The sequence below is a fragment of the Odocoileus virginianus genome, chromosome 14 (assembly GCF_023699985.2).
Source record: "Odocoileus virginianus isolate 20LAN1187 ecotype Illinois chromosome 14, Ovbor_1.2, whole genome shotgun sequence".
Classification (NCBI taxonomy): domain Eukaryota; kingdom Metazoa; phylum Chordata; class Mammalia; order Artiodactyla; family Cervidae; genus Odocoileus; species Odocoileus virginianus.
Window position 1 is genome coordinate 56779826 of NC_069687.1, and position 72089 is coordinate 56851914.

Sequence of the window (72089 nt, forward strand, 5' to 3'; positions counted from 1 at the left end):
CTTACTTAGCTGATATAGGTACAATATTATTTAGAGTTCATACAATATAATAATTTCATAAGATAAATACCATAAAAACATGTTTCATACTATTTAGAAATGTGCATGTATAAACAGACTGGACTGACATCAGGTCATGACAATGGTTGATTCTAGGAAATAGAGAGGAAAATGGGACCAGGGAGAACAAAGACGACTTCAGCTTTACCAGGGACACTTTTCTAAAACCTATGATAGTAAAATTCAGTTCAGTTCAGTCGCTCAGTCATGTCGAACTCTTTGCGACCCCATGGACTGCAGCACGCCAGGCCTCCCTGTCTACCCACCAACTCCCGGAGTTTACTCAAACTCATGTCCATTGAGTCAGTGATGCCATCCAACCATCTCATCCTCTGTCATCCCCCTCTCCTCCCACCTTCAATCTTTCCCAGCATCAGGGTCTTTTCCAGTGAGTCAGTTCTTCACATGAGGTGGCCAAAGTACTGGAGTTTCAGCTTCAGCATCAGTCCTTCCAATGAATATTCAGGACTGATCTCCTTTAGGATGGGCTGGTTGGATCTCCTCGCAGTCGAAGGGACTCTTAAGAGTCTTCTCCAACACCACAGTTCAAAAGCATCAATTCTTTGGCACTCAGCTTTCTTTATAGTCCAACTCTCAATCATACATGACTATTGGAAAAACCATAGGCTTGACTAGACAGGCCTTTGTTGGCAAAGTAATGTCTTTGATTTTTAACATGCTGTCTAGGTGGGTCATAACTTTTCTTCCAAGGAGTAAGCGTCTTTTTATTTCATGGCTGCAGTCACCACCTGCAGTGATTTTGGAGCCCCAAAAAATAAAGTCAGCCACTGTTTCCACTGTTTCCCCATCTATTTGCCATGAAGTGATGGGACTGGATTCCATGATCTTAGTTTTCTGAATGTTGAGCTTTAAGCCAACTTTTTCACTCTCCTCTTTCACTTTCATCAAGAGGCTCTTTAGTTCTTTACTTTCTGCCATAAGGATGGTGTCATCTGCATAGCTGAGGTTATTGATATTTCTCCGAGCAATCTTGATTACAGCTTGCGCTTCATCCAGCCCAGTGTTTCTCATGATGTACTCTGCATATAAGTTAAATAAGCAGGGTGACAACATACAGCCTTGACGTACTCCTTTTCCTATTTGGAACCAGTCTGTTGTTCCATGTCCAGTTCTAACTGTTGCTTTGTGACCTGCATACAGATTTCTCAAGAGGCAGGTCAGGTGGTCTGGTATTCCCATCTCTTTCAGAATTTTCCAGTTTATTGTGATCCACACAATAGTAAAATTATAGTAAAACTAGACACTTACAAATTGCACATAAATATTGGCAATATTATCTTTTGCAGTTGCTATTTTTTTTTTCAGAATTAAGGGGAAAATAGGTTTTACTACATGTCACTTCAGGTAGCTGAAAAGAATGGACACAACACACATCAGAGATACAACTTTCCAGAGATTCTCTGTGCACACTTCCCACCTGAAGTCCCCCTGTCAGCAACCCTACTCTCTCTGACCCACTGCCCTTGAATGTATTAATTCTCTCCCTTTCCCTCCTTTGCACAAGAAAAAGTCACTTGATCTACTCTCAATTTCTGCCTCAGTCTTTCTGGGGCAAAACATGTGAAGACATGGGCATTATTCCAAGCAGAATAAATTGGGAGCTGGTAACTAGCTTCTGTAGATAGAGCTTCTCAAACTTTAATGCACTTGGAGGCACTTGGGGATCTTGTTGAAATGCAAATTCTGATTCAGTAGCACTGAGATTTCCTTGGTCTACGGAACTCCCTGATATCTTGGTGCTGCTGGCCCCTGGACCACATTTGGAGGAAAGAGGCCTTGGAAACTGAGTGATATATTCATGAAGGAGGGGGAGAGGAAAGGGCTGGTGGGAGCCTGCAATTACAATTCAGTGTTTTTCCCTGTGCTCCTTGTCACACACACAAAATCTGCCACCCTGACCCCAGCAATAGCCATTGTGGCCTCTCAGTCTCTGATTTTTATCACTTCCCTTGAAACATTTTCTATACTTGCAGAGTAAACCTAAACATAATGTTGGGCTCTGTATCAAAGAGGGGGTGGATGTTATCAGAAGAACATTTACAGTATTAAACTCAGATTGTCAGAGGCTCGATATTGTTTTTTGACATTTATGACCCTGCTTCTAAAAAGAGAAGAAATGAAAAGTTGAAAATAATTGCATTAAGTACCATTTCCATTAGTAGTTTTGTGACAACTGTCATTCATTTATAGACTAATTAAAATAATCAACACTTTATCACTGTAGATTTTTTTGTTTTTAATGGCCTTACTGCTTAGGATAAAGCCAGACTCAGAAAAATTATTTACCTAGTGATTGAGGAATCCTCAGGAAACTTAACTCCTTCCCCATCCTCCTCATTTCTAATCTATTAAACTGCTGTGACCTGAAGCTTCTGGCCATTTTTGTCTACTGAATGAAACTGATGGGGTGAAAGATTCAATTTTTCCCTAGAAAAGCTCTTAAACAATGATTGTTGTTTTATGTATGCATAAACCCATATACGGAAACACTTAACACGGGCTGAACACCCCACTAATTCCTTTTAAAATGTTTACTCCTAATAATCCTAAAGTGTACATAATATTATGATCCCCATTGTACAGATGAAAAAACTAAGACACAGAAGTTAAGAAACTCAACCAGGGTCACATAGCTAGTGTCAGGCAGAGTTATTTCTACAGTCCATCTTCATACCCACTTCCATGGAATGAACTGTATTTTAGTTTGGGGTCCATCAAAATTAGAGCCTGAGGCAAGTGCTCGAATGCAAGCTATTTATTTGGAGATTATCCCTGGTAATAAAATAAAAGAGAGAAGGGGGTGGAGGTAGTGAAATTGGAAAGGAAGAGGACCCAGTATAAATGAGCATTATCCAAAGCCCTGAGAATCACAGAGAAAACCCCAGAAACATCCACCTAAAAGAGGGTAGGCTGCAACACAGACCCAGGGTCCACCTCCACATTGACTGAAGGTCACCCCAAGGGCAAACCCCTACTTCTGGGCTGTGTTTGCACAGTAAATGGCCTGGGAGAGGGTCATGGACAGATGTGGAAATATGTGGGGGCACCAATCACAGAGTGAGTCTGGTCTGGGCACAGCTGAAATCAGAGGTGGCTGAGCGGATGTGACAGGGCTTTGGCAATATTGCCACAGGCCGCCTCTAGAGGCAGTGACAGGCAGTGTTGAAGGACTGTCCATGGGAAATACTGCTGAGCATGTAGGCTAGATCATCCCTTCATATAGGCAACTCTGTAATTCTTGAAGTAAAAGTTCATAGGGGCCTTCATACTTTGGCAATAATAAACATGGTATATCTTTGACATTATAATTATCAAGAGTAATGAGAAGTATCGGGACTTCCCTGGTAGTCCAGTGGCTAAGACTCCACGTTTCCAATGAAGTGGGCCTGAGTTCGAAACCCGGTCAGGGAACTAGATCCCAAATGCCACAACTAAGAGCTGGCATGCTACAGTGAAGATCAAGATCCCATGTGCCACAACTAAGACCCAGCACAGCCAAATACATAAATAAAAATAAGTATTAACAATAACAACAACAATAAAATGCAATGGAAGTATAATTTAAGGGAATACTGTCAATTGTAGTCAACTTCTTTTCATCCAAGTACGATTTAGACATGACCCCCTAATAGTAACACTTCCAATAGGAAACAAGTCCTTTTGAAATATGTGTTAATGTACTCTGACTTTGGTACATTGGAGGGAGAAAACTTCCTGTAGACTCTCCACCAGAGGCCATTATGATTAAGGCCATGAGATTTCCAATCTTCTAATGATAATTTCAGGTCAGGAATGTGTCACACAGGAATGTGCATATATGTTCTCTTGCTAAACAGACACTCTCAGTTACCAAGGGAGGTTTTGAAAACTGGAAATTGACTTCCTGTGCTCAGCACAACACCATCCCTCCTACCCATTTTATTGAATTCCTGAGTTCGCACCAGAAGGACTCTTGGTAAAGACTCAGTTTTGTCCACTGACTCACAGTTGTGGTTAAAGTTGAAGAAATTCTGTCTTCTGCCTCTGGGCCACGGGCCATTTCTAAGTTCGGAGATTCTATTTGGTCACTTCAGGATGCTTCTGGGGAATCATGTGTTAGGACTGTGGGGAGTTGGGATGGGCTCAGGTCACATCAAAGTGCAGCCCAGCCCAGCCTGCGCAGCTGGTCAGGGTTTGGCCCCACTGGTGAAAGGATGGGCTGGAGGTCAGCTTTGTTGGTTTGGCCCTTCAGTGGACCTGTCAGCTTGGTACAATTCCCTGCCACAGAGTCTAACCTCATTCCAAGCAGCGGTCTCCTGCACGCCTCCCTCCTGCTTCACCCAGGAAACAAAAGAAAGGCTGTGGGTGAGTCTCTGCACATTCATCATCTCTACTGGGTATAACCACAAAACCTTTGGATGCTTTCCCAAAGGCCCACACAGAAAACGGGGAAACCTGTGAAGGCAAGCGGGGCCTAAAGAGAGTGTCGTTGTAGAACAAGAGTGACACCATTTTCTCTGCACCGTTTTCCTCTGTATGTTGACATCATCAGTATTCACCTTCCCTTTGTTTTATTTTTCCTCATGAGTGAATTTTTCCCTTTAGCGATATGATGATTATATTGTCTCCCTGCTCCTGGCTGTCAACATACCCTTTCTTCTCAGGAAATGGAAGAATGGGACGTAACTAGACTTCAACAGGAGGACATGCAGATAGAGTACAGAAGAATTATAGTCTCTAGGTGCAGCTGATTGTGTTGAGGGCTGGCCCTACTTTGCTATGCTGGAGTCTTGCTTCCTGTGGGAAGGGTCATTGAGAATTAAAAAAGAGATAATTCTAGATTGCCACATGAGTCAGTCAAAAGAAAGGTTTGTGATTGTGAGGACTCTGGCCGTTGCAGAGGACAGAAACACATCTTGCTCATTTAGCCCGAGCAAAACTGGGGATGCCTTTCTCACATCACCGAGAGTCAAAAGGTCAAACAGCTTTTGTGTTCAAGCATGTGCAAGGACTCACAAGAGGTTGACAGCATTCCTTCTCTTAATCTCTTCATTCTGCTTGCATCCAACTGCCTTCCTTTTCAGAGAGACCCTCACTTCATGTAGCACCAGGGCTGTAGGAAGTTCCAAGTTCAAAATATCTCAAAATGTACTACTGAGGCCAGAGAAAGTGAGAGGCAAAGTCTTTCCTGAGAGTTCTGAGACTCAGAACTCTTATAGGACTGTGTATCAGTCAGCACAGGCTTGTGACCCTATGGTAACGATCAATCCCAAATCATAGGCTCAACATCCAAGTTTATTTTTCATTCACATTACATGTTCCATGTGCATCACTGGAGAATGGATACTCCACCATTTTGTAGCTGCACAACCTGGGATTAAAGATTTCTTTCATTGCTGCAGCAGCAGAAAAAAAAGAACTAGAGATATGGCATGAGTTTTTCACTGCGTCAGCCCAGAGGTAACCAACATCATGTTCTCTTCCTTTCTTTGGCCAGAAATAGCCCCATGGTCCTGCCTAACTGCAAGGTGACTAGGAAAGTGAGAGAGGAGTTAGAATGTTCAACAAGCATCACTGTCCCTACCACACCTAGTTTGGGTCATATACCTATCTTTAGGTCAAGACTGTGGTCAGAGAATTAAGTGCTACCATTGCTGGGCCCATCCCAGGGACTGGTGAGGAGGCTCAGCACACACCTTTGCAGAGATCCAGCAGCCCCAGGCCTAGGTCAGGGCTGGCACTTTAAACATCTGATTGCTGTTAGCTGTTAGCAATCAGCTAATGTTTAAAGCCCTAGAGAGCATATCTCAATCCATGTTTCCCCACATTGAAATTTTCATCCAAGATAAAGTCTGGTGAACTGGTCACAAGGTGATGGCTGAGAATAAAGAACTTGTGTCATCTGAAGGAGAGAGAACACTGGGATCCCCAAAAGTCGATTCAGACTGCACGCCTGGGAAGACAGCCAAGGGAAGTGGATCATGAATGGTCACCAATGGCCAGGAGGAGGCCATTCAGTGGGTGTGGCTGCCGGAAGTCCAGCCCCTGACCAGGCCTACTTCTAGCAATGGCCCTGTGTACCCTCCACTTTGTAGAAAGAGAGACACATGGTTGGCAGAAAAATGCTCCCAAAGGTATCCTCAATCTTGTCCCCAGGTCCTACGAATACCTAATGTTATGTGGCAAAGACGAATTAAGGTTGTAGACAAAATTAAGGTTGATAATCGGTTGACCTTGAGATGGGGAGATTCTCCTGCACTATCCAGGTGGGCACAACATAATCAGAAGGGTCTTTATAAGCAGAAAGGGGAGAGAGGGGAGAGAGAACCAGAGAGATGGCGGCACGACCAGAGACCCGGCCAGACCCTGCTGGCTTTGAAGATGGAAGATGGGGACCATGAGCCAAGGGCCATGGATGGCCTCCAGATGCTGGAAAAAGCAATGAAGCAGGTTCTTCCCTCGCACCTTCAGAAGGAAGGCAGCTTTGCCAAACTTTGATTTTCAGCTCAGTGGACGTGTGATCTCCAGAACTGAAAATGATACATTTGTGTTAGGTCACTAAGTTCATTTGAATCTGTCACAGCAGCAAGAGCCACACTGCATCTCAGGAGCCCCCCTCCCCCCCAGAAAGTGCTTAAGAGAGAGGAGTTTGGATATGACTGAGACTGTCAGGTTTGGGACAGAGTGGGGACACCTCCTCGGCTGGTCTCAGAAAGTGATAAGGGTCACAGGCTGAGGAGGAGGGCAGATACTATGGTTCCTATGATGGGGAAGTAGATCAAATTCCAAGAAGGTACCAGGCCCTTCTTGTTCCACTGTGTCCTTCCTGGTTTAAGGCAGCTCAGAGTTTGGCCATCATTTGATTACCATCATTACCTGAAATACGATCAAACTGGAACATGTGAAAACCAAACCCAAACAACTGGATATTTTTCCATCAAGATCAGGAGGATGGAGCACTGCAAGAACTCAAATTTTATAAGCCAGGAAGCTACGGCCAAACCCACAGACCTAGTAGTAAATGAGTCTGAGTTGACAGTCACAGACAGCCTGGCCTTTACTAATAATCCTCACAGAAGTGGATCCTCACAGTGTGCCCTACACCAGGGTCACACAGAAGGAGGTGATGGTGAAAGCAATATTCTTTAATGGTTACCTGGTGAGTTTGCACACATAGCCACACACACACACATGCACACAGAGACAGCAAAAATTAGCTTGTCTGCCAAGAGCTGAATGCTACCAGGAAAGACTTGCCTTCTTTGAATCAAATGGATTTCCCCTCCTACCTTTGAGAATTGCTCCTGTGCTCAGGCAGGTAGACTTCAAATAGGGCCAGAGGAACGAGGCTTCAACAGTGGGTAATGAGACTCATCGCTGCCCTGAGGGGAATGCCAAGTGAGCCCTGCAATCATCTCACAGAGGCTCAGAGCCTGCGTGCTGTGAGCTAATGGTCCCAGTCTCGTTCTTAGGCGAGAACGTGTTCACATGAAGCTTGAACTTGAGTGCTCATCTATCTATTAGTTATCAGCACCCGAGTCATCCAGAGCAGACAAACCATTCTAACATTTGGATCTCATTAGCACCCTTCCTGGCAATCACCCTTCCACAGCAAAGGCAGGGAATTAAGCTGCTTACAGAAGCCAAAGTGTTTTCTGAGTCCCCTTCCAGGAACGGCTCTGCTTCAGGAGAGACAGGGCCGAGAACCGCCGAGATACTCAGCCACCCATAACGAGTACTCACTGTACCTGTCTGGGGGCAGGAGAAGGCTGCTGAATTCTGGGCTTTAGTGACCAGATTTCATCAGGTGGACACTTGTCGATCTAACATGTGAGGGAGAGGAAATCAATGTCTCCACAGCATCTCTTTGCCAGGCAGTCGTCTATAATCTATTTTAATCACCAGAGCAACACCATGAAGCTAAGACTCTTATTCTCAATTCTGAATCTGGAAAACTAACAAGGTCAAGTAACTTGCCAAAGTAGCAGAGCCTAGGCCTTCTCGTGAGCTCCTTGGGCTGTCCTTGCAGCACACTAATAAAGTCCCCTTTGAAAAAAAATCCCACGCCGTTTGCTGAATTTCTGTATGATCTGAATAAACTTTCTTTCCATCCTGGGAATACAATTTCCTAATAAGTAATTGTGAAAGAGAAGAGTACATGTACTTTCACTGAGCATTTCAGAGATGAATACATACATTTTAGAGTGGTCAGGTGGCATAATCTCTGAATTTCATTTTAGAAGGCAGGCACATAAGTCTGAGGGTAAAGCATTTAATCTCACTAATCCTTATCAAAGCTATTTGTGAAGGGAAGAAACTAGTATCTATCATCCGTCACAGGACTGTTATGACGATCAAATGAAATAATTGATATAAAATTCCTATTACTTGTGGGATGTTTTGAGCTCACAGAAGAATATACACATTAAAGCTCTGTATTGTTATTTTCAAAATCAGAACGACCAGAAGTCTACACCTTTCACATGATTTGGTTCATCTTCTGACACTCCATTAACTCGGGAAATGAGTTCTAGAGTAGTTATCATAATATTAGCTACCATTTATTGAGCTACCACTTACACATTATTCTCATCCTCACAGCTCACTCCTTCAAGCAGATATTACTGTCCATAATTAAAATCTGAGAAGGACCTCCCTGGTGGTCAGTGGCTAAGACTCCACATTTCCAATATAGAGGGCCTGGGTTTGATCCCTGGTCAGGGAACTAGATACCACACGCCACAACTAAGAGTTCACATGCCACAACTAAAGATCCTGTGTGCCCTAATGAAGACTGAAGGTCCTGAGTGCCACAGTTAAGACCGGCATGGCCAAATACATTAATTAAAAATAAAATCTGAGAAACTATGACCTAGAGGCTAAGTAACTCACTCAAACAAGTGGCAGAAGCAGGATGGGCATTAGGTATGTCTAATACAAACCTGATGTTCTATGCCTTGAATTTTGTAGGGAAAACACTCCCATGATGTTATTAAGTTATAATTTATTTATAAATTTACTAATTAAACAGAATCCATACATAGCTTGTGGGTCTGTCCTAAAGATTCTGCACAAATTCCTAATTCCTGGTGTATTTTCTACTGACCCTTCATTTCTGCTTCCTCCCTTTTTTGACTTGAAGTTGTGGACAAATGCTACACACAGGATAAAACAGGTCAGATTCTGCCAAAATGAACATATTCAACAAAACCAATAAACCAACATGAGGTAGTCTGAGCTTGTGTTCCCACTGCCCCTTGCCCTGGTTGGCCCTGGCAAGGGGCTGCCTGTGTTCCCTGCGGTCAGCCTGGTGAGCAGGGCAAAGGGCAAAGTTCACAGTAGATGGGCAAGCTCATCCAGCCCTGCACACAAATGCTCCAGCTCCCCTCCATCCCACTGGACTTCTTCCTTAGCTTTTATTTTAGTTCTTTGAAAGTAAATGAAAGAAGGGAAAGATCTCAGCTAGATCACAGGATGGAAGTGCAGTGACAGTGGGGGGTGGATGTCTTTAAGGAGAAAGAAGTCCATGGAGCTGCCTTGCTCCCCAACCCCAGACCTGTTTGATTTAGAAGGAGGATGGGTGGTGTGTGGAACGAGGTTGCTTGGAGGAACATCTCAACCCAGCCACTCTCGCGTTGGGTTGAGACAAATGTCTTAACCTCTCTACACCTGTTTAATCATCTCTACTGGGTGAATAACCCATAGCATTATTGTGAAGATGAACTTACCCACCTGTAAGGCCCAATGCAGGGACTGACACATAGGAAACAATAAATTGGTTGGGTGGGGAAGGAAGTGTGAATATTCTCATGTGGACTGGAGAAAGCCTGGTGTGTTTCCAGCTGTGCACTGTGACTCTGGGATGAACCAGAAGCATCATCCTCCCATAGAATGGTCCTAGTATGACCCAGAAACACCTTTCTGGATTGCCAGCTGAAGTGTGACCAGATTCCTTCAGAAATGGTACCAAATATCTGTTTAAAACAATGTTTTTTTCAAACTGTGGTGTGGGGACTATTTGAGTCACAGTTGTCTTGAGTGCCTTTCAAAATGCACATAACTGGGCTCCACCCAAATCTATAGAACCAATACCTCTCGGGCAGGAATGGAGTGAGAATTCTCATCCTTGGTTCTCTCTTGGGCCAGAACCTGATGGAATTAGCCAAGCTGAGACTGGGCAAGAGGGGCGAGGGAGTAAGACTCCAAGCGGGGGTAGAGCTAAACATTTCTCTGAGAAACCCTTCGCCTTTCAAGTTCAGTAACCCCCGTCACTGAATTCCCAAAGGGCAGAATAGAGTCTGTGCTCTCCAAGTTTTCTGTCTACCAAAGAGAATCCTGAAGGACATTTTATGACAGGAATTTTCAGGATTTTCCTAATAATTCCAGGTTATTCTACCTGTCATAATCAAATCCTTACTCTACAGGAAGCTCTGCTAGAAGCTGGAGCAATAGGAAAAATAAGACACAATCCAGGGACTTCCCTGGTGGTCCAGGGGCTAAGACACTGTGCTCCCAATGCAGGGGGCCTGGGGTTCAATCCCTGGTTAGGAACTGGATCCCACCTGCTGCAACTAAGAGTTCACATTCTGCAACTAGAGATTCTGCATGCCACAACAAAGACTGATGATCCCATGTGCTGCAACTAAGATCTGGTGCAGCCAAATAATTTTTTTTTTTTTAAAGACACAACCTGCAATAAATGCTGGAGAGGGTGTGGAGAAAAGGGAACCCTCTTACACTGTTGGTGGGAATGCAAACTAGTACAGCCACTATGGAGAACAGTGTGGAGATTTCTTAAAAAACTGGAAATAGAACTGCCATATGACCCAGCAATCCCACTTCTGGGCATACACACCAAGGAAACCAGATATGAAAGAGACACATGCACCCCAATGTTCATCGCAGCACTGTTTATAATAGCCAGGACATGGAAGCAACCTAGATGCCCATCAGCAGATGAATGGATAAGGAAGCTGTGGTATATATACACCATGGAATATTACTCAGCTGTTAAAAAGAATTCATTTGAATCAGTTCTAATGAGATGGATGAAACTGGAGCCCATTATACAGAGTGAAGTAAGCCAGAAAGATAAATAACATTACAGCATACTAACACATATATATATGGAATTTAGAAAGATGGTAATGATAACCCTATATGCAAAACAGAAAAGGAGACTCAGATGTACAGAACAGACTTTTGGACTCTGTGGGAGTAGGTGAGAGTGGGATATTTTGAAAGAACAGCATCAAAACATGTATATTATCTAGGGTGAAACAGATCACCAGCCCAGGTTGGATGCATGAGACAAGTGCTCAGGCCTGGTGCACTGGGAAGACCCAGAGGGATCGGGTGGAGAGGGAGGTGGGAGGGGGGATTGGGATGGGGAATACATGTAAATCCATGGCTAATTCATGTCAATGTATGACAAAAACCACTACAATATTGTAAAGTAATTAGCCTCCAACTAATAAAAATAAATGGAGAAAAAAAAAAAGACACAACCTATACCTGGAGTGCTGTGCACAGATGATCCATTGGCAAGACAAGGCATCCCTTGATAAAGTAATTTAGGAGAGAACAGACTGTGACAAAATTGTGACTGGCTCAAAACGGCTTCAATGCAAGGTATGGCAGAGTCCCTCTCCTGTATGGCTCACCCCACGGCACACCAGGAATTCCGCTTCATTATCCTTGAAGCAAGGGAAGTGAATGTGGCTGAGCCAGGATGAAGTCTTGGGTGACCAGGGGTATGTTTGTGGAAGAAATGCATTGCTAGAGGTCTTAAGCTTAGCACAAGCGGACTCTGGGCTTTTGGAGAATAGGGGGATGGTGGAAGAAAGAGGAAAGAGCATAGGGAAGGCTCTCCATCAACCAGATGCATACACTCGGGACTCTCCTAGGACAGGGGAAACAGATCTGAGAAAAGGCATCTCCCTCTCCTCTTTAACTCCACCGGGACCTAAGTAGCACTATGATAACGGATAAGACGTTTGAGTTTAACCCCAAATTCACCTCCAAACATGTACTTCATTTTGAAAAATGATCTCAGCCTCTCTGAGGTTCATTTTTCTCATCTACAAACTGCAGAAGATAATTTTTTACTACAGGTTGGTTGCAATAAGTAACAAAATTTACATGATAGGGCTCTATAAACTCTAATGTGCCAGATATTTATTTCTATTATTTTTTTAGACTGCACAAGTCCTATGCCACATCAGAAAGTACACATGGAAGGTGTCACTTTTGCTATTTCTCACAGCTCCTAACAGGATGTCATACCCAGAGCAGCTCCTCAGAATACGTTACCAGCTGACACGGGTATTCCTCATGCTAACCCTTCGACAATGCAAAGAAACATCTCTGCTCTGGTAAGTTCTTGGAGAGGAGCTTGGGGGTTAGGAATGCTTTGCAGAGAAATAAACATTTCAGAAGATCTGAAGTCATTAAAAACAAGTCTTAATTGTCTACTTTTACTTTCTTCAGGTGACAGGAGCTCTGTCTTGGAAGATGCAGGTCTGTGAGGCAGAATGGTCAGAGAAGAGCACAGAAGTGTGAGTGCAGAGAGGGATATTTTCCTGCTAGTGACCCTGCCAGCTAAAACAATCTCCCAAGGCCTCTGGTCCAAACAGAGAAACCCACACAGGGACCCTAGTGATGAGGCCAGCCCTATGGTGCTTGGAGAGTGCAATTTTGCTGGCTGTGGATCCTCAACCACTTGGCTAAACAGTCAAGCATCCCAGTGCAGTGGGTCTCCACCTGGCTTTGGAAAATCTCATACTCACCACTCATAGTCCTCAATGTGTGGGACCTACGATGGAAGGAGTAGGGGCCTGTGACTGCTTCCTCTAGGGTCTCATGACCTCAGAAAGGCCATCCTGGGGGTAGGGGGGAGATGGTGCAGGTCCATTGGACCACCTGATTGGTGGGTACAAGCTGCTCCTTTCTCAGATCCAAGACATCCTGGAGAAAAACCTTGCAGGGATATTTCCCTTTGTCAGGCAGTGACTAGCTGCCTGGCTAGAGCTAGAGATAACTCCTGGCAATAATGGAGGCTGATGAGTCAGCGGAGAGGTTTCCAACCTATTCTTATACCAAGAAGAGCAGTGGTTACCGATTTGCATCAGCACACCTCTATTTTGGGCAGGTCTTTCTCAGAGTTGGGTTTTCCTGCAATCTGCTTTAAACCCTGTCTCTCATGAGGGCCCCTCCTCCCAAATCTGGCATCTCCAGCCTGTTGAGTCACCTTGGCAACACAATGTCAGACAGAGGCGGGACTCACACACCAAGGTTTCCTGAATCACTTTCTTATTCGAGTTGCTCAGATTATGATCAACTAAGATAATATAATTAGACGCTGGCAGCTTGGTCTCATGCTGAGGGTGTGATAGAGGCCTCAGCACTGGCAGTTCTATTTCCCTTCTCCTTTATGGAGGTGATGAGATTGGAAAATCCAAAGGCACATGTGTTTCTGTTCTCATATCTGTTGGAGGAAGCAGGCTGTTATAAGATGGCGTGCTCAGCTCTGACGAACAAAGCCCTTGCTATTCAAGGTATGGACTGTGCAACACCACCATCTCTTAGATGTGCAGAACCATCAGCCCACCCCAGACTTCCTGAAACTGAATCTCCATTTTAACGAGATCTGGGTGATGTGTGTGCATGTTAACTTTTGGGAAGCAGGAGTTAAACCACTATGCTGGGGACTGAGTAAGTCTGATCACACAGCTCCGGAAAGAGTGACCTGGGTTAGAAGGAGGAGTTATACCAGGTAAACTGGTAAAACGTTATCTCTCCAGGGTCCCACAGTGCAGGAAAGCAGGACCTCCCTCAGGCCACCCTCTCTCATTCATTAGCGACCTCAGACAAGTAATTTAATGCCATTTCACTTGACTGACAGCCTCTGCGAGTCTGTGGAATAAAATAACGACCGCCAATCACCCCAGGCTTCTGCAGACAGTGGGCTGCCAGAGGAGGCAGCTCGTAAGCTAGAACCTGTCCTAAATCATCAGATGTCTAGCAGCCACGCTGTCGTTTTTATGACACCTATGGAAACCACAAAGCTGTTTGAAACAGTATTCACTTGGCTCAGAAAATCTGAATGGGGGCCTAAGAAAGGATAAAGGACATGCATGGACTGGGAAGAAGGAAAATAGAAGAGGGTCTTAGGGGTGGCAGGCAAGATTGCCTCCCTGTTTTAAGAAGTAAAGGTTCAATTTCCTTTTACATTTCAGCTTCCTTTCATTTGCAAGATATTTCTCCCATTTTCTCAATGGTTTTACTAATTATCATTCAGCTCATAAGATGTTCGCTCACCCATGTACGGAAGCTTAGGGGCGTTGCATGGGGGAGGGCGCAGACAGGCAGCACTGTGGGGAAGGATGTGCTATTGTTCAGACACACTGAGACTCCCTGATTTCTTCTACCTGTCTACCTCATAAGAAACCCGAGAGCAGAGATTGTGTATCACGAAGTACTCTCTGCCCTCAGAAGAGAAGAGTGAAATATTAAAGAGTGTAACAATGTCATTGTAATAAAAGCAAGTTTGTACACCATCCTTTCTGGTAACCTAACTGTTGCCACATTATTCTGCCAACAAATGTTCATCTAGTCAAAGCTATGATTTTTCTAGCAGTCATGTACGGAAAGTTGGACTATAGAGAAAGCTGAGTGCTGAAGAATTGATGCTTTTAAACTGTGGTGTTAGAGAACACTCTTGAGAGTTCTTTGGACTGCAAGGAGATCCAACCAGTCCATCCTAAAGGAAATCAGTCCTGAATATTCATTGGAAGGACTGATGCTGAAGCTCCAATACTTTGGCCACCTGCTGCGGAAAAACTGACTCATTGGTAAAGACCCTGATACTAGGAAAGATTGAAGGTGGGAGGAGAAGGGGACGACAGAGGAGGATATGGTTGGATGGCATCATCGACTCGATGGACATGAGTTTGAGTAAACTCTGGGAGTTTGTGATGGACAGGGAAGCCTGGCATGTTGCAGTCCATGGAGTCACAAAGAGTTGGACATGACTGGGTAGCTGAACTGTTGCCACAAGCATCCATCAGAGGCATGTAGGTGAGCCTCGGACTTCTGGCATACATTGTGAACTATAACTCATGCACACAGAGCAACAGCTTTGAGGGGTAGGGACAAAGAGGCCCTGATTCATCCTCCTGACCTTTATGAACAGACAAAGGGGGAAAGCTCTTTTACAGGTGATTAGACAGGTAGAAGGTTTACTGAATGACTTCCTCCTCTGTCATTATCATCATCATGATCATCATTGCCATCATGGACAATGACACATGTTTTTTGAGAGCTGACTGCATAGATAGAATTTGCATCCTTGTGGAATTTATGTTACCGAGATCTGAATTAAAATCTTTCCTTGATTATAAATCAGATTGGGCAAAATCCCCAAGGAAACAAATTCTGGTTTTTCAAAAGATACAAAATCTATTCTCTGAGAATAGTTTGTGTCTGGGCCACTTTTGTTAACAACATTACAGATCTATTTGTATTCAGAGAGACCAAATTTTTGAGTTTTCTGAATTGGTCCAACTTGAGCAATGGGTCCTCTCCTGGCCCAATCCGACTACAGCCAGGGGGATGGAGTCACATAAAGAATGTGCCTGATCGAGGCTGGCTTCCCCCAAAAGAGTCAGGTGGTAGGAAAGGGTGCAGTTGCCAAGAGATAGGAAATAGGAAGACACCCAAAGTGCTACACAGAGACAGCCAAGGGAAATGCTGCTGGGGCTAGGATTGCCCTGGTCTATTCTTTTTCTTCATGGTCAAACAACAGAACTTCACTATTTGCTACCTCCATTCTCTCATTTCTTTTTCTTTAAATCACAGACTTTATTTTTAAGGCAGTTTAGACTTACAGGAAAATTAGGCAGAAAGTAGAAAGTTTCCATAGATTCTTTATCCCCACCTCCGGACTCACTGTCCCTATTATTAACATCTTGCATTAGTGGGGTATACTTAGTGTAACTGATAAACCAGCATTGATGCGCTATTATTAACTAATGTCCATAGTTTATATTAGGGCTTCCCCGGTGGTTCAGACAGTAAAGAATCTGCCTGCAATGCAGAAGACCTGAGTTCGATCCCTGGGCCAGGAAGATCTCCTGGAGAAAGGAATGGTGATTGACTCCAGTGAAGACTGGCAAACTACAGTCCATGGGGTTGAAAAGAGTCGTATATGACTTAATGACTAAGCATGCACACACATAATTATATTAGGGTACACTCTTTGTGCTTTACTATTCCATGCCTGTGTGTCTGCTAAGTCACTTCAGTTGTGTCCAACTCTTTGCGACCTTATGGACTGTAGCCTGCCAGGCTCCTCTGTCCATGGGATTCTCTAGGCAAGAATACTGCAGTGGGTTGCCATGCCCTCCTCCAGGGAATCTTCCCGACCCAGGGATTGAACCCGCATCTCCTGTGGACAGCTCCTGCATTGCAGTTGGATTCTTTACCACTGAGCCACCAGGGAAGCCCTTATTGTTCTATAGGCTTTGACCATTGTTTATCATGCCCCTGTCATTATAGTATTATATGAAATAGTTACACTGCCCTCAAGATACCCCTAAAGATTTTGGGGGCTCCAAAATCACTGCAGATGGTGACTGCAGCCATGAAATTCAAAGACTCTCACTCCTTGGAAGAAAAGCTATGACCAACCTGCTGCTGCTGCTACTGAGTCGCATCAGTCATGTCTGACTCTGTGCAACCCCATAGACAACAGCCCACCAGGCTCCTCCGTCCCTGGCATTCTCCATGCAAGAATACTGGAATGGGTTGCCATTTCCTTCTCCAATACATGCATGCATGCTAAGTCACTTCAGTCATGTCCGACAGTGCAACGCTATAGACAGCAGCCCACCAGGCTCCTCTGTCCACAGTATTCCCTAGGCAAGAATACTGGAGTGGGTTGCCATTTCCTTCTCCGTGACCAGCCTAAACAGCATATTAAAAAGCTGAGACATTACTTTGCTGATAAAGGTCCATCTAATCAAAGCTATGGTTTTTCCAGTAGTCATGTATGGATGTGAGAGTTGGACTATAAAGAAAGCTGAGCACTGAAGAATTGATGTTTTTGAACTGTGGTTTTGGAAAAGACTCTTGAGAGTCCCTTGGGCTGCAAGATCAAACCAGTCAATCCTGAAGGAAATCAGTCCTGGATGTTCATTGGAAGGAGTGATGTTGAAGCTGAAGTTTCAATACTTTGGCCACCTCATGGGAACAGCTGACTCATTTGAAAAGACCCTGATGCTGGGAAAGATTGAAGGCAGGAGGAGAAGGGGATGATAAGAGATGAGACGGTTGGATGTTATCACCGACTCAATGGACATGAGTTTGAGCAAGCTCTGAGAGTTGGTGATGGACAGGGAAGCCTTGTGTGCTGCAGTCCATTGGTTCACCAAGAGTCGGTCACGACTGAGCAACTAAACTGAAAGATCCCCCGTGTTCCATTATTCATCTTTTCTTCCCTCCAAATTCCTGGTAACCACACATCTTTTTACTATGTCTGTAATTCTGCCATTTCCAGAATGTTATAGAACTAGAAACATACAGTATGTTTATAGAACAAACTACATACAGTAGCCTTTCCATGATGACTTCTTTGATTTAGCAATATGAATTTAATATTCTTCCATATCTTTTCTCAGCATGATAGCTCATTACTTTTTATTGCTAAGTAGTATTCCATTATATTGATACACCAAACTTTGTTGAGCCATTCATGTATGGAAGGACACCATCATTTCCTTTCTTTGTCTCTGTCCTTAGATTCCCACGTCATGTTTTTAATGGGTCACTATGGACTTCCTGCCCCTTGATATTAACTCATGCAAGTACTATGTCTCTATGAAAGTGACAGGACTTAGAGTGTCATTTTGGTTGGCAACTTGGGTACTGGTGGTATTTGAATATGTACCTAAAGCCAGTGAAATGTGTGCTTAAGGTAGAATGCCAACATTTACACAATGAATTGGCTACTCAGGCTGCAAGTGACTTACTGGATATTCTAAAAAGTAGTGACACTTCAACAGTTAGAGTTTTAAGTTAGGCATTTTTAAGAATGAAGACACTATCTGCAAAATGGAAATAGGTCAAATAGTAACTAAAGAGGACATTGCCCAGCAACAAGCCAATGGTACTGGCCACACTAAGTTAGCGCCAAGAAAGGTTGAATAGGGTCAGAGATGTCAGGTTTAGGCAATGTTAGACACACACACACAGTTTATTTCTCTTCAAATGTATAAAAATGGTTCTATTGAGGAATGGCATGAATATTACTTTGTTCCCTCATTCACATGGCTGTTTCATGGGTGTGTTTCAAACAGTCTTCAGGTGAACCCATCCCCCTGGCTGCAGTTGTATTTGGTCCAAAAGAGGACATGGACTCAAGCTGGGCCAGCCAAGTACAAAGAGAAAACTCCGTTTCTTTGAGTGTGGCTAGATTTCGAACAATTAAGCTTTCATGCTATTAGAGGTCATATTTTTTGACCTGGACACTAAATTCTCTTTAGTATGAGAATGATACAGATGTGTATGAGGAAGGATCAGAGAATCTTGTTATCTTTTTCCTTTTTGCTCCTGTTTCCCAGCACTTTTTTGAAAAAACCATTATGGTTGTCTTAGCATCAGTTCTTCCTTCTTTTAGTAACTGCTTCAGTCTTCACTTTGCTATGCACGGCTACCCCACACATACGGAGTCAAATGACTATGGCCTGCACTTATCACACTCCTAGTCTCTGGGCACAAGTGTTGGTCCAGAGTTAGAGGGGGCCACCAAGCGGAGCCAACAAGACAGAGGAACATAACTGTTGGGAGATCTAAGGGAAGGGGTTTCCTTACTCTTCTGGAGGAGACTTCCACCCCACATGGGGGGTGATGCTCTGGATTCAATTTATGTGCCATCCCAGATGCACACACTTGCCTTGCTTTTCGAGCAGCAAGACCCTAGGTATGGTCCGCTCTTTCTGAGATGATGGACCTGGGTCATTGTGAGAGGTGGAGAAGTCACATACCCAGGGCCATCTGGCAAAGAGAGATTGCTGGGTCTGTGCTCTAGCCCTGCTGGGTCTGTGGGGACCCAACTTTATCAGGAGCCACCTAGAGACGCCTAGGGACGGAACTAGGAAGGGAGGGGGAGGTCGGTTCCACGAGAATGACTCTGATTGGTGGAAGGTGTGGGCCAGGAAGCTGCTGATAAACTCCGCTCTCTTCCTCCACTCACACAGCTGCTCCTGAGATACGGCAGCTGCTGCATCCGCTGAAAGCTTCCCCTCAAACCTGCTCTCTCCTCTCTCCCAGCTCATCCCCGCTTTTCCTTCTCCTGCTTCCCCAAATCGCACTCCAGTCTCAAATAAAGTGTCAACACATCAGTGTTTCTGGGAACCCAGGCTAACACAGGAGGCTATAACCTCAAGGACTGCTGGCAGTTCTCTTATGGGAACCAGTATATGGACTGAGGCCAGTAGTATGAACGGCATGGGGGGAGCTGACAGAAACATGATGGCATCACTAACTAACCTGGAAGCCCTTCCTGTCTCTGCACGTCCAGTTACCTGAGTCAGGCAGAAGTCCATTATATCTAGTTTTCTATGAAGGGCAGCTGAATACATTGTAACTGACAACCTTCTTTAGCTTCACCTATATTTTCAGATTCTGGGAGAGCCTTCCTTGTATCATAGCCTTATAATAAATTCCCCTTTTGATCTCAGTTAACATAAGCTGATTCTGGTACCTGCAAGCAATCAAATCCTGATATGCCCACCTCTTTTTTGATTCTGATGAAAAACTTTTAGAACCCCTTGTTGTAATTCTGGTCCTTTTCACCATTTAAGAAAGAAAAATCAGTTCAAATGTATAAAGCACATCCATAGTCAGGCATAAAACACAGGTTCTTTTTGTTTTAATTAAAAACAAATCAGTTTTTTAAACAATTCTGGAAGTTCTCCCAAATAAAAGCAATCAATGCCCCCAAAGAAGAATAGTTTAAGAATTAATCTCTGCCAAGTCAGCTTTCCCCCAGATGATGGATTTGTTAGTTAATCATTCTGAAGCCAGGATTAGAGCACAGTGAACAGTTTAATAAACCATTCATTTCCTACAGTGCCGAGTAGTTTCATGGGTTTGTTACTTGCATGCCACAAACGGGACTATAAATTGTATTAGTAATTGTTTTTGAAAAGGATGTTGAGACTTCCGTTCTATGGTAAGATGGCGATTTGTGCCAGCATGCTTAACTACTCCCTTTCTTCCCCAGTTCCTATGGAAATGACCACAAACATATTTTAGAATATGGCTTAAAAGAAAAAACAAACAAGCATCTTTATGCTGAAATACAGTGAAAAGTGCTATGAACAGGTGGCCAACCCAGAGGAGTTGGGCAAAATAGCAGAGACAGAAACAGCAGAAGAACCAACTAGCCCACGATTTGACCAAGAGCAAGTAAGAGCCCTCCTGCACTTGAGCAGGAATCTGGCAGAATCTCCTAGATCCGGATACTCCTGGAGTAGCCGGGGCTGGGAGTCGAGGCTGGGTGGTGGAGTAGTTGGTGCCTGCAATGCAAGAACTTCGCTAAATCGGGCTCCCGACAGGGGTCATCTTGTCCCTTAGAAAGGAGACAGTGGCCCAGCTAACCTCAGGTCACTACAACACACACAGGAAAAATAACAAACCAGGGAAAAGAAGAAAAGAACGTCAGGGACGCACAGAGACGCTGAGAGCCTGGCCTCTCCAATTGCATTCGCTTCTTGAGGTCAGTGTCGGAAACTGGAAAACACTTTCCAGTCATGTGCCAGGGGCTGCTGGGCAATTTTCTTCCATCAGGAAGTAATTTGAGTTTTGCTGTTTATATGAAAAAAGCAGAGCCATACAGGATCTGAAAGTCGCCGGAACAGAAAAGGCCCTTCTGCCGTCCAAAGGTTAAGGTACTAGAAGCTAGGGAATGAATTGAAGTTTATTGATTTTCAATTGATGAAACATTGACAACAGCATTGTGTGGTGAAATTACACCTCTCAGCTCAGAGAATATTGTTTCTCGACCCAGACTGATTGTTGAAGTTGACAAGTAAATGGGTTTCTGGTAAACATTTATTCCATTTTTCAATCTAGACACCAAATTGATGTGTAGCAATAATGTGAACGTAATTATAGGAATCTGAAGGACCTGAAGTCTTGCAAAAGCCTAAATGTTTTAGAAAGCAGGCTATTTCTTTTGCTATTGAGTTGGCATTAGATTGCTCAAGAGGAAAATGCACAGAGGAGAACTGCATTCAATTCCATTCAAAAACTACGTATGTGGGTTTTCTGGGAGGCAAGGTACAGAGCTTAAGGTGGCACCAATGATGTTTTCTTTCTCATCATCTTCCCATCCTCTCCTTTAAAGACCCTTTCATTAATTCTGTAAAATCCAGAGCATTCTCTGTTCCCCAGGGCTTTCTCACCTTAGTTGAAAACAGCTCTTCACAGCAGATGATTAAATTTTATTTTCCCCTTGCTGAAGGAATTATTCCCGTAAACCAGGATTTCTCAACATTTCACATTGTCTTCCTCCTTCATATTCATGAGCCACTCTCCTCCCCCTTCATTTCTCATTAAGAATGTTCGACAGTAAAACTCTAATTAAAGTGCACCTTACTCAGGATGGGCTTCCCTGGTGGCTCAGAAAATAAAGAATCTGCCTGCAATGCAGGAGATCATGGTTCAATCCCTGGGTTGGGAAGATCCCCTGAAGAAGGGAACAGCTACCCACTCCAGTATTCTTACCTAGAGAATTCCATGGACAGAGGAGCCTGAACGGCATAGTCCATGGGGTCGCAAAGAGTCAGACAGGACTGAGCTACTTTCAAATAGTAACATGATTACAAAGGATAGTGAGGCTTAAACCTCTGAGGCCCAGTGTCCATATCTGTAGGATGGGGCTAATTAATTCATCCCTTGTGGGATTCTGTGAAGAATTAGTGAGATACCTTTATACAAAAACATGTTCCAAAGCAAAAGTACCATAAGTGATACAGAGGTAGAGTGAGAATACAGGGTGATGGAGAGCTCAGACCGGGAACCTGCCAGCCCCATTTAACGTGTGAATCTGAGTGAATTATTTAACCTTTCTGTTCCTTGGCTTACCCATCTGTAAATGGGGATAGGAGTGCCCACGTCACAGAGTTTCTGTGAGAATCAGTGAGTTACAACTGGCAAGCTCTTAATGAACATGGTGGTGGTTTATTGGCTAAGTCATGTCCGACTCTTGCGACCCCATGGACTGTAGCCTGCCAGGCTCCTCTGTCCATGGGATTCTTCAGGCAAGAATAATGGAGTGGGTTGCCATTTCCTTCTCCAGGGGATCTCCCAACCCAGGGATCGAACTCGGGTCTCCTACATTGCAGTCAGATTCTTTACCAACTGAGCTACGAGGGAAGGCTAATACAAAAATAAAAGATGTTATTACAATTTTAGAATAACCCTGTAATACTTAAGAGGTTTTCCATATCCTTCACAAAATAATTACTTTTCAAATATATATTTAATGGTCTATCTGGGGTTGTGTGGTGTGTGGGAAAAAATAGATCCAGATATAGAATCAACCCTCTGCATTCAGTTGGGGTCTGAATTTTACATGGAGGTCAAGGGTACACTTCACGGAATGAAGGGGGAGGTATTTAAACAGGAGGATGGAAGTGACTGAGTAAGTTCACAGGCCCAACTCTATACAATGGAGAGGGGCGGGCCACTTACCTGCCCATTCTGGGACCTTTCCCATCCTAAGCTCCTAGTGGTCCAAGTCCTTATCTCATATCTTGACAATTTTGGTGTCAAACTAAAATGGTGTTAACCCTAAACTGGGTTGAACTACTGAGATAACGGCTAAAAGACTTTTTACTCTAGAGGTATTGGCAGAAGTACTTATCCAGGACTTCCTTGGTGGCCCAGTGGCTAAGACTCCTAGCTCCTAAGGCAGGGTCGTTAGTTCGTTCCTTAGTCAGGGAACTAGACCCCACATACTGCAACTAAGAGTTCACATGCTACACCTGAAGATCCCATGGGCCACAGCTAAGACCCAGCACAGTATGTATGTATGTATGTGTGTGTGTGTATAAATAAATAAATAGATAGATATTTTAAAGTTCTTAACCTTCCAAAGAGGGATCTGTATTTGTGGAATTTGAGGCACAAGTATCATCCAAGGAGGCATTTTGCAGGAGATAGAGGGTGAAAGGACCAGAAGAGTTGCAAAAGTTTCAGGGCCAGATTGACTGTGGGAGGCCCTAAACACTGATAACAATTTGGTGATCATCATATCCCATATAATTCACTAAACATTATATAAAATCATAAAACACAAATACCATGCCCACATGTACACTGAAAAAGAAATGCATTCATTCTAGACTTCCTGATTTCAGAATTCTGGGTAAGTACATCAAAGCTGAATCCATACGATCTCTTTTCTCTCTTTCTCTGGTCCTGCTTTCTGGTGAACTTGCCATATCCTCAGGCTGCCTGTCGGCCATTCATGCACTGCCATCTTCATGTCCTTCTGCCGTGATCACCAGCCAGGCCACCTCCTTTAGCTCTCCAAGGAGGCTCCTCAGGAATTCTCACCAGGCTCTGGCACCAGGGCCATCCCTCCCATCACACAGAGTTTCCAGCTCTCAGTACCATGAAAGATTCTCCACTTTGCCTGTGAAGTTCAGCTCCCTGCACTCTCACTTCAGAGAGCTGTGGCAACTAACACCTTGTCGTTTCTGGAGTGTCTTCTGTATTGGGGAAAATGACTAGAAAGCGGGTTCCCAGGAACTGCTTTCCTGCCTCTTTGGGGACTGAGCTGGGGCCTCTTCCCAGTGTATGGGGTATATAATCCCTGCAACGCCAGTTTCTATAACAAAGATAGCAGAGAGAACTGTGTGGTAGCAAAGAGCTTGGGCATTTAAATGAGTATGATGAGAGTATTTGTTAAGAGTGCTTACAATAATGTAAATTGGTGCCATGCCTGGCTCAGGGCAAGTGCGTAATACATGGGAGTTTTATTTACAGCAAGACCGGTTCCTATGACTCAGAGATGGTGGCAACCCATCCTTTACATGTTCCTGTGATTCTCCTGTTCCTCTGGGTGAATCCTCTGGAGAAGCAGACTGGAGACTTGTTTATACCATCAGAAAGGGCACCTCACATTCCACTTTATCGACCCTTTATTCACAGCTTGTCACCAAGTCAGGCCACATTAGAAGACACCCTTGGTCTAGGGATTAGGAGGAAATGCAGCCCTGCCATCCCCAAGCTCCCAAAGACCACTAAGTTTTTTTAGGGCCAGATAGTGGAAGAAAGAAAAACATCCTTAAGGCTTTCAAGCAGGATGTCTAAAGTGAATCCATTATGTATAAAGAATTGCCTGAACATTGAGAAAGGCTAATTTGATGGGCTGAGAGCAAAAATAAGGCCTCTGACAGTTTTAGTTCTGGGACCTTTAATAATTTTTTTTTTTAAGTATAAAACTCAGGGGAACTCCCTGGCAGTCTAGTGGCTAAGACTCCAGGCTCCCAGTGCAGGGGGTCTGGATTTGAACCAGGCCCAAGGGGTCAGGGAACTAGATCCCACATGCTGCAAGTAAGGCCAGGTGCAGCCAAATAAATACATAATTTTTTAAAAGTATAAAACTCAGGTAAATCCCTTCAGCATTTAGATTTCCTTGCTTATAAAATATGAGCTCTACAGTCAACTGACTGCTTAAGGAGTCTGTAAAAATGGATTCTAGAACATTTTGCATCCCACCTAGGGACTAGTCTGGGTCTCACTTATTTTTCTCTTGGGATCAGGGACACCACAATCTGACAAGCCCCAGTCAGGACCTGCTTCCTGGGCTCATGGCCTTGCAGTCTCAGAGGGCCCAGTTCTTAGAATGGTCCTATAATTGGTTTGATGTTCTGCTGTCAGAACATCAAATTCTTAACAATTATTATTCAATTCTTCACAGTTTTTGAACAGGGAACCCTGCATTTTCATTTTGCACTGGGCTCTGCAAATTACGTAGCAGGTTCTGGCTTCGTACCCAGCCAATTGTCTGTTGTATAATAGGTGCTTATTCACTATCTGAAGAAAATTAATGATCAATAATATAATGTCTTCTCTAATTCTTCATTAGAGTATATTCAAGCTAAGGCCCATAGGCATTTGAAATCCTATGTGTTATAACCTGCACAAAGGCCTCGTTAAATCTAAAAATTATACTTGAAATTTAGAAACCTAATGTGATGCATGAAATGCCAACTACCAGTGTGTTCCCTGCCAAAGAGGAACAACCTACAAATCTCCCATTTTCCTGGTAGTGACAGCTTCTGTTACAGAAAATCTCAAAGGAATAATAGGTCAAACTGCTGGGTATAGACTTCTGCCAATTCAATGTGCTAACGCTATCGAGGTGATGCTATTAAGTACCAAGAAGCAAATATTCAGATCTCAGTCAAACGAAGTTCTCAAGCGGAATTGTCCTTTATATAACAATTGATTTTTCTAAAGTAAATTACCAGTTACAGGATATTTACCCCAGTTTGTTGTTTAGGGACTTGGGGATGTGTCTGAATGACATTTAAGGAAAGAGAGCTGAAAAGCAGGGCAGAATTGTAATCAGGAGGTAGATGATAAAATCGTTTAAAGAAATAAAGCAGAAGCCAGCCAAAAGACACAATCAAAAAAAACAGAAGGAAGTGAAATCCCCAAAGCATGACCAGGTGGGATTCTGATGTTGAGAACGATGTAATACATTGAATTTCATCTTCCATTCCCAAGGATTCAATTTGCAAGGGCACCATCAGCATAGGTTAAACAAAACATTCTTATTTGGAAACAAGGTGTTGGTGAGCAAGGGGAGCTGTAACACCTTACAACAAAGTATAAGGAGGGGAGCTGTAACACCTTGTAACAAAGTATAATGGGAACACTATGCAACATTCCTTTTCCACATCTCCTCTTGTATCTATCTATGAACCTTTATTGACAGGTCTGAGCATGCTTTCTCAGACCCAGGCAGTCGCTGAAGTTTCAGAGGGAGGGCGACAGCACAGGAGGTAACTATAGCATAAATCCAACCAGCCACAGAGAAGCCCGAGTAGGAGAGGAGATGAGAACAGCAAGAGGCTAGATTTTACTAGCTAAGTCAGGAATCGTCTTGAAATACAGTGTTCCCTGTGCTCACAGGCCCTACATCAAGGGTTGCAGCCAGGAGAATATTTGATTGTGCTACACCGGAAGTGTATAGCATATGTAACTCCTGAATGAGTCTTTTCCCACATGGATTTAACTTGGAGGCGGTTTTCAGCCTCCCAAGCCAAAAGTCAAAGCATACAATTCCTCTCAGATGGAGAATGAACACCAGGAAGAGGCAGAGCAAGAGGCAATTTCATACACAGGCAACATGCTGCAATTTATGGAGCTTCAACTATTGCGGATGGAAAGACAGAGTTCTCTGTAATTGGGGTGAAAGCCTTACAACAAGGAAATTCCACACGGCCAGAAAGAATAAAAATGGGACAGAAAAGAAGAGGATCAGGTAATGAGAAAGAAGAAAGGAAAGGATGCAGGCCAGACAGGGACTGAGAGTTTTTGAAGCCACAGCTCACTTGTGGGTCTCACCAATTCCATGGTTAAGAGAGAGTGAGCGTTAACATCAGAAGCACATTATTTTATTTGTAGTTTACTGGTGGTACTCAGGTTAACAGTTGAATAAACCATGTGTGGTTCTCAGTTCAGCATAGAAAACAACATAAAAATTGTTAGTAGACTTTGGTGTCTTAAAGTTCCTTGGCCACCCCTACCACAGGCAAATTTACACTGACAACTGCTTCCCTGCCCCCGCCCCCTCCTGCTCTCAAGTAGCTGACTCTCCCTTGACCCCCCCAATCCATCCACTCTTCCTATATTCATCCAAACCCCCTCCTACTGCTATGAGAGCTGCTAAAGGCCCAGTCCCACATTCCCTTGCTTTTTAAAGCAGTGGGACAGAACACTTCTTTGTCTAAGTATCTTCTATCTAGGTGATGCCGGGGGAAGGCCACAACTTTCAAAGTGAAACAAGCCCTTCCTTTCAAGTGCTTTTCTAAACTAAGGATGAAGTCTCACTCTAAAAGGCATCCTACCCTGCTCTTTGACCAACAGTTCAAATTCCAAGAGGTTCTTTAAAAATAATTTCTTTCTTTTTTCTTTACAAATTGCAATGTCACTACATAGTCCTCTAAAATATTATTTTAAATAGTGGCATATCATTCCGTTCATAGATGTGACACTTAAAAAATACAATGCCTTGCTGTTGGATGTTTTAATTTATTTAAGTTGCTTAATATTGTGGCCAATATTTTGCTATTATACATAGGGCTAAAATATTTCCTATGTGTATACTGTCATGCATGTATGATTATTTCCTTATTGTAAATACATCAAAGTAGAATCATTACAAAATATCATAAATTTGCAGCAAATTATTCTACATTTTCTTTTATGTATTTTAAATGACATGCTGAAGGCTTTACAAATGTATAAAAGGCCTACATTATTGCACCCTTAGCCACTTAGAGAGTAAGTTTTAAAAAAGTTTATAGCATTAGAATCATGAATGATTATCATAAAAATAAGTAAATTGCCAGGTAGTCAATAGTCATAAATAGTATCTGCTGCTTGAGGTTTAAAGAAATAAGAAAAATTAAAACTTGACAAAAGAAGTTTCCAAAGGCTTTTATGAATAATAAATCACTCCAGATTCACTTCTTACTATTGATAACTATGACTGACATCCACCTCAAGGTAACTGTGATTTGACATATTTTATAATAGCTAGATATAATAATCCAAAAGCTTTAAGAAGCAAGGGCTTTTAAAAGGGTTTTATTATCAGAAAAACTTCAGTTAAGCCAATAGTCCTATTCACTTGCATTAAGGCAAGATTATTTTGAAGAATTATGAGTCAATATTGCAAATATGTATTGGTATATACTATATTTTAAAAACATATTTTACCTACTGCTTCCATATATTTACTTTCTGCTCCAATCAAGTTGGTCAGATCATGCTTACAAAATGTTTCCTTAATTTTACAAGAAATATATGAATACTTTCTTTTAGAGATAATAAATGTGACAGAAATCTTTCATTTCCAGTTATAAAGCAGCATGTATCAGATTAATCCTATACTTAAGATCAATTCACTCTTCTAGAACTTTTCAAGTATACAATACAGAACATTTAGTAAAATTGACTATTTTCTAAGGCACAATGCAAGCCTCAACAAATTTCAAAGGACTGAGGAAAAAAAGTGCTTTCTGACTTCAGCAAAGTTAATCTAGAAATCCATCACATATACCAAAAAAAAAAAAAAAAAGAAACACCACTAAAAATGTTTGAAATTAAGCAATAAACTACTAAATAGTTCATTGATCTAATTAAGAAATCACAATGGAAATTATAAAATGTTTTAAACTAAAGGATAATCATATCAACACTACTGGGTCAGGTTAGAACTTGTTTTAGCTAGCTTTTGACATGTAACAAACCATCCCCAAATTTAGTGGCTTACAAACAACCACCATTTTATTTACATCAAGATTCTATGGTTTGGTTGGGTGGTTCTTCTCTTCTGGCTTAGTTGATATCTTGGACTGTTTTGAATCTATGATAAGATAAAGTCTGGGGAAGATGAAAGATCTAGAATGACCTCACTCACACGTCTGGCAGCTAGCAGGCTTTCAGCCAGAATACCTTAGTTCTCCACGTGACCTCTTTCCTTCCAGCAAGCTAGCCTGCTTTCATTCACGGAGTGTTTTCAAGGACAATAAAGTTTTCCAAATCTCTGTTTTATATTTGCTAACATCTGCTGGTTAAAATAAGTTATATAGCCAAATATAGACTCAAGAGCAGAGAAATTTGATGGAAAAAACTGCAAAATTGTATTACAGTGGTCATGCAGACAGAGATAGAAAAAAATTGTGGTCACTTTCACCATCTACACACAGCTTATATAGTGCTCATAGGGAAATTCATATCTTTAAATCCAGATATGAGAAATTGAGAAAGATTTGAGTTTTTAATCTCAAGAAGTTACCAAAGGAAAAACAAACTAAATCCAAAGAAAGTAGAAAGAAGACCGTAATAAAGAATAAAAATCAATGATAAAAAAAAATAAACAACCAATAGAGAAATTCAACAAAGCAAAAAGTTTGTTCCCTAAAAATATTGAACAATAGGAAAAAGTAAGAGAGAAAACACAAATTATCAATAAAAATAATAACATAGTAGCCATTATGACTGACTGTTCAGGTGTTACAATGATGAGAATTCATAAACAAAGATGAGAATTCATAAACAGTTTACCAATGCATTTTAAAATTTTGGTAAAATGGAAAAATTTGTTGGAAAATACAAATTATCAAAATGGACACCAGAAGAAATAGAAAATCTTATATTTATTACAGTAATTGTCTTTGTGTTAAAAAAATCTTTCTGCAAAGAAAACTCAGGCCCACAAAGAGGATACTACAAGGAAGGAAAATTATGAGCCAATCTCTCTTATAAACACAAAAGCAAAAATTCTAAATAAAATATTAGCAAATTGAATCCATAAACCATTTGAGATCATTTAAGTTTAGAAAAAGTAGGAAATCAATCAATAAAATCAGCCATATTAATAAAATAAAGGAGAAAAACCATGTGATCATTATTTTGCTAAATGCAAAAAAATAAAGATTTTGATAGAATTTTATAACCATTCATGTTTTAAAAAAACTTTTCAGGGTGGGGAGCAATCCAACAATAGAAGAGACTTCCTTAATGTCCATAAAGGATGTATTTTTTTAAAGCCTACATAAAACTTCATATTTAATGATAAAATTATTTAAAAGGCCTTCCTGAGATTAGGAATAATGTAAAAGGGATAATTTTTACTACTTATATTCAATATTGTACTTGATGTTTGTCAGTGTAATAATTTTTTAAAAAATTGATAGGTATAAGTACTTAAAAGGAAGAACTAAAACTATTATTCACAATGATATAATTATGTATGTAGAAAATTCAAAGGATTAAATATAAGGATAAATAAGTGAATTTAGTAAGGTCCCTGGATATAAGATTGATATATAAAAGCTAATTATATTTCTGTATCTTAATAAGATATAATTAGAAGATAAAAATTTTAAATTACATAATATAAAATAACATAAAACTTTAAAACTAAATCAAATAAAAAATGTGTACAACATCACCAAAGAAAACTACAAAACATTACTGAAAGAAATAAAAGACGATCTGAATAAAAAGACACACCAGCTTTTGTACTGGACCACTGAATACTGTAAAATTGTTCATTTTTCCCAATAAATCTTTAAGTTCAACAAAATCCCAGTCAAAAATGCCCAAAACCTTTTGTGTGTGTGTGTGTGTGTGTAAATTGATAAGTAGATACTAAAATTTAAAATGGAAACACAAATGGCTAAGGATAACAAAAGACAAACTTCATAAATAACAAGGCAGAGGATTTAAGCTACCAAATATCAACTTATTACAAAGCTACAGTTATTAAATAAGAACAAAACAAGCAAAACAATGATGTGACATTGTTTTACATTTCAAAACAATGTGAAAAATAAATGAAGGAAGGAGCAGAGTCCCAAAATGGACTTATACATACACAGCAACTATTTTTACAATAACGATGTCACAACACTGGTGGGAGCAAAGGGGTCATTTTCTCATAAATGATCCTTGATCAATTACATATCTATACAAAAAGAGATGAATTTTGACCCCTACCACATAAAAAACTCAATTCCAGAAAGATTATAGATCTAAATGTGCAAGGTAAAATAATAAAACACCTAGAAGGTAACACAGCAGTGTATCTTCATGACCTTGGCAGTAAAAATTGGAACACCACCTTTATTTAAGTATCTTTCTCAAATGTATATGATATATCCAGTCTGCTCTATCCATTCTTTTCCATTCATTCTAGCTCACTCCGATTACTCTCTTTTTGGAGCTTCTATTTCTCTCTCTTACAGTTTCTATCATATTATAAATTATCCCCAACTTTTGTCATGTGTGTTGGTCTTGCAAACTTTATGATGGCAGAACTCATCATTCTCGTCTGTTTTCAATAGTATCTGAGTTAGCGCCAGACTCTCGGTTAATAACTTAGAAGTCCAGGTGGTCCCCAGTCTCTCTGAATCTCTGCTCTGTTCCCTGCCCTTTCCAGGACACAGTGCTTGAACCCCTTCAATCATCTAGACACTCTAGAAATCTGACCAAGATGTCACCTAAAAGCAAAACATCCTACCAGGCATTAAGCAGGCTGCAAATTTGTGCAGTCTCATCTTATGCTCTCAACAAGTTTATCATCTCTTCAGGAAGATATGGGACAGAATCATTATTTTATATTTCAAGTAAGTATGGGATGAGTACCTGGAGAAAAGGAAGGATCGGAGAGAATAAGGAATTATTTTGCCCAGGCTAATCAGGAAGATCATTTTGAGTAAGCAGCATTTGAGATAGGTCCTGAAGTTATTAAAAAAAAAAAAAAAAAAACTATTCTAGGCAGAGCCAAACCCTAATGAATATTATTTGAATTGATGCACTATGTCTCCTGGGTAACTGTCTGAGTAGATTTCTCCTGGAATAGTTAGATTGACTTTCTATAACCACAGGAGAACACTTGTTCAGGCTATAAAGCAAGTGTCCCTAGGAAGAAAAGAATAGACAAAATGCTTGCTTCTTTGTGAATTCTATGGCTTTTAAATCTGAGCTGTCAGAGGACTGTGTTAGCAGAGGCTCTTATCTTTCATATACATAGATGGCTCTTTTCTGCTGGTTCCTTCCAGCTCAGGAGCAGAAGCTACTGCAACATGTCTGCTTTGAAACTTTTTAGTAAGTCTTCCCCTGCCTTTGTGAAATTGAATGAAGTGATTGTATTATGTTTTTAAGAGCTGAAAGAAGTCAGAACAATAAGAAGTCCAGAGGAACTTCAAGATTCATGTCAGAGATCAGTGAGAATTTAGGAACAGGGACCAAGGGTCCCTTGGTGTTAGAATAACACAGTGTCTGGGTTGCAAGCTCAAATGCCTATAGGAAACATGGAGGTAAAAGAAGTGGGTGGGTGGGCTGAATATAAACATAGCAACAGCACAAACGTGATGAGAAATAGCAGCTCACACTTGGTTGTAGTAAGGCGAATTCTCAGGCCCTACCCCGGGTTTACTCAATCAGAAGCTCTGGGAGGGATCCAGCAATCTCCAGATGGTTCAGAAATACTGCAATAAGGAAAGTAGAGAGAGAGGCAAACTAGGGTGTTCACACCCCATGTAAAGGCCAGACATTTCTATGCTCTGTGTGATTTTTGCCTTTTAGGACATAGAACCTATGTCACCAGATCTTCCAATTTTGTAAAGAGAAGTCACACATCTGAATTTTTACATGATAGTTCTTGACTTTTTAAAGTACAGTAATAATCATCACTAAAAAATTAAAAAAAGGAAAACAGCTGCTGGTCAAATATAGTCATGGTCAATATTTTATCACTGACTATTGGCTTCCAATCTCTAGTATAGTGATTAAAAGCATAAGCTCTAGGTTCAGACAGTTGCTGAATTCAAACTCTAGCTCTTATTTTGTGGGTACTTGAGGCAAATTGTTTAACTTCTCCAAGCCTCAATTTCCTCCTTTGTGAAATGGACATCATAACAAAACCTGCTTTACAGGGTCCTTGTGAAGGTGGAGTGGGGTGAAGGCTATTCTAGGGTCTGGCACATAGTAAATGCTCCATAAAGGACACCTGCGTAATTACTCTGCTCAGGCACAGGACGTGCTAGGTCTGCCGGGAAAGAAAGGCATCTGAGATAGGAGAGTAGGGAACTCACTGACTTCTCTGGGCTGAGCTGGGTGGTCCTACACAGTGTCCAGAGTATGTGGCAGCCTCACCGAGGGAACAGGGTGTGCTCAAGCAAGAAGGGGATGTGTTGGATGGGTCTGACCCAGAAGGGGAAGATTCCCATAATCTCCCCTGTCAGTTTGGGCAATCAGGTTATATATGGCCAGAACTCAGTCTGGGTTGGAAGTAAGGACCTTAGCAAGTCTTAAATTTCTGGGAGCCCAAATAAGCAGGTTATATCCAAAGCTTAAAAGTAAGAATATCCAAGTAGCCTGCAGCAGCAGCTCGGACCCACACTTGGGGTTGTATATGTCGGGGGAGCGGGGGGGGGGCGGGAAGGGGAACTAACAAAAAGATAAAAAGTGGTGTGCCCTGGAGGCTAAGTTGGCATCAAGGGCATATGCTAGGTAGAGCTGATACCAGGTCTGTGGGCAGCCATGATTAACTCCAGGCCCCACGCCTGGAGGGGCTGAGGCAGCTGATATACTTTCTGGCTTAATCTAGACCAGCTCAGCATCTAGGCATGAATGAGCCTGAAACTGGAAGGCTTTGGGACTCTTCCATCTATGACTAGGAAAAATGAAGCTTGATAGATATAGATGCTGGCTTAGGCAATGGGGTATCAGGCATTTTTCTAGGAGGCAAGAAATTATAGTGCTAATTAAAAGCGTAGATTTTGAGTCAGTGTAAAGATGCTCTGGATGAGGAGTCAGGGAAAAAGGAAGACCATGCCACTTTCCTTGGCCAGCAATCTCAGCACTTGGGCCACTCTTCTCAGTTGTACTCAGGATAGACATCTTTAATTGATTAAAATATCCTCTCCTGCTGATACCCCTGACAAGGTATCAACATTTTTTCAAAACCCTGCTCTATCTAGACTTACCGTATGATCCATCAATCCCACTCCTGGCAATAGATCCAGAGAAAACTCTTGGATAAAACTCTAATTTGAAAGAATGCTCAATGTTCATAGTAGCACTATTGACAACAACAAAAGTATGGAAGTAACCTAAATGTCCATCAACAGAGGAATAGATAACAAGATGCGGTATAAATACAATGGAATATTACTCAGCCATAAAAAGAATGAAACAATGCCTTTGCAGTGATGCGGATGGACCTAGAGATTATCATACTAAGCGACATAAATCAGAGAAAGACAAAAGTCACGTGATATTCATGGAGTCGCAAAAAGTTGGACACCAGTGAGCAACTGAGCACACGAACACATGCACATATATATCACTTATTTGTGGGGTCTAAAAATATGATTTATCTTGTTGTAATTTACTGGTCTTTAATTTCCTGGTCTGGGTGTCTACTGCTATAGGGCGATGACAATAGGGGTGGAAGAAATGTACTTATCTACAAAACAGAAACAGACTCACAGACATAGAAAACAACCCAGTTGTTGCTAAAGGGGAAGGGGGCGGTGAATAAATTAGGAGTTTGGGATCAGCAGATGCACACTACTATGTATAAAACAGGCAAACCACAAGGACCTACTGTGCAGCATATGGAAGTATACTCAATATCTTATAATAACCTATAATGTAACATCATGGCATCTGGTCCCATCACCTCATGGGAAATAGATGGGGAGACAGTGAAAACAGTGACAGACTTTATTTTTGGGGGGCTCCAAAATTACTGCGCATGGTGACTGTGGCCATGAAATTAAAAGATGCTTGCTCCTTGGAAGAAAAGCTATGACCAACCTAGACAGCACATTAAAAAGCAGAGACATTACTTTGCCAACAAGGGTCCATCTAGTCAAGGCTATGGTTGTTCCAGTAGTCATGTATGGATGTAAGAGTTGGACTATAAAGAAAGCTGAGCACCGAAGAATGGATGATTTTGAACTGTGGTGTTGGAGAAGACACTTGAGAGTCCCTTGGACTGCAAGAAGATCCAACCAGTCCGTCCTAAAGGAGATCAGTCCTGGATGTTCATTGGAAGGACTGATGCTGAAGCTGAAACTCCAATACGTTGGCCACCTGATGCAAAGGGCTGACTCATTTGAAAAGACCCTGATGCTGGGAAAGATTGAAGGCGGGAGGAGAAGGGGATGACAGAGGATGAGATGGTTGGATGGCATCACCGACTCAATGGACATAAGTTTGGGTAAGCTCTGGGAGTTGGTGATGGACAGGGAGGCCTGGCATGCTGCAGTCCATGGGTCACAAAGAGTCGGACATGACTGAGCGACTGAACTGAACTGATAGACAGATATAGAAATATATGAATAGGGAATCACTTTGCTGTACACTTGAAACTAACACAACATTGTAAACTAACTATATTTCAGTAAAACAAAACAACTTTGCTCTATTTAGACAGCTACTCCAACAGATGGACATGAGCACTTTGATTTCCTGATTTGGGCATCCATTGCTATAGGGTGATGACAATGGGGTAGAAGAAAGGAGCTATTCAGACTATGTTGTGAAATATCATCAACAGGAGTCAGTGCTTAAATTTTTGATGGGGGTTGAAAAGTAAAATGGGGCCAGCACAAAGAATTCCAGGTGAAAGATCACAATAGGGTTTTAAGTCTAAGAGTGAGAAACTGTTTGATGCTGTTAAGAAAAGCATCTCCCCTCCAAAAAACAAACAAAATATATAAACAATCACCCATCAAGGAATTCAGAAAAATGAGCAGGTTGGTGCAGAAAAGATGGTAAGTTCTGCTTTTGAGGTCCTGGCAGAATAAGGACCTGGAGATATCATTAGAGCAGTTTGAAATGCTGGGTTCTTTTCAAATCCTAATAGCTGACAAGGACTTGTATAACCAAAGCAATCAAACAGAAATTACACACATATTTAGGAAGAGGGATGAATGGAGAAACAAGGCAAGTCATGGAAGCTGAAGGTGGATCTCAAAGAAATTTTGAGCATGAACAGAACATTGGGCAAAAAGATGATCTGAATTATTCTATGCACATGCATAATTATCCAGAAAGGACATATGCATGACCTGAGAATCCCCAAACTATCACTGGTGCCATCCTCATACAATATTTACTTACTAAAAGCATCAGCATATTAACATTATGTTAGTGGTCAAAAACCTTTTGCCCTTGAGGAACTCATAGACATGTAGGTGAGAGATATGTACCAAGGTTTTGCAATACACCATGAGAAGTGCTAAGATAAATATACACAGAGGTTGCAGATCCGTGATACCTGCATAGACAGGGCGATACAGATGCATGTCCAGGGTCTAAAGCAGCCTGAGAGGAGCAGGGCAGGTACTACAGTGGATGAAGATGGAGATGCATTGAAAGCAAACGAGAAAGACCGATGCATCTACCTGTGCTTGCCCTTCTGCATGCTGTTTCCCAGCCTTTCTAGGCAGCAATAAGCAGGATCAGAGAAGTGTGCAGGTGTGAAGTGGGACTCAGGGTGGGCTATTTAATGCAGTTTCTCAGGCTTGTTCTTGGAAAAAGCCCAGAGAGTTTTAAATTACCTTTTATTTATTTAGTCACTTTTTTTTTTTTTAAGGAAGCAAAACAGAGCATTTGTAGCTTAACTATTGTAATTCTTCTAGGCTGGCTGGCTTCCAGAATAAGCTGACTAAATAGACTCATCATCTTTCAGGACAGATACTCCAAGGCATCCTTCTTACATACTGATCTTCCCAAAGTCTTCTCTATTAACACTAGGAAAATGAAAGGGAAATTTCAGAAATCTCAGAAAGTTGTTAAGACAAGAGGATTTTGGGGGTTTTTATTGTTTGCTTTATTGTTCAGTTCAGTTCAGTCTCTCAGTTATGTCTGACTCTTTGCAACCCCATGAATCACAGCATGCCAGGCCTCCCTGTCCACCACCAACTGCTGGAGTTTACTCAAACTCATGTCCATCAACACTGTTGTTAGGTCTCCCATTTTAATGTATGGCAAAACCAATACAATATTGTAAAGTAATTAGCCTCCAATTAAAATAAATAAATTTATATTAAAAAAACAAAATTCAAGCATAGACTTAAAAAAAAATCTTTAAAATAAATAAATAAAACTATTCCTGAAAGCAAGAACAAAAAAAGTTAAATTTTATTTTTCTATCATTTTTATAATGTTTAATCTTGAAAAAAGGAAAAAACACAACAAAGTTTACTATCTCAACTATTTTTAAAAGTATAGTTCAGTAGTGTTAAGTATATTCACATTGTTGGTTAACTGACCTCCAAAAATTTTTAATCTTGCAAAACTAAAACTCTATACCCATTTTAAATAACAATTCTGCATTTCCTCCTTTCCTAGTCCCTGGAGACTATCATTCTACTCTCTGTTTCTATAAATTTCTATAACTACTTTAGATATCTCATATAAGTGAGATTATGTAGTGTTTGTCTTTTTGTGACTGGCTTATTTGATCTCAAGATTCATGCATGTTGTACCATGTGTCAGAATAGCCTTCCTTTTCAGGGCTGAATGCTATTTCATTGCATGTATATACCACATATTCTTTATCCATTCACTGGTGGCTTACCTTTACATCTTGGTTATTGTGAATAATGCTACTATGAACATAAATATACAAGTATTTCTTCAAGATTCCATTTTCAATTCTTTCAGACATAATCCTAGAAGTGGGATCGCTGGATGATTTAGTAATTCTATTTTTAATTTTGTATGGAACGACCATACTGTTTCCCGTAGTAGCTGCACCATTTCACATTTAGGTCTCCCATTTTTTAAGGAGGAAGTTACCACCTCTGATAGTAGGAGGACTCCCAGGACTCCTGAACCCACTCTACCTCCTGACCAGATTAAGGCCCTATCCTTCCACTTGTCCTTCGTGGAGAAGGAGGCAGCTGTCCTCAAATATAAATCAAAACTACAATGAGGACTTCTGGTTCAAGAAGGCAGAGTAGAAGGACATACACTCATCTCCTCCTGCAAGAGCACCAAAATTGCAACTAACTGTCCAACAACCATGGACAGGAGGATGCTGTAATCCACCAAAAAAGATAACCTATGTCCAAAGACAAAGAAGAAGCTGCAGCGAGATGGTACGAATCATGGTGCAATCATGATACAATCAAATCCCATACCCACTGGGTGGGTGAACCACAGACTGGAGAACAATAATACCAAAAAAGTTCTTGCACTATTGTGAAGGTTCTGAATACAATGTCAGGCTTCCCAGCCTGGGGGTCTGACAAAGGGACTGGGAATCCCCATGGAATCTGGCTTTGAGGGCCAGGGAGATTATAGGCCTTTCAGAGGACTGGGGGAAACAGAGACTCCAGTCTTGGAGGGCACATACAAAATGTTATGCTCACCAAGACCCAGAGGAGAGGAGTAGTAACCCCACAGGAGGGACCAAAACTACCTGCTAGTGTTGGAGGGCCTCCTGCAGAGATGTGGGTCAGCAGGGGCTCACCACAGGGGCACTGGAAGGTCCCCCTTGCTGTAAACCCTCTTGGAGGGCAGAATGGTGGAAATCACTGTTACAGAACAGAATATAGAAAAAAGAATGCAAAGAAATGAAGACAGCCTACGAGACCTCTAGCACAACATTAAATGCGCCAACATTCACATTATAGGGGTCCCAGAAGGAGAAGAGAGAAAGGACCTAAGAAAATATTAGCAGAGAGAGTAGCTGAAAATTTCCCAAACATAGGAAAGGAAACAGTCGGTCCAGGAAGCACAGAGAATCCTGGGGAAGGATAAACCCAAGGAGGAACACATCGAGATATTGTAATCAAACTGACAAAAATTAAGGGTAGAGATAAAATGTTAAAAGCAACAAAGGAAAAACAACAAATAATATACAAGGGAACTCCCACCATGCTACCAGCTGATTTCTCAACAGAAACTCAAAAGTCAGAGGGGAATGGCATGATAAATTTCAAATGATGAAAGGGAAGATCCAACAACCAAGAATACTCTACCCAGCAACACTCTCCTTCAGATTAATGGAGAAATCAAAAGCTTTCCAGACAAGCAAAAGTTAGGAGAATTCAACATCAGCAAACCAACAAAAATGTTAAAGGAACTTCTCTAGGCAGGAAACACAAGAGAAGGAAAAGACCTACAGGAAATTAACACAAAACAACTAAGAAAATGGTAACAAGATCATCAGTTCTGTTCAGTCACTCAGTCGTATCTGACTCTTTGCAACCCCATGAACTTGCAGCATGCCAGGCTTCCCTGTCCATCACCAACTCCTGAAGCTTACTCAAACTCATGTCCATCGAGTCGGTGATGCCATCCAACTATCTCCTCTGTTGTCCCCTTCTCCTTCCACCTTCAATCTTTCCCAGTATCAGGGTCTTTTCCAATGAGTCACTTCTTCACATCAGGTGGCCAAAGTATTGGAATTTCAGCTTCGGCATCAGTCCTTCCAATGAATATTCATGACTGATCTCCTTTAGGAGACTGGTTGGATCTCCTTGTAGTCCAAGGGACTGACTCTCTAGAGTCTTCTCCAACACCACATTTCAAAAGCATCAATTTTTCAGCACTCAGCTTTCTTTATAGTCCAACTCTCACATCCATACACGACTACTGGAAAAACCATAGCCTTGACTAGATGTACCTTTGTCAGCAAAGTAATGCTTTTTAATATGCCTTTTAATATGTTGTCTAGGTTGGTCATAGCTTTTCTTCCAAGGAGCAAGCGTCTTTTAATTTCATGGTTGCAGTCACCATGTGCAGTGATTTTAGAGCCCAAGAAAATACATTGATATTTACCTAAAATGTAAATGGATTAAATGCACTAACCAGAAGATATAGACTGGCTGGGTGGATGAAAACATGTGCATGTATGCAGTTGCACTTACCACCTCACTCTGCTTGATCTTCCCCCCCGCCCCAAATTGTATGTGATTATTTTATATTGTTAAGTTAATCATGTTCCCATTATGGCATGCAATTGCAATTATCTTTTATTTTTTGTCTGGCTTTTGATTGTGAAAACTGATGAACGTCTTTTACTATTGTGATTATGTAACTATTACTCACTTAATACCAATGTATCATGATTGATCAACAGAAAAATAATAGAACTCTATATCATTGAAGCTAGAATCTAATAGAAAAACCTGTAATAACTTTTTAAAATCCAGGTGCATATCAGAATTATCTTGAAATTTTTTGAAAAATACAAATGCTCAGGTATTGTTTTTTTCCTCCAGAGCTCCAGATATATTTCTAGTGAGCAGTCATGTTTAAAAACAACTGGACTATTAAAAGCAGCAAGGGAGAAACAACAAATAACACACAACGGGATTCCCATAAGGATAAGAGCTGATCTATCAATAGAAACCCTTCAGGCCAGAAGGGAATGGCAGGACATACTTAAAGTAATGAAAGAGAATAACCTACAACCTAGATTACTCTACCCAGCAAGGATCTCATTCAGATATGAAGGAGAACTCAAAAGCTTTACAGACAAGCAAAAGCTGAGAGAATTCAGCACCACCAAACCAGCTCTTCAACAAATACTAAAGGATCTTCTCTAGACAGGAAACACAGAAAGGTGGTATAAACGTGAACCCCAAACAACAAAATAAATGGCAACAGGACCATACCTATCAATAATTACCTTAAATGTAAATGGGTTGAATGCCCCAACCAAAAGACAAAGGCTGGCTGAATGGATACAAAAGCAAGACCCCTATATATGCTGTCTACAAGAGACCCACCTCAAAACAAGGGACACATACAGACTAAAAGTGAAGGGCTGGAAAAAAATATTCCACGCAAACGGAGACCAAAAGAAAGCAGGAGTCACAATACTCATACCAGATAAAATAGACTTTCAAATTAAGTCTGTGAAAAGAGACAAAGATGGACACTACATAATGATCAAAGGATCAATCCAAGAAGAAGATATAACAATTATAAATATATATGCACCCAACATAGGAGCACTGCAATATGTAAGGCAAATGCTAACGAGTATGAAAGAGGAAATTAATAGTAACACAATAATAGTAGGAGACTTTAATACCCCACTCACAACTATGGATAGATCAACTAAACAGAAAATGAACAAGGAAACAAACTTTAACGGACACAATGGACCAGCTAGACTTAATTGACATCTATAGGACGTTTCACCCCAAAACAATCAACTTCACCTTTTTCTCAAGTGCACATGGAACCTTCTCCAGGATAGATTACATCCTGGGCCATAAATCTAGTCTTGGTAAATTCAAAAAGATTGAAATCATTCCAGTCATCTTTTCTGACCACAGTGCCGTAAGATTAGATCTCAATTACAGGAAAAAAATTATTAAAAATTCAAACATATGGAGGCTAAACAACACACTTCTGAATAACCAACAAATCACAGAAGAAATCAAAAAAGAAATCAAAATATGCATAGAAATGAATGAAAATGAAAACACAACAACCCAAAACCTATGGGACACTGTAAAAGCAGTGTTAAGGGGAAGATTCATAGCATTACAGGCCTACCTCAAGAAACAAGAAAAAAGTCAAATAAATAACCTAACTCTACACCTAAAGCAACTAGAGGAGGAAGAAATGAAGAACCCCAGGGTTAGTAGAAGGAAAGAAATCTTAAAAATCAGGGCAGAAATAAATGCAAAAGAAACTAAAGAGATCATAGCAAAAATTAACAAAGCTAAAAGCTGGTTTTTTGAAAAAATAAACAAAATTGACAAACCATTAGCAAGACTCATTAAGAAACAAAGGGAGAAGAACCAAATTAACAAAATTAGAAATGAAAATGGAGAGATCACAACAGACAACACTGAAATACAAAGGATCATAAGAGACTACTACCAGCAGCTCTATGCCAATAAAATGGACAACTTGGAAGAAATGGACAAGTTCTTAGAGAAGTATAACTTTCCAAAACTGAATCAGGAAGAAATAGAAGATCTTAACAAAACGATCACAAGCAAGGAAATCGAAACTGTAATCAGAAATCTTCCAGCAAACAAAATCCCAGGACCAGATGGCTTCACAGCTGAATTCTACCAAAAATTTAGAGAAGAGCTAACACCTATCTTACTCAAACTCTTCCAGAAAATTGCAGAAGAAGGTAAACTTCCAAACTCATTCTATGAGGCCACCATCACCCTAATTCCAAAACCAGACAAAGATGCCACAAAAAAAGAAAACTACAGGCCAATATCACTGATGAACATAGATGCAAAAATCCTTAACAAAATTCTAGCAAACAGAATCCAACAACATATTAAAAAAATCATTCATCATGACCAAGTGGGCTTTATCCCAGGAATGCAAGGATTCTTTAATATCCGCAAGTCAATCAATGTAATACACCACATTAACAAATTGAATGATAAAAACCATATGATTATCTCAATAGATGCAGAAAAAGCCTTTGACAAAATTCAACATCCATTTATGATTAAAACTCTCCAGAAAGCAGGAATAGAAGGAACATACCTCAACATAATAAAAGCTATATATGACAAACCCACAGCAAGCATCACCCTCAATGGTGAAAAATTGAAAGCATTTCCCCTGAAATCAGGAACAAGACAAGGGTGCCCACTCTCACCACTACTATTCAACATAGTTTTGGAAGGGTTGGCCACAGCGATCAGGGCAGAAAAAGAAGTAAAAGGAATCCAGATAGGAAAAGAAGAAGTGAAACTCTCTCTGTTTGCAGATGACATGATCCTCTACATAGAAAACCCTAAAGACTCTACCAGAAAATTACTAGAGCTAATCAACAAATACAGTAAAGTTGCAGGATATAAAATTAACACACAGAAATCTCTTGCATTCCTATACACTAACAATGAGAAAACAGAAAGAGAAATTAAGGAAACAATACCATTCACCATTGCAACAAAAAGAATAAAATACTTAGGAGTATATCTACCTAAAGAAACAAAAGACCTATACATAGAAAACTATAAAACACTGATGAAAGAAATCAAAGAGGACACAAACAGATGGAGAAATATACTGTGTTCATGGATTGGAAGAATCAATATTGTCAAAATGGCTATACTACCCAAAGCAATCTATAGATTCAATGCAATCCCTATCAAACTACCAACGGTATTTTTCACAGAACTAGAATAAATAATTTCACAATTTGTATGGAAATACAAAAAACCTCGAATAGCCAAAGTAATCCTGAGAAAGAAGAATGGAACTGGAGGAATCAATCTGCCTGACTTCAGACTATACTACAAAGCCACAGTCATCAAGACAGTATGGTACTGGCACAAAGACAGAAATATAGATCAATGGAACAGAATAGAAAGCCCAGAGATAAATCCACGAACCTATGGTCACCTTATCTTCGACAAAGGAGGCAAGGATATACAATGGAAAAAAGACAACCTCTTTAACAAGTGGTGCTGGGAAAACTGGTCAACCACCTGTAAAAGAATGAAACTAGAACACTTTTTAACACCATACACAAAAATAAACTCAAAATGGATTAAAGATCTAAATGTAAGACCAGAAACTATCAAACTCCTAGAGGAGAACATAGGCAAAACACTCTCCGACATAAATCACAACAGGATCCTCTATGACCCACATCCCAGAATTTTAGAAATAAAAGCAAAAATAAACAAATGGGACCTAATGAAACTTAAAAGCTTTTGCACAACAAAGGAAACTATAAGCAAGGTGAAAAGACAGCCCTCAGATTGGGAGAAAATAATAGCAAACGAAGCAACAGACAAAGGATTAATCTCAAAAATATACAAGCAACTCCTCCAGCTCAACTCCAGAAAAATAAATGACCCAATAGAAAAATGTGCCAAAGAACTCAACAGACATTTCTCCAAGGAAGACATACAGATGGCTAACAAACACATGAAAAGATCCTCAACATCACTCATTATCAGAGAAATGCAAATCAAAACCACAATGAGGTACCATTACACGCCAGTCAGGATGGCTGCTATCCAAAAGTCTACAAGCAATAAATGCTGGAGAGGGTGTGGAGAAAAGGGAACCCTCTTACACTGTTGGTGGGAATGCGAATTAGTACAGCCGCTATGGAAAACAGTGTGGAGATTTCTTAAAAAGCTGGAAATAGAACTGCCATATGACCCAGCAATCCCACTTCTGGGCATACACACCAAGGAAACCAGATCTGAAAGAGACACATGCACCCCAATGTTCATCGCAGCACTGTTTATAATAGCCAGGACATGGAAGCAACCCAGATGCCCATCAGCAGACGAATGGATGAGGAAGCTGTGGTACATATACACCATGGACTATTACTCAGCCATTAAAAAGAATTCATTTGAATCAGTTCTATTGAGATGGATGAAACTGGAGCCCATTATACAGAGTGAAGTAAGCCAGAAAGATAAAGACCATTACAGTATACTAACACATATATATGGACTTTAGAAAGATGATAATGATAACCCTATATGCAAAAAAGAAAAAGAGACTCAGATGTATAGAAAAGACTTGTGGACTCTGGGAGAAGGCGAGGGTGGGATGTTTCAAGAGAACAGCATTGAAACATGTATATTATCTAGGGTGAAACAGATCACCAGCCCAGGTTGGGTACACGAGACAAGTGCTCGGGCCTGGTGCGCTGGGAAGACCCAGAGGGATCGGGTGGAGAGGGAGGTGGGAGGGGGGACTGGGATGGGGAATACATGTAAATCCATGGCTAATTCATTTCAATGTATGACAAAAACTACTGTAATGATGTAAAGTAATTAGCCTCCAACTAATAAAAATAAATGAAAAAAAAAAAAAGCAAACAAAAAAAATAAAAAAAAAATAAATCAAAAACAACTGGACTATATGATGATCTTTTATTGAGTTTGTTTCACTTTTGCTATTTCATATTCACTGCTTCAATTTCATTTAACTTATGTTCTCCAATTTCTCTATCTCTTCTTTTTTTTTTCTTGATGTTCTTTCTCAAGTCTTTATCAAATGTAGTAGAAAAGCTTTGATATACATATATAAATAAATATGTACAATATATATATTTAAAAAAACATGTGTTTTTGCCTCACTCAAAATATGATGACATTTTGATTCCAATTGTTTGACTTAGTATAAATAGAATGCTAGATTTCTAATTAAAAAATAGATATGCAACAAGCAACAAAGGTTTACTGTATAGAATAGGTCACTATATTCAATATCTTGTAATAAACTATGATGGAAAATTATTTCTAAAATAATATGTGTATTTGCATAATTGAATCACCTTGTTGTGTACCCGTAACATTGTAAATCAACTATACTTCAATAAAATATACAATAAAAAAACTACAATGAGGTATCATCTCACACTAGTCAGAATGACCATCATCATCAAACAGTCTATAAACAATAAATTCTGGGGAGGATGTGAAGAAAGGGGAACCCCCCCTACACTGTTGGTGGGGCTGTAAATTCATACAATCACTATGGAGAACAGTATGAAAGTTCTTTAAAAAGCTAAAAATAGAACTACCATATGACCCAGAAATCCCACTACTGGGCATATACCCCAAGGAAACCACAATTGAAAAGGACACACGCACCCCAATGTTCACTGAAGCACTGTTTATAACAGCCAGGACATGGAGAAAACCTAGATGTCCATCAACAGCTGAATGAATAAAGAAGATGTGGTACAATACATAATGAAATACTACTCAGCCATTAAAAGGGATAAAATTGGGTCATTTGTAGAGATGTGGATGGACCTTCAGACTGTCACACAGATTGAAGTTAAGTCAGAAAGAGAAGAATAAATATCATGTATTAATGCATATGTGTGGAATCTAGAAAAATGGTATAGTGACCTTTTTCAGGGCAAGAATAGAGATACAGATGTAGGAAACAATGTGTGGACATCTGTTTGTGAGGTTGTGGGGAAAGGGGGATGGGATGAATTAGAAGATTGGGATTGACATATCCACCCTACCATGTGTAAAATAGATAGCTAGTGGGAACCTGCTATAAAGCAAAGGAAGCTCAGCTTGCTGCTCTGTGATGACCGAGATTGGTGGGAGAGGGCATGGCATGGGATTGAGGTCTGAGAGGGAGGAGATATGTGCATACATATAGCTGATTCGACAAGGTTGTATACTGTCATCCTGCTTATTTATCTTGTATGCAGTGTACACCACACAAACTGCTGGGCTGGATGAATCACAAGCTGGAATCAAGATTGCTGGGAGAAATATCAATAAACTCAGGTCTGCAGATACTACTCTAAATGCCTCAAGTGAAGAGGAATAAAGAGCCTCTTATTGAAGGTGAAAGAGAATGAAAAAGCTGGCTTGAAACTCAACACTCAAAAAACTAAGATCATGACATCTGGTTCCATCACTTCATGGCAAATGGAATGTGGAAAAATGGAAGCAGTGACATTTTCTTGGGCTCCAAATCACTGCAGATGGTAACTGCTGCCATGAGATTAAAAGATGATTGCTACTTGAAAGGAAAGCTATGACAAATTTAGACAGTGTTTTAAAAAGCAGATACAACACTTTGCTGACAGAGCTCCATATAGTCAGAGCTACAGTTTTTCCCAGTAGTCATGTATGGATGTGAGACTTGGACCATAAAGAAGGCTGAACATCGAAGAATTGATGCTTTTGAATTGTGGTGCTAGAGAAGACTGTTGAAAGTCCCTTGGACAGTAAGGAGAGCAAACCAGTCAATCCTAAAGGAAATCAACCCTGAATATTCATCAGAAGTGAAACAGGAGGGAAAGGGGCAAGGCATAACTTTTGAAAGAATGATATAGCCCGAGGATACAACAGAAACCGATTAGAATCAAATGGGCCCAAGAGGGTAGACAAGTCAACTTTCCTTCTCAATCAGCAAGCAAAATGACATGACAGTTCCAAGCACCATCAGAAGACCAAAAAGTAGGCAATGGCCCAACTTTTGGAAATCTCCACCCCTTCCCCAAAACACTTGGAATAATCCTCCCACTCATTAGCCTATGAAAATATCCAGCCCATAAAAGCTAACCATGCCACAATTTTGAGGTTGTCAGACTCACTCTCTGTGATAGCCCACACTCTGTCTGTGGGGTCTGTTCCTCTCTAAATAAATCCACTTCTCACCTATCACTTTGTCTCTCACTGAATTCTTTCTGAATTAAGACATCAAGAACTTGAGTTTCATTGGGTCCTGAAACCAGGTATTGTGGGTTTTGGCTGAGTTAGAGTCCTAGCCATGTGGGTCAGAGTCCCAAACTGGGTTTTGGCCAGGTTTGAGTTCCAGGCACATGGTTTCAAGTTCCAATCTAAGGTACATGGCTTCAGAAGGACGGATGTTGATGGTGAAGCCGAAGCTCCAATACTTTGGCCACCTGATGCAAAGAACTGATTCACTGGAAAAGACCCTGATACTGGGAAAGAGTAAGGCAAAAGGAGAAGGGTCAGCAGAAGATGAGATGGTTAGACAGCATCACTGACTCAATGGTGAATTTGAGCAAATTCCAGGAGATAGTGGAGGACAGAGAAGGCTGGCAGGCTAAGGTCCATGGGACAAAGAGTTGGACATGACTTAGTGACTGAACAACAATAGGTGATTCACTGTTGTACAGCAGAAACTGACAATACTGGAAAGCAACTGTATCCCAGTTTTTAAAAAATGGAAGAGAAGTTAGGACACCATCAATGGGTGAGGTGGCAATACTGCAGAGCAATTAGATCACAAGGTGAGGCCCAAACAGAGGATGGATTCACGACGTATCATCACCTGCTGAACTGCTAACTGATCTCTGCGTCTGCCAGAGAGCAATCCATTCATATGTCTGGGGATCCTGCTTCCTTTGGGAACCTGCTTCAGCGGATTTGATGCCTTTAGCATTTGATGATGCCTTGACCCTTGATTTCCAGTGCAATAAGCGATATTGTGATTTATAAGAAATAAATATTTGGACATTGAGATGACCAAAATATCTTTTTCATATGTGGTTCCTGGCTCAAAGCCCCTAAAACCCTTGGAATTTCCTAAGTGAAGAGAGCAATACAGATGTCTTTTGTTATGTTAATGAGGTGACTTTTCAAAAACACATAAGGATGGGGTTTGGTTGCCAGAGGGATACACCAGGTGATCCAATGGTTGGAACTTTCAGTCCTATCGTGACCTCCAGGGAAGAATGCTCTAGTTTTCAAGACATCTAATGTCAGTCTCTGGCGTGGAGCCCTCCTCAGAGGAGGTCTAGGTAATTTCCATATGACTTCTCCCTGCTGATTAGACTTTAGAACTTATGCCCAATGTTTGATGCAATTCTGCTGAAATCAGCTGGGTGACTCTAGAGTGTTATTGTCTTCCTGATGCTCAAGTTTTCTCAAGTGTCTATGGAAAGTTAGACCAGAAGATCTGGAATATTGCTTCAGTCTTCAGTTATTCCACCAGAGTAGGAGGACCTGTAGAAAATATCTGTCTTGGGAAACCACAGAAGAGTTTCTGTCCTTTCTTGCTTTAATGCTCTTATTGCATCTACCTGCTAGACAAACAAGAGCTAGGAGGCCCAAATGAGAACCCACACTACATAGCTTTACATGGTGGTGTTCAGTGGTCCCCCAACATCTGCTTGACAGTTACTGAGACAGCATCTCATTATAAGATTGCTCATGGTTCTTCTTGATGAAATGGAGGACACTGTGGGGTCCCCCAGGGTAAAAATCCTTTCCCTGTTCCCTGATTTTTATTTATAGGAAATAGGCTTCATTCAGCCTCCTGTGAACATTGACATTTTAAGAACTAGTTAACTAAAATGAGGAGACAAGAACACACACAACTATATAAAAAAGATCTTTAATGACCCAGATAACCATGATTGTGTGACCACTCACCTAGAGCCAGACAGCTTAGAGTGTGAAGTCAAGTGGGCATTATGAAGCATCACTATGAACAAAGCTAGTGGAGGTGATAGAATTCCAGCTGAGGTATTTCAAACCCTAAAAGATGATGCTGTTAAAGTGCTGCACTCAATGTGCCAGCAAATTTGGGAAACTCAGCAGTGGCCACAGAACTGGAAAAGGTCAGTTTTCATTCCAGTCACAAAGAAAGGCAATGTCAAAAAATGTTCAAACTATTGCACAATTGCACTCATTTCATATGCTAGCAAAGTAATGCTCAAAATTCTCCAAACTAGACTTCAACAGTACATGAACCAAGAACTCCCAGATGTTCAAGTTGGATTTAGAAAAGGCAGAGGAAACAGAGATCAAATTACCAGCATCTGTTGGATATAGAAAAAGCTAGAGAATTCCAGAAAAACATCTACTTCTACTTCATTGACTATCCTAAAGCCTTTGACTGTGTGGATCACAACAAACTGTGGAAAATTCTTCAAGAGATAGGAATACCAGACCATCTTACCTGAGAGAAATCTGTATGCAGGCCAAGAAGCAACAGTTAGAACCGGAAATGAACAATGGACTGGTTTCAAATTGGAAAGGGGGTATGTCAAGGTTGTATATTATCACCTTGCTTATTTAACTTACATGCAGAGTACATTGTGAGAAATGCTGGGCTGGATGAAGCACAAGCTTAAATAAAGACTGCTGGGAGAAATATCAATAACCTCAAATATGCAGATGATACCATCCTTACGGAAGAAAGTGAAGATGAACTGAAGAGCCTCCTGATGAAGATGAAAGAGGTGAGTGAAAAGCTGGCTTAAAACTCAACACACAAAAAAATGAAGATCATGGCATCTGGTCCCATCATTTCATGGTGAATAGATGGGGAAACAGTGGAAATATTGACAGACTTTATTTTCTTGGGCTCCAAAATCACTGCAGATGGTGACTGAAGCCATGAAATTAGGACTCTTACTCCTTGGAAGAAAAGCTATGACCAACCTAGACAGCATGTTAAAAAGCAGAGAGATTACTTTACCCACCAAGTTCTGTCTAGTCAAAGCTATGGTTTTTCCAGTAGTCATGTATGGATGTGAGAGTTGGACCATAAAGAAGGCTGACTGCAGAAGAATTGATGCTTTTGAACTGTGGTGTTGGAGAAGACTATTCAGAGTCCCTTGGACTTCAGAGATATCAGATCAGTCAGTCCTAAAGGAAATCAGTCCTGAATATTCATTGGAAGAACTGATGCTGAAGCTGAAACCCCAATGCTTTGGTCACCTGATGTGAAGAGCACACTCATTAGAAAAGACCTTGATTATGGGAAAGATTGAAGGCAGGAGGAGAAAGGGATGACAGAGGATGAGATAGTTGGATGGTATCACATACACAATGAACATGAGTTTGAGCAAGCTCTGGAGATGGTGAAGAACAGGGAAGCCTGGTATGCTACAGCCCATGGGGTTGCGAAGAGTCAGACAAGACTGAGCAACTGAACAACAGCCTCCTTGACCTTCCCTGAGTTCCAAAATGAGATTCGAACAGTTGCTTATTAGAGAAAGAAGGAAATGCAGAAACAAAGGAGGAACAATCAAGAAAGAAGAGTGCAATGATTAAACAGGATCCTGGTTCCTCTTTGATGAATCTACATAACAGCTATCTTTGGGTTCTTCTGCAGGAACTAAGGCCTCCGCCCAGGTGGAAGACAGTAACTTCAGGCTGAGCACTAGATTCCTGAACATTGCTTTACCTCACTACCAACCAATCAAAAGAAAGTCTGCAGACAATGGAAGATAAGAGAACTCTGAGCCACTTCCCAAATGATTCTCCCTTTAAAAATTTCATTTTCGAGGAGAAGCTTCAGACTTGGATTTTAAGCACAAGTCCACCATCTTCCCAGGTTTCTGGCCTCCTGAATAAAGCAATCTTTCCATTCCTACCGACACTTTTCTCTTGAATACTGGCTTTCAAGTAGCAAAGAGCCAAACCTGAGGTGAGTAACACTTAGAAAAAGTCTTCTTGACACTAATGTTGATTTGCCTTGCTGTACTTTTCATCTATCAATTCAAATTCTACCACTAGGATTACACGGAACAAAAGCATCTTGGTGTAATTTGCATCTTGGTGTTGTTACTGGAGTCCAAGCTCACCCTGCTTGCCACACAGTAAGCCAATAATCCAAGAGATGAGGTGTTGAGGCAAGGAATACTTTATTCAGAAAGCCAGCAGACCGAGAAGGCAGATTAATGTCTCAAAATAACCATCTTGTCAGGGTTTGGATACAGGTTCTCTTATAGAACAGGGAGAGGGAGAAGGTGAGGGAGTAAGGTAAAAGGCTATAAGTCTTGCAAATATCTCACGGAATGGCCAGCCTCTGGGAGGTGGTGTTTTAATTTCATATTAATTTCTTATTTTTTGCAGCCATTCACAGGTAGGCAGGGTCAGATTGTCTCTCTGGGGGCTGAACAAAGGTACTTTAGTTTAACAGTCAGGTAGAGGGGTAGAGTTCTCTGAGGCAGGCAGTATGCATGATTATAATAACAAAAGCAATGAAAAGCAAAGGTTAAAGTCAAAGAAACATATCCAACATGGAGTCAAAATTGGCTCTTCCCTGTAACAGTGTGGTGTGTGTTTTGGTGATGTGTGTATACACACAATAACACCTTTATACTGGGTCCTTAGAGTTGTGTGTGGTCATTGTAGGATGGGTCTTGATGCCCTAATGTGTTTTATGACACTAGAAAGGCCAGTATTCTGAGTTAGGCTGATGTAATTTAGTGAACCATGATTTACAGAAACAATTTGCAGGTTAAGTGGTGGAATAACAAAGGTGATTAATGAAGGCAAACCATCCATTGATACATTCCTCTTGTTCAATTGACTTGTAAACAACAGTGCGTTTTATTGCAAAAGCCCAGTTCCTTTATTGAAGAAAAATTTCCCCTCAACTTTCTTCCTCTCTTCTTGCCTTCCCCAGGCCTCTCTTCCTGTCTCCAGAATAGGTTTAGGCTCAAAGCTGGATTTGGCCCGTCTACAAACTAGTTGTGTGACCCTGCATTCGTTTCTAAACCTCTCTCCTCCTTGGTGTTTCTGTGAAGGCAGGCTAACAGCCTGGGAGCTGTGCCTGTTAGGTTTCATGGTGAAGGAAAATTAAGTTTGCAGATAGAAGTATGCTTGCTAATTAGCTGACCTTGAGATGGGAAGATTATCCTGGATCGTCAGTACAGGCTCAATGTAATCACATAGGAAAAGGAAGACAGAAAGGGTCAGAGTGACAAGATGTGAAAAAATTCAACCCAGCCTCTGTTGGCTTTGAAAATCGAGAAAGGCAGGCATGAGTCAAGAAATGTGAGCGGCCTTTAGAGGGCAGAACTGAACGGAAAAAAAAAAAAAAAAAGATTCTTCCCTATAGCTTCCAGAAAGGACTACAGTCCTTCTGACACCTTGATTTCAGCCCAGTGAAACCACTGTCAGACTTCTTCAGAACTCTAAGATTATAAAATTTGTGTAGTGTTAAGCCACTAGGTTTGTGGAATTTGCCACAGCAGCAATAGAAAATATACTATCTATAAAATTCAGTTAATAATGGTATTTGTCTTAAAATGATTACTGAGACAAAAATTTAAAAAAACAAAAGCAAAACGTTCCCTGCCTGATACACACTGAGTACTCAGAATATAACTGCTATTATTTTTAATCCTCCTCCCAAAGCCCACAGTCATGGTACATGGGTGGCTGCACCACGCCTATGAATGGGCCTGCCAGCAGCAACTCTCCCAGAGGTCAGTTGACAGAAGGAGAAATCACAGTGCTTTCAAATCCATTTGACCAGGGTTGAAAGTCTGCCAGTATTCTAAAGGAATTTTCTTTTTTACATTAAAGTGACAGATCTTTATGACAATAGGAGCAGCTGCTGGCCAAAGAGCCACCTTTGATCCTTTTACATATTCATTCCTATTTCATTTTAACTTGTATGTTATAAGAAGAAGCCAAGGATATCTCAGCTTTAAAGCAATGTCCTTATCTGTAAGCTTTTAACTCCTTACTTGGGGAGCACAACAGTTCATATCATGGATGAATTCAATGAAAAGAGATGGTATTTCCTGCTGGGTGGAGGACAGATCCAACAGTTTCTGGGAAACCTCTCTCTTGGCACTTTGCCTAACCACCAGGCTCTTCATTGCCCCCACCCCCTTTACAGTTACCCCAATACTCCAAGAAAGTGCCCAATTCTTTCAAAACCCAAGTCTGGTTCCATATGTCTTAGGTATAGGCAACAAAAGTTCTCAGAGGACGACTTGACTCCCTTGGGTTATGCAAAAAAATGTTAATGTAACATTTATGGCTGAGACTTTACATGCGTAAGAGTCAGGAAAGCTTTATTTATGGCTTGCACAGCTGTGGTAAGGCACTCGCCTCCTTCTGATTGTGTGGGGATTATCATATAGGCCGCTAACCTTAACGCTATGTTAGCCCTTATTTGGCATCCTCTCATCCCAGTTCTCTCTCACCATTTGCATTTGTTGTCTTTGGCAGAGAAAATAGAGAGAGAAAGAGAACCATTGTTGATTGCATATTCAAATAAACACAGCGTTCGCACAGACTGGGGTGTGGTGGCAGATGCAAATCAAGCAGTCTGGTTTGATGAATGAGTTGGGGGTAGCAAGGGGTGGGCTGCTGCCTGATCTAAGTAGGGGGTTTCTTTCTTTTTTTTGTGGGGTGGGGGGGTGGATGGGTCAAGTGTTTCAATTCCTTTCATGCTGTTGATACAGACATGTGCTTGTTCATGCAAGATCAGCATTTCAAAGAATGGTATGATTTTCCTATTTCTCTTTTCTTTCAATAAGGAGAAGCAATGAAAGAGTCTCTTGAGAGCATCTCATTCTTCTCCCCACCAGCAGCCTACTTACAGTGCTGTGAGCGACATAGGGACGCCTCTTCTCTAGTCCCAGGCAGGCCAGTCTTTATACGCTTAGCCTGCTCCGTATCTGGGCCCCACGGAGACAGTGGGACAGCGCCAGCTAGGACGAGCCAGGGAAGCAGATAGCAAAAGTGAGGAAAGAGTTTGGAAGTGAGCCATACCTGGAAGGAATGTGGGAATGGGACGTAACTGTATGGAAAAAAGAAGGGCTTTGTGAAGAGGGCCTAATTATAGAGAAAAGGGGGAGCCAGCGTTCAGGGTGCGTGTCTGAATGACAGAAGCCACCCATGCCCTCCTGCAGAGGACCCAGCAGGAAGGAGAAGACTCAAGTGCTGGGAAGATGGACGAAGCTGAGACACAGAGATCTTCTGACCATCAGGATGGGGAAGGCTGGCTTTGTTTCTTTTCCCAGATAATCCATCTATATTTCAGATGGGCAGTTTCCTTTCTGCTCTGTCATAACTGCATTCAAACTAGGTAGGAAGAATGGATTGGGATTTCTCAAGAACTCTTCCAAACTTTTCAGCCAGAAGCCTGAATTCCATATGAGGTTCCACCTTTAATTATATATACATATATATATATATATATATATATATATATTTTTTTTTTTTTTAACTAAAGAAAAGTAAGACATTTTACCAACACAGCATGCTGGAAGAGTTTATTACCTTCATTTTTGAAAAGAGGGAAGCTGACACCTAAAAAGTATGAGTATTCTTTTCCTTCCCATACAAATAGAAAGTTCTCTAGGCATGTGATTTCCAATTTCCTGTCATTGACTCTGGATTTGGCTTTTGAATGTGGAGCAAACATAAAATATAACTGCTGTTTTAAAATTGCTATGCCTGCATCTTTCTTGGTTATACTCACCTCCATTTGCTTTTACTAGGAATGGATAATATTCTGGGCAGCCTTACAGATAACCATTTCCTCTTTACCAAGGCAAAACCACAATACCTGAGTGACACAGTAGTGTTTATTTCAATCATGTTGCTGACTACAGAGAGATGCAGGATGGAGGGGCAAATTCTGAGATAGTGGAAAGAAAAAATTTCCTGGTAAAAATCAGAGCGGTCAGAAAAAACTGTACTTTATTGAAAGATCATGGAAAGGATTTGTTGGGAAAAGTGGCTGCACTTATAATCAAGGCTTCAGAATCAAGTCCCATTTACTTATTAAGTCCCTATTATTTATCTTTGAAAGGAAACCAATACTGTGGCTATCAGAAAACCCAGTCTGTGAAACAACTGGAGGGCAAATCAAGACAGGATTCCATCCTCCCCACTTCCCCACACTTCAACTGCACTGTTACAACACTATAGATGTACCCACCCCCCGCGAAAACTGGAATGCAGCAGACCTTTGCTTCCAAAATAAATAGGAGTTTCATTTCCCAGCATTTCCCGTCTTTTCCAGGTTCATTCCAGGAGCTTGGTTTTAAACAAGATTAAACATGCACACAGCTGAAATCAAACTGGGTGCTATGGAAATGTTGAAAGAGTGGACTTAAATCTTAGCTCCTCAAGACAGTCTAGATTCATCCCACAGCAAATGTTCCTTGCAGCTGCTGCTCTTCTGGTAAACAGAAGAGAGAAGGGCAAAAAAAAGTTATTATCTGCCTGTTGAAACGATCCCAAACTTAGGTAGTATACTCATCATGTAGCATAAACTTATCTTTTATTTTCAGTGTTAGTCGACCAGAACTGCTGCCTGTTGGAGACCTCTGTGAAGAGAAAAATAATTTCACTTATTAAAAACTTGATTTTGCTCCTCCTTGGACATCTCTACAGCAGATTTATGGCTGGATTCAGTCTCCTTCCCAAAACTGAATTCACCATTTATTCAGGTTCTCTGTCTTGTTGGCAGCTATGATACAGAAGAACTATTTTTATATCTAGCAAGAGCTGTTTGTCTTATCTTTTAAGGATAATATTGACTTAAGAGAGAAGACAACCAGGCAATGTATATTTGGGAAATGATCACTACCCTTGAAGTCCTGGCTGTCTAAGGCCAAGGAAGATAACTGATGATCTGATCTCAACACAAACACACAGTCACGTCAAGGGGAAGGCACCTCCGAGACCAGCAACCTTTCACCTCTCCGTTTACTATAAACGAGGAAGCTGAGCCCTAGAGGAGACATCATGTCCTTCCAGCATTTTCCTAGGGGGAATTTACTTTGGCTTCCCTCATTGTGACAAATAAATCAAGAAATTCTGCAAACAGACGGGCCCAGGTAAGAATTCCATAAATACCATGGCTGCTTGATATGTATCGGCTACACAGGGCACGGAGCCAGATTGAAGGTGGTCTGGGTGGTCATTGGTCAGTTCAGATAATGGTCAGAACAGGAGGATCTTGGCACAGATTGCCTCAGAAAGGTGACATAGCCTCAAAATCAAAATTCCCTACTCCCCCGTGGACTATTTCTAAGGGTTCATGATTTAGAAAGGGGCACAAAGTGAGAAGTGTTCCCATTTAAGATGTTCCCAGATATTGGTGGTGGTTTATCCCTGATCTCCAAACCCTGGGTTCTAGACTGAATCTCTTAAGCAAAAAAATCTGGTTTTCCTGTGTGTGTAAACCACTCTTTCACTACCACTGGTTATATCTATTGGTATTGTGGCACCTGGAATTTAAGCCCAGTTAGGGCCCAGGCTGACCAAGGAGGAGTGGAAAAGACAGAGAGTTAGTCCTGGCTGTTTGGGATTAATAGATACACACTACTATGGACAAAACAAAAAAGCCACAGGAAGCTGTACTCAATATGCTATAATAACCTATAATGGAAAAGAATCTGGAAAAGAAAATATATATATATATATATATATGTGAACTGAATCACTTTACCGTATACTTGAAACATTGTAAATCAACTTTCTTCAATAAAAGTAAGTAAATAAGGGGAAAAAAGTTAAAAAAGAGAGCATTCTGGCCCAGTTGGAAGAAAGCCTCCAGGCAGTGAGTGAGGTCTGATTTGGCCTTGCAACTGAAAGCGTCCCCTCCTGGGGACATCAGCCTCTTCTGGGAGCTTGTTAAAAAAGCAGAACCCACAGGGTTGCAAGATCTGCAGGTGATGTTCACATGCATTCAACTTGGAGAGTAGTATCTGGTCCTACTCCCAGAGATCCTGACTAAATTGGTTGACTTTGTTGTGGCCTGGGCATGGACACATTGACAGACTCACCCAGGTGATTCTAAAGTGTAGCCACACTTGACAACTACTGCCCTAGAGGGCTGGGCTCTGACCACAGCCCAGGACAAGAAGAGCGCCCTGGGCAAGCACTCTTGACCCAAGGGAGTGTAGCTTATTTTTGCTGTTGTTAGTTTTCCATGCAAAAATCTTCATGGAAGTTTAGAGAAAGGATTCCCCCTACCCCCACCCCCCAAGCATTCTGGGGGTTTTTTCTGTTGTTTTTTTTTCTGTTGAAGGATTATTGTTTTACATCAGCATGAATCAGCCATAGGTATCCATATGTTCCCTCCCTCTTGAATCTCCCTCCCACCTCATTCCACTCCTCTAGGTTGTCACAGAGCACCGGATTGAGCTCCCTGAGTCACAGAGCAAATTCCCACTGGCAGTCTATTTTACATATGGTAATGTATATGTTTCCAGCTACTCTCTCCGTTCATCCAACTCTCCCCACCACCCCGCCTCGTCCCCAGGTCAGTTTAGAGAAAGGATGCTTTTTAAAGAGGAAAATAATGGAGAGAAGGCAAATCTATAGTTGGTCAGGGAAAGATGGCTGTCGTTTAGTCAACTTGGCCCAGTAATTGGGATGAAATGAATTAATATAAGCAAAGCACTTAGAACAGCTATGATCTAAGCGATCAGAGCTTTACTGATCATTAACCTATGATCAGAGCTTTAGACATGTCTATTATTGTAACTACTATTGTTATTCATAGAGAATGTGGACTTGAATAAAGAGGTTACTACAATGGCTATCTTTCATTTAGTATCTAAGTGTTTAGCCTTCTACCTTCATTATCTCATATACTCCTCATAGCAACACTTTCAAGAAGGTCTTACTACCCCATTTGGAGGAGAAGAAATGGAGGCTAAGAGAGATGTCTTAGACTGCTTGGCAGATATCACAAAATATTATAGACCAGGTGACTGAAACCACAAACACTCCTTCTCACCCTTCTGGAGGCTGGAAAGTCCAAGGTCAAGGTTCCTGCTGAGAGCAATCTTTCTGGTCTGCAGACAACTCTCTCCTCCCACGATGGACAAAACAGGACTCTGGTCTTTTCTTCTTTCTGTAAGGGCACTAACCCCATCATGGGAGCCCTACCCTCATAGGTCCCACTCAGATATACTTGACCCTAAAGCACCATTTCAGCCAGGACAAAGGTTATATCATTGTATGTCCTGGGAATGCAGAAGATGGAGGTAGGTAAGTAGAGGCTGAGAAAAGAGTAAGGAGAAACAGGAATGAACTTGATAAATTCCAAACGTTATCAATTTATTAGGCCCTGCCTCCTCTCAGTTCCCAGACCCTCACTCAGCCTGCTGCCCAAAGAGCAGTTATGCATTCTTGTCTTGGAATAACGCAACACTTGGTCATTCTAGAAAAGCTCATCTCTGCAATCAAGAGAGATGTCTTGCCCCCGGCTTAGCACACCAGGGCTGGGTTCCAGCTAACGAACCTCCCCTTAGCCAATTACAAAGGAGAGTGGAAAGGCTAAGAATTAGAAAGGAGTGAGTGCCAAGCCCAACACATTTTATTACCAAACTGTTAGAATTAGAAGAGGGCGTCTATCAGATTGGCTAAGAAAACACTAGCAACACTTGGACTGTGGAACTGCAAAAGGATTTGCAGTAACACAGTCTGATAAGATGTAGCCAGTGTGGATTTGTGAGGGCAGGCCTAGCTTGAAAGAACTCGTTGAGTTTGTTTTGGTCTTTATTTTTTGAAGAGGAATTACAGTTATAGGAGACAAAAGAAAAAAGAGAAGTCTAGGATTCTATTTACCTAAAATTTCAAAAAGCATTTGATAAGGTTGCACATTAAAGCCAACTGCCCCAGGTGAGAAATCATGGTAGGGGGTAAAACAGCACTCTGTGAAGACAAGGTTCTGCCCAAACAGGAAACTGGAAAAGAGTAATAAAGGTAATATCTCTAGCTGGAAAGGGGTTATTTGTGGGGCTGGTTTGATCTTTTCTCATTTATACAATTTAATCAGAAGGCAAAAACTCTGGTGGTTTTTCATTGTCTTTTTTTCAGGTGGAAAAGAAATTGAACACGGGTATTGACATCGTGTGTGTGTTAGTCCCTCAGTTGGGTCCAACTCTTTGTGACCCCAAGGACTGTAGCCTGCCAGGCCCCTGTCCATGGAATTCCCCAGGCAAGAATACTGGAGTGAGTTGCCATTCCCTCCTCCAGGGGACCTTCCCAGCCCAGGGATGGAACCTGGGTCCCCGGCATTGCAGGCAGATTCTTTACCATCTGAGCCACCGGCATTTCCTACTGACAACCTAGCAGCATCAGAATCTGCCCTCAAGTCCTCTCCTCCCCAATTCTTCCTTCAATAGCAACTCACGGGATGCTTCTGCAGTGCGAGGGACTGTTGTAGGCCCTTGGGATAATCAGTGAACCAAAAAGGCAGAAACCCCTGCCCTCCTGGAGTTTGCAGCTGTAGCAAATGGACAATAAACAACATACACCAGGCTGTTCAGTTTGGGCCTAAACACCTATGACACAAATGAAACTGAATTCCAGGGAAGTTGCCAAGGTTCAGCTAAGACGAATCAAAATGAAACAACTACAAAAATTAAGTGATTTGTTAGAATCATCCCACCAGGGCTACATGGCAAGACTTTTGGAATCCCTTCATTTCCAGGTTAGGATTAAGGGGCACTTAAAAGCCTTTAGTTCTTGATGTGAGTATATTCCTGCACCCTTGCCCCAGCACAACTTGAAAGTCCTAGAGGGCAAGAATCTTCTGTTTCCTACATCTCTACCTGGCTCATGGGAAACAATGAATTCTCAACCCTACAAATGTCAATGACTGTTATCAGTTTCCATAAACTAGAGGAGAAGACTACAGAAAGAGTTACAGTTGCATCTCTAAACCCACAAAAGATGATTACTGTTAAGATGAGGGCAACCAGTTCTCCATCTCTGCAGAAGCCAGGAAACAAAACAAAACAAAGTCTCAGAGGAAGTGAAGGTTACTGGTTTGCCAGAACAGGTTGATAAAGACATCAACAGAACTTTGTTCCCCTAGAGATACTTAAAACAGAAAGGATTCTCACTGGCCTAATGAGGTTTGGTGATGGAGGTTTCTAAAAAACAGGCAGTGGTAGTAATTGTTTATGTCAATTCTAATTTGTGATAACAATCTTAAAAGCATGAGGCTAGCACTGGAGAGTTGAGTTCACAGTTGGACATTTAGGGATTGAGTCCTCCCTCCCAAAAGGATCTTTGCCAATGGGGAAGATACCAGGTCTCTCTGGGAGATAGAACCATGGCATATTATAAACTCAACAATTGAGCCAGACGATTCAGTGGATTGAGTGGGCTTTGATCATGTATGGAGACTCTGAAGCTTTAACTGGCCACTGTAGGATGGCGACAGTAACAGGAGACTAAAGCTCTCCTCAATATCAGTCCTGGAAGAAGTCTTCACCTTTGAAGAAGAATGTTTAAAAGAATGTGGTTGTGATCCACCATTGCTCTAGCAAAGTAGGCAACAGCCATGGTGTGTCAACTTACACAAGGAGATGAGTGCTCCCTAGACAGGGAGGATTTCCACCCACTGTTTTTGTGGGTTATGATGGCATAAGACTTGATCACACAAGACTTCAAATGATGCCAAGAGCCAAGGTAGAACTCCCATGGTCAAAGGCATGGTGGTCAAGTATTGGTTTTCCCCCTCTCCTCTCACACCTGCTGTCCTCCGTGTCCTACTAAACACATAAGCACACTCAGATGAACAGTAGAGTCCTTGAGACTCTGATGTTTCTTTGTTCAGTACATTTAGGCAGGTTTTCTGACCCAGCATGACTTCCTGATATCCATTTGTATCACACTTCAAAACAGCAAGTCTGTCCAAAATGATCTTGTCTTTAAAACTGTCAGATTTATCTTTGACCTTACGATTTTTTTGTGGCAGAAAGTCTTCTTTTATGAAGACTGCAAACTTCCTACAGCAGGGTGTATAATCCAAAAGAAATCTGCTATAAGAAGCACATCACAGTTTTGACTGATGACTTTGCTTGACTTCCAAGTATAGAGAGTCCTTCTAAAAGTCTCTCTTCTGAGTGTCTGACGTGTCATGTCTTCTGCATCAGAAGAGGGAATTGGAGCCCAAGACTTTCAGAATTCAATAGGCAATGTTCTTTGTCCTATATCATAGTGCTTTGAAAATTAGCAATGTTCTCCTGACATTCCTTGCTAAATCAAAGCGCATTGCTTAATCACTTCTTTATGACTCTAACTTTCTCCTTCTCTTACAATTTTTTTTTTTTTTCCAATCTTATATTCTCAAGCCACCTCTGCCTTCAACCTCCAAGTCCTAGGATCTCATGGATTTGGCTTCCAAAGGACCTTCCTTGTGCTATTCTTCCAGACCAGGAACAACTATTTCTCTGGACCTTTCTGTTTGTGAAGTCATGAACTGCCTGGACTGGCAAGGCCCTGAGACATCACCTTGTCAAACGTCCACATTTTACAGGGGTAGAAATTGAGTGCAAGGGAGTCCTTGGTCATACTGGGTTCATGACTCACAACCTACATCTTTTCTACTTTATTAGGCCATCCTTAACAAGTTCAGCATCAACTCAAAATTGTCCAGAGCACTTTCTCTATGCCCCCTATTGTCTGCTGGTTATGACAGAACTAAAGTACTCAGAGAAAAATTCTAATTGGTGCGCTTCCTCAGCAATAGATTGCCATTCTGAGGTATTAGTGTCTTAACTCAGTAAACTGTGCTGTTTTACAGATGACCATACTGTGATATGAAATAAATGGTAGGAATTTGAGGCTTTGAGGCAGAAGGGAGAGAGACTAGACTGAATAGTTTTGTCAGGCTCGTGGACCACACCTTTAGAACTTGTGGAATGTTGAGAGAGGGCCCTAAACCAGAGGTCCCCATGCTATTTCTTTCTAAATGTAGACAAAGCATGATATCCTGAGAAATATTCAAGGAACCAAGGAGCCAGCTTCTCCTTCACTGCACGTTTTCTGTGAATTTTAAATACATTTAAATCTATTTGGGACTAGTTTCCTGGACTAGTTAATCCTAGGGACACCCCCAATTTAAGAATTCCATGGACCCTAAGAAGCCTGGTGGGCTATAGTCCATAGCGTTGCAAAGAATCAGACACAACTAAAGTGACTGAGCATGCATGTATACCCCCAGTTTAAAACGTTATGCTTTATGGTAATAGTGAAGTAACCTCTAGGATTTGCAAACTCAGATATCTAGTGGGACAGGAAGTTCACATAAGGAAGTAGGATGTTTGTATATTAAGCATTCTATTTGCTACTAATTGTGGAGGGCGTACTGGGCATCTCTCTTGGAGATTTAAGAATGTATAACATTATATTCAAGGATTTCAGATGTACTATAGTACCTAAAGTCATTTAACTGTTTAACATAGAACCCTGTTTCCCAGCACTCTTAAAAACCTGCAGGGGAATAGTGCTTCATGAATGTCAGTTTGGTAAAGGGTTTATTTAACGAGTTTTACACATTGTTTGGAAATATGTAATCTAGAATGACAAGTTTACTCTATGGAAAAACAAAAACAAAAAAACTTGTAGGGCAACTATTCTTCTCTCTACAATGAACTATGCTGGTCCGGTGTTGCTAGAGTCTCTAGAGTCTCTGATTTTTATCAAGGAAAGCCCCAAATCCAAACTTACACGTGAAAGCCTTGATTTTTCAATGCTGGCAATTCAGATTTGAACAATGGAACTTGTAGGAGCACAAAACAACTCCCATCCTCAGGCTATATGGAACACTGATTGGCCCCTGGGAGATCACAATGTAACCAGGGCAGCCTGGAGTCCTGTGTGCAAGGGATGCTGACTGGTACTTGGAAGTGCATTTCGGTGCAGGAACAAAGAATTACTATGCCTGGGCTCCTCCTGCAGAGGCTGGTCACTCATGGGAGGGCTCAGAGATCTGGAGTTCCCTACCAGGGTGGGCCAAAGAGCTCAGACCAGTTGGGCTCTGCTGTGTGCCCCCAGGCTCTTAGCCTTCACAGTTCAAGGAGCACTTATTGTTAGATTACAGCTCTGCTTTGAGGAATGTGAAAGTGCCTAGAGGTTATCACTTTACAACCCAGAGAAGGGAAGAGGACGCCATTCCCTCACTGTTTTGTGGGGGAGAAGCTGGCCAGGGTCCAACCATGAAACCAGGGCACAGAGAGAAGGCTATTTCGAGAGGCAGAAAGACACTGATGGGGTGAGACCCACAGATGATTAAGTCGCCAAGGACCAAGCTCGATAGTAACGATACTAATCACAATTACTACGTAGTGACCTCTGGCTCTAAGTGAGAAGCAATTTATAAGCAAGATTGCATTTAATTTCTACAACAATGTGACAAAGATTAAGTCAGTTACCCAAGGTCACCCAGGAAGTGGGAGAGTCTGGATGCAAAATCAAGCTCAGGCAAAATTTCTGAGTAGGCTATTAACTCACAGAACTAAACTTCTGCTTAGAGGGTTTGAGACAAATTTAATGTGGTTTGTTGTCCCTTAACATATTTGCCCTGACCTTCTGGGAACTATTGGGCTTCCCAGGCGGTGCTAATGGTAAAGAACCCACCTGCCAATGCAAGAGACATAGAGACATGGGTTCAATCCCCGGGTTGGGAAGATCCCCTGGAGGAGGACATGGCAACCCACTCCAGTAATCTTGGCTGTAGGATCCCATGGACAGAAGAGTCTGGCAAGCTATAGTCCACAGGGTCACAAAGAGTCAGACACGACTGAAGCTACTTTGCATGCATGCTTGGAACTATTATAACTGGTTTTGATTTTCTGGGTGTCATCAACTCTTCCACAATTTTTTCAGAAGTTGTCTTTGCAATTTGTCATATTTAATTCAAATCCAGTTCTCTATATTTTAAAGGAATAGAATGTTTGTAAATAAAGGCATGGTTTTTATCTTGTTCAAAGCCAAAAAAGCTCAGGTAAAAAGCTGGTGGCCAGTGTGATCTTAAGGGACAGTGATGGGTCATGGTCAATGACTGGTCTCTCAATGAGGGGAGCAGGCCATGTATGTTCCCATGAGAAAATTAATTTTTCATTTTTTCCACAGAGGAGACCCCTATAGCTTCAACTTCCTGCCTGGCCAAGCTAAAGCTGCTCTTTTCCTAAAGCTCCCCCATTTCTGTTGTTTCAAGAAAGTATACTTTAAGGAAACTTTTGAAAACCCAACTTACTTGCTTGCCACCTCCCCAGATCTATAAGGTGGTCTCTTCTTATGTATGTATCTTGTCACACGATTCCACTCAAAAGAACCATGGACCATAGAATGACCTGGATTTTCTGAAAAGTTTTTGCTGATATAGTAACTGATTTTATTTTCCTTAATAATGAAACTAAAAGGCTCCTTTTAGCAGCTTGCTGCATTGACAACCACCACCTCAGTCCCACCTAACAGCCGTACCATTCAGAGGAAACAGCACCAATAAGGACTACAAATGAACCCAGTGGACAGGTCTGGCATATTACATTATTTGACACTGTTGAGGTCACTGCTGTCTGCCAAGTAATCAATCTTACTTTTAATCAGAAAAGGCATAAAGGGTCACAAGTTTCATTTGAGACAATGGTTAAGAGGGCAAAGGAAGAGATGGGTCAGATGATTTATCTGTATGTGCATTTATTTGATGGACATTTCCACGTATCTTATTATCCATCCGCAGAGTAGACAGAGGGAGGGGAGACTCTGAAGGGGAGAAAGGGAATGAGGTGAATAGGGACTCATCTGGGAGTGATGACTTTGCCATGGGGGGCAGTGAAATAACACAGTGAACTCAGGAACATCAATCATGAATCTCCCAGTTAATCTCCAGGGTTTTGGCCTTGATTGCTTATATCTGGACCCTGGGATTCCAGTAGAACTCATCCACAGTCAGGGCACCTTCATCTTGAGTTTGGATGGGTCTATGCTCAGAGGCCTTGACTTGGCTGATTCACTGGAAGGAACATCCTCACCATAGTCAAAGCTGCAAAAACAGGTCAGTGCTTAGTGATCACTTAGGATGAGTCTAGGCTCTGCTTGGCACAAGAGTTGAGAGGAAGAGAAGTTACCAAAGCATAATATCTGATCCCTGACCTCTGCATCAATCATCCAGAGAGACCTGAGGATATGGACTGAAGAAGAGCATTTAAACAGAAAATGCTGCCAGGAGAGGAAGAATGAGACGTGCATGGGCCTGATTAGCCTTACAGTACTATCAGTTCAAGAACTTAACGTTTAATAAAAGTTTCCTAATTCCAATGTTCTTGTTTATTTCCCCCAGCTTACAATTAGCCATTATAGTATGTGCAGTGGTAGATCAGCTTGTAAAGAACCTGCCTGCAATGTGGGAGAGCAGGGTTCGATCCCTGGGTTGGGAAGATCCCCTGGAGGAGAGCATGGCAACCCACTCCAGGATTCTTGCCTGGGGAATCCCCATGGACAGAGGCGGCTGGCGGGCTACAGTCCATGAGGTCACAAAGAGTCGGTCATGACTGAGCGACTAAGCACAGCACAGGAGAAGCTTAAAATGGAAGAGGCCATTGTGAATTAAGAAGCCAGGAGTTAGTTATCTGTTGCTGCTTGTATTCTCACTTATTACTTTCAGAAAAGAACACAAATGTGGAATCCAGACAATACATGACTATTTGGGTCTTCTACCTACCACCACTCTAAAAAGACTTAATTAAATTGATACAGCCACTATGGAGAACAGTATGGAGGTTTCTTAAAAACTAAAAATAAAGCTACCATATGATCCTGCAATCCCACTCCTGGGCATATACCCAGAAAAAAACATAATTCAAAAAGATGCATGCACCTCACTGTTCATTGTAACACAATTTATGATACCCAAGGCATGGATGCAACCTAAATGTCTATCTACAGGTGAATGGATAAAGAAAATGTGGTGTATAAATATACATATATATACATACACACATACACATAATAGAATTCAGTCACAAAAAATAATAAAATAATGCCATTTGCAGCAACATGGATAGACCTGGAGATTATCATAGTAAGTAAAGAAAGTCAAAGACAAATATCACATGATATCACTTATATGTGGAATTTTAATAAAATGCTACAAAGTAAGTTATACACAAAACAGAAATAGACCCACAGACACAGAAAACAAGCTTATGGTTACCAAAGGGGAGGCAGGGGAAGGGATAAATTAAGAATGTGGGATTAACATGAACATACTACTCTACAGAAGATAACCAACAAGGACCTAATCTCTAGCACAGGGAACCATACCCAATATTTTGTGATAACCCATAAGGGGAAAAGAATTGGAGAAAAAAAAAAAAAAAAATATATATATATATATATGAAAAAAGTGAAAGTATTAGTCACTCAGTCATGTCCAACTTTTTGCAACCCCATGGACTATAGTCCACTAGACTCCTCTGTCCATGAAATTGTCCAGGCAAGAGCACTGGAGTGGGTAAACATTCCCTTCTCCAGGGGATCTTCCTGACCCAGGGATCAAGCCATGGCCTCCTGCATTGCAGCAGATTCCCTACTGTCTGAGCCTCCAGGGAAGCAAAGTGATTCAGATATACCTTGCTGCACACTTGAAACTAACAACATGGTAAACCAACTGTATTCAGTGTAAACAATTAAAGTCTTTTAACGTAAGTTCTGCCTCATCAGACAAGAGCTAGACATCTCTCTTTATACAGAACATATAACTCAGGAGTTATGCATCTAGGAGTCAGTTAATGTGAATGAGCCACAGGCGTAGAGGCAAGTAGAACAACAGGTAGGAATTCTGGGGCCCTGGAGGGGAAGGCAGACTCCATCAAAAGCAGTCTTACCAGCAATACCACTGCTGCCATGGGGAGACATGGTCCTGTATAGCCCATGTATGCAGTGTTTCAGGAGAAGATAAAATGGTAGTTTGCAGCCCAGTCCAGTATTCCTGTCTGGAGAATCTCATGGACCGAGGAGCCTGGTGGGCTGCATGCAGTTCATGGGAGAACAGAGTCAGATACGACTGAGTGACTAAGCATACACGTGAAATTTAGTCATGTCTAAGTCACCATTTAACTCACAGCAAAACAAAACTGACATGTGGATCCGGTCCATGGATTTCTGGTTTAGAATGCCTGGTTTAGAGCAATCTGTTCATTTTACAGATGAAGATATAAGATACAAAAGCAAGATGAGTTTCTCAAGGTCATACAACTTAATTCAAGAGCCAAAACACAGTTTTCCTGAATCTTAAATCTCAGTTGCTTTCATTATATCATACTGTCTTATAAGAAATCAGTCTTAGAGATTATAGAAAGATTCAACCTAGAAAACCTAAGAAGGGCTTTCATTCTTCCTTACCCCTCCATCCCCAGTTTTAAGGATTAACCACAGACACTGTGGAAGGTCTGAGACCTCCATGTAGCTCCATCTCAAGCCCTTCTCAGCTGAGTGTTCCTTTAAGATTTGCCTCAAGAAAGGGAAGATGGGAGTGATGGAACCATCTAGGCAAAAAGCCCTGGGCCATGACTGCTCACTGGAGAGTCTTAAAGGAGAATTCTCCAGAGCTTAGGTTTGCAGAATGCGATAGACTGTGTTTCAGCACCCATAGCCCAGGACCAACAAACTCTTCCCGGTTTATAAGTTGGAGTGAGAATCAGCAATGGACAACAGCTCCTAGTTTCACTTCCTACCAGGAATAGACAAAGCCTCCCCAAGAAAATCATCCCTTCGTGGCTGATAAAAATAGAACTGTAATTTATGCTTCCATCTACTCCCTCTGTCTTCAGGCTCTTAAGGCGTATTTTCCTTTGTAATGGCTGATTTAGATGGATTCCCAGGGTACTGCATCACTGCTGATGACATTAATGGTCTTGGGCTCCCTGAATTTTGATTGATTGGTGTAATCTGCAAAACTATTTCAGGACATAGATTTATTATTATTAAGCCTATAAAATGGTGTCAGGGTCAAAGCAAGCCGATGATATGTGTTGTGATGCAAACACAGCCAAGGGGCAGAAGCCACCATTTAACAGACGTGAGTGGCAGAAGCAAACCGGGCTTCATCCTCTGCTCATGACCTGCCTCTCGGCCTTCTCCCAAAGGCACAGTGGATTTAGGCCCCAGTTGTACTGGGCAAAGGGTTGGGGGTGGGGAAAAAGGGAGATAAAGTGTATACTACTAATTACCCTCCTAAATTGTTTAATTCCTTACAGAGGCTTTGGAGATTTTTCTTTTCAGCTCATTTGGAAGGGATTAAAGATTTCCTCCATTTTTTTCTTTGTCTTGCAAATATTTTCTAGCTCAAACCTATTGTTTTTGGAGTCAAAGAAATATTGCTGCCATCTCATTTAACCTCTATGGAGGCAAGAAGCAAAGACTAAGACTAAACAAGGAATTATACAATTGGCCATTTTATCCTTCCTTCCCTCCTTCAGGAAGCTTAGCTCCAGTACTGAGCAAAGAAATGAACCTTATGTTAGGCTGGGTTCCAGAAAGATATTCTCAAGAATGCCTTTGTAAATTCCTCTTTGGAAAGGATGGGGTAGTCCATAAAGTAATAACCTATACTTTCCATTTATGTATAGAATACAGAAAGGTGAAAAGAGCTTCACTCTTACTCTTACAACAGCAAAACCTGGACTTGCATATTCACAACATAAATTTACCAAAGAGCTGAGGTTACTAGGCAACCAACTAGCTAACCAACCAAAACTAATTCAAAGGAAGACAGGATGATTGAAAGCAGAGATGGGATGTGAGTACTTTTTTTCCTTGGACTGATGCAGCTGGACATCCAGAATGAGAGGGCTTCAGTTAAAATTACGAATGAATTGATTGGCAGTGGTCAAACATGGGCTAATAAGACAGTATAGAATCCTGAGAGCCATAGATATAATGAAATTCATGCTGATTCTTCTCCACTGGCCTCAGAGGACACTCATAGAAAAGACTGGTGAGAGTCCTGGGGAAAAGTCCCTGCAGGTACACACGGCCAGAGAAGAAGAGCAACCATGACAAGAAAGGTGTGAAGCTTTGCCTGGATTCTCCCCTGGCTTCCTCTCTACAGAACAAAAGTCTTAAACTACTGTGGGGAAAAGGCAACAGCCCATTCATTGCAACTGGGATGAGAAAAACCCTCTGACCCCTGGGACAAAGAAGAATACTGCATACTGATAAAGGGGTTAGTTATCCCAAAGACAAAAGATGGAATTCCAGTTGAACTATTTCAAATCCTGCAGGTGATGCTGTTAAAGTGCTGCACTCAACATGCTAGCAAATTTGGAAAACTCGGCAGTGGCCACAGGACTGGAAAAAGTCAGTTTTCATTCCAATCCCAAAGAAAGGCAATCCCAAAGAATGTTCAAACTATCACACAATTGTGCTCATCTCACAAGTTAGCGAAGTAATACTCAAAATTCTCTAAGCCAGGCTTCAACAGTACATGAACTGTGAACTTCCAGATGTTGAAGCTGGATTTAGAAAAGGCAGAGGAACCAGAGATCAAATTCCCAACATTCCAGAAAAACATCTACTTCTGCTTTATTGACTATGCCAAAGCCTTTGACTGTGTGAATCACAATAAACTGTGGAAAATTCTGAAAGAGATGGGAACACCAGACCACCTGACCCGCCTCCTAAGAAATCTGTATGCAGGTCAAGAAGCAACAGTTAGAACCCGACATGGAACAATGGACTGGTTCCAGATCAGGAAAGGAGTATGTCAAGGTTGTATATTGTCACCCTGCTTATTTAACTTAAATGCAGAGCCCATCATGCGAAATGCTGGGCTGAATGAAGCACAAGCTGGAATCAAGAGTGCTGAGAGAAATATCAATAACCTCAGATATGCAGATGACACCACCCTTATGGCAGAAAGCAAAGAAGAAATATAGAGCCTCTTGATGAAAGTGAAAAGGAGAGTGAAAAAAGTTGACTTAAAACTCAACATTCAGATAACTAAGATCAAAGCATCTGGTCCCATCACTTCATGGCAAATAGATGGGGAGACAATGGAAACAGTGTCAGACTTTATTTTTGGGGGCTCCAAAATCACTGCAGATGGTGACTTCAGCCATGAAATTAAAAGATGCTTACTCCTTGGAAGAAACACCATGACCAACCTAGACAGTATGTTAAAAAGCAGAGATGTTACTTTGCCAACAAAGGTCTATCTAGTCAAAACTATGGTTTTTCCAGTAGTCATGTATCTATGTGAGAGTGAAAGCTGAGCGCCGAAGAATTGATGCTTTTGAACTGTGGTGCTGGAGAAGACTCTTGAGAGTCCATTGGACTGCAAGGAGATTCAACCAGTCCATCCTAAAGGAAATCAGCCCTGTGCATTCATTGAAAGGACTGATGATGAAGCTGAAATTCCAATACTTGGGCCACCTGATGCAAAGAACTGACTCATTGGAAAAGACCCTGATGCTAGGAAAGACTGAAGGCGGGAGGAGAAGGAGACGACAGAGGATGAGATGGTTGGATGGCATTATCAGCTCAATGTACATGAGTTTGAGCAAGCTCCAGGAGTTGGTGACGGACAAGGAAGACTGGTATGTGGCAGTCCATGGGGTTACAAAGAGTTGGACGTGACTGAGCAACTGAACTGAACTATCCAAAAGACACATCCCAAATGTACCTAACACCAGAGCATTAAGATACTTGAATCAGAAATTGGCAGAAATGAAAGGAGAAATTGCTCATCACACCTAAAGGCTTCAACATTCTTCTGTTACTAATACAAAAATAGGCAGAAAATCAGTAAGAGCAAAGAGTATGTGAAATGACCTAATTGAAATCTATAGAATATTGCATTTAACAATGGCAGAATACACATTTTTTACAAGTGTACAAGGACCTTTCATGAAGAAAGACCATATTCTAGGCATAAATTAAATCTTAATAAATTAAAAACACAGGAAAATCATACCAGAAAAACAGCCTCTGACCATAAGAGAATTAAACTAGGAATAAGAGAATGATATCTTTAAATATTTAGAAATTAAGCTATGTATTTCTAAATTGCCCAGGGCTCCAAGAGACATTCTCAAGGGAAGTTAAAATGACTTTAATAAAATAGATATAAAAGTAAGCCATATCAAAATGTATGGGATACAGTTAAGGCAGTAGTTAGAGGAAAATGTATAGCACCAATTGCTTATATTATAAAAGGGGAACGCTTCCAAATTGGTTATCAAAGTTCCTTCTTTAAGAAACTAGTAAAGACAGAGCAAGTTAAACCCAAACGAAGACAATGTCAAGAAATAATAGAGTAGAAATCAGTGAAATTTGAACCTGAAAACCAACAGAAGAGTGCCACTCCTCTTTATTTATTTATTTATTTTAGTATGTATTGGATTCTATTATCCTAACATACTTTGAAGAATTCAAAGCTATAATTTCCTTAAGAGTGGCTAGTAGGTTCCTACGAGCCTGATCTTCCCCAGAAGTCAGACAGGAAAGAACAGTGTGGAGGTCACCGTCTGGGTTTGACACTGCCCTCGTTAGCTGGCAGTGCAGGACAGCTGCAAAGGTCTGCTGTGATGCTGAATGGACACTTGCTTAAAAACATACACACACCGGTAAACGAAGACTTTATACATCACCACTAAAATTCAGTACAAAAGATACCCCAAAACCCTGAAAAATATGTTTCTAGGCACTATAAATGTAACAAACAGCTCCTAAGATGCTGAATTCAGGTGTCTGTATGGGACGTAGTTATATTTAGACTGAAGTCTTGTTAAAAGCATTCTGCAGAAATAAAATAGGTTTTTTAATAACCCCATGGAAGTATAAATTCTGTAAGTGTGTGTGTGTGTGTGTGTGTGTGTGTGTGTGTGTAAAGTCTTCCCTGAAAAAGCTTCCCCAAGCAGATGGGGATGTGTGTGTGTGTGTGCATGCACGAGTGACTGCATGTGTGCTCAGCAGTGTCCCATTCTTTGTCCAACCCCCTGGACTATAGCCTGCCAAGCTCCTCTGTTCATAGAATTTTCCAGGCAAGAATACTGGCATGGGTTGGCATTTCCTACTCCAGGAGGTCTTCTCCCAGGGATCGAAGCTGCGTCTCTTGGGTCTCCTGCATTGGCATGTGGATTCCTTACCGTTGAACCAACAGGGAACCCCCCGGGCAGATGGTTTCCTACCAGTTAAAATGAGGGGCAGTGATGGGAGGTGACGCTCAGGGAGACCACAAACCCATCTGGGGCTGGA